This window comes from Amblyomma mixtum, chromosome 10 (genome assembly GCF_055824585.1).
Source record: "Amblyomma mixtum isolate Tamu chromosome 10, ASM5582458v1, whole genome shotgun sequence".
Classification (NCBI taxonomy): Eukaryota; Metazoa; Arthropoda; class Arachnida; order Ixodida; family Ixodidae; genus Amblyomma; species Amblyomma mixtum.
In genome coordinates, this window is record NC_143021.1 from 67,906,106 (window position 1) to 67,975,918 (window position 69,813).

Below are 69,813 nucleotides of genomic sequence, written 5' to 3' on the forward strand. Positions count from 1 at the left end.
GAGTGCCTCGAAATGATACGCGAAAAAGATGAAATGTACTTTCATTTCGTGAAAACTCGAAATCCTGCAGACTTTTCTGCTTTTAAAAAATACAGAAATAAAGTGACTAAGTTCTTGCGGAATCTAAGAAAGATTACTACGAACATGTTTTTAATGAGGCATCTGGCCGCAGTGACCTCATATGGCGTGAAATAAATCATTTATTGAAACCAGGTACAAAACAGAATGATAGTCTGAAAATCACAATCAACGATCAGCAATTAACTGGTACGCAATTAGCATCTCATTTTAACGAATTCTTCACAACTCTTGCAAATAGCAACTATAATGAAAATGCAAAACTCTTTTTAGGTGCACCTAATGCAAACTCTGCTTTTTTTGAACCTATTACACCACAGGAAATTCACCCAGTTTTTATGTCCTGCAAAAACAGCAAAGCACGAGATATAGACGGGCTGGAAATCAGGCCTATTAAGTTTGTTGTCGACCTCCTGGTAGACGTTATTGCCCATATTTTCAATGTGTGTCTAGCCACTGGTGTCTTTCCAGTGAACATGCAGAGGGCTAAAGTGACTGTCCTGTACAAATCTGGAAACAAAAATGAGCTTTCGAACTACCGCCCAGTTTCGGTGCTGCCAGTTATCTCAAAGGGATTTGAAAAAGTAATCTGTAAAAGGATTATGTCATTTTGTAATAAGCATAATGTTTTGTCGGAGCGCCAGTTTGGTTTCCGCCAAAATATGTCTACGGAACTGGCTCTTCTAACCCAAAAAGATTTCATTATCAAAGGATTCGAAGAAAGAAAAATAACATTAGGTGTTTACGTTGACTTTTCAAAGGCTTTCGACAGAATTAATCATCAAACTCTTTTCGCTAAATTAGAGCACTACGGTTTTCGTGGCATTGTCCTTGCTCTCCTAAGATCTTATTTAGAAAACAGAAAACAATGCGTTTCTATCGGAGAAGAGCAGTCCACATTACGAAGCATCACATGCGGAGTACCACAGGGCAGTGTCCTCGGACCGGTACTCTTCAATATATACATTAATGATATAACACAGGTATCCCCAGAAGCCTCTTTGGTAATTTATGCAGATGACACGAGTTTTTTCATTCAATGTGACGATACGACGGAACTCGAGAAATTAGGAAATATTACCCTGAATAAATTGTCAGAATGGAGCAAAATTAATTCTTTAGCATAAACAATAAAAAAACAAAGGCTGTCATTTTCTCGCCATCACAAAAATTTGTTGACCGTAATCTTAATCTCTATTTAGGATCTGAGAAGATAGAAATAACAAAGGAAGTGAAAACACTCGGTGTCACCTTTCACGAGAACTTGATCTGGGATATCCATGTAGGCTGTGTGATTAAATGTCTGGCCAGGGCTTGCGGCATACTTTGCCGATTTAGACAAGTTCTTCCACTCAAAATAAAGCTGCTACTTTATAATGCTATTTTCAATCCTCACCTAAACTATTGTAATCTTGTATGGGGAACTACATCACTAACGAACATCAACAAACTCCTTCTTTTACAAAAAAGAACTCTCCGTCACATAGCAGATGTTCCATACGACGCTCACACAAGTGACCTGTTCCCCTTACTTGGTGTTGTTCCTGTGACACATATGTACGAGCTGAATGCCCTATTAAAATACAAATATTCCCTGAAATTTAATCGGATGCCTTTTCTACGATTATGCAATTTAACAAAACCACCCGAAGTGCCGTACAATATAAGAACAAGAGAAGTATGGTTGGTGCCGTTTTCCCGCACGAATCATGGTCACAACAGACTACAATACATTATGCCTACTTTACTTAACAACTATCATAATTCAAACACGGACATCCACAAACTATCGAAACAACACCTTAAGTGTTTGTTCACTCACAATTTAGGGAGGTAACGTCAATGTTTTGAAATCTTGTTTTATTATTGCAGCCTTTTGTGCACGTATTTTTAATGGTGGCTGCATTACACTGTGGTAAAACTGTGGTCTGTGCTTCTATGCCTGCAAATGTAGCAGGAAATGTTTTTAGTCCTGTATAGCCATATATCAATTTCGCCGTTAGATGTTCTTCAGTGTGCAAAATATTGGTGATTAAGTATTAGTATTCGTCTTATTGAATCCATGTCTATCAGTTACATTGAACCGGTATTATTACTTTTTACTAATATGCAGCATTTTTGTTTGGAATTACTATGTATATTATGTATTTTGTGTTCACTATATATTTTGTGTTTACAGTTTCTATGTATACTGCATGCTCTTATCTTCGTACAATTTTAATCGCAGCTTTGTATTATTTCTGCTGTTATCCGTTGCCAAGAGAAAACAAGGGGTAAGAATCGTTGTCAAGCTGCTCGAGAAGCAGCTTTTTGTTCTTATCCTTGCATTTATTTCTGTATTGAAAGAAATGCTAAATAAATTGATTTGATTTACGAAAGACTGCTGGCTATATTTCAAAGCTTTAAGCAGGAGTGGGATTTAAAATACACTTTGTCAAAAAGAAAACCTCCTTGTAGTAGACGCTAATCAGTACACAATACAGAAGAAATTAACGAGAAAAACAAAGAACATTATAAAATATTACACGACACCTCGCGTCAAAATGAGCACTGGGGGAAAGAAAAAATATGTTGAATACCACAAAATTGTTACGAATTCTTAAGCAAAGCCGTAAACGTCTCCACAGTAGAAGCCTCTACAATATTTGCCTTTAGGACATTCAATTCCCGCATAGTATGGGGAAAAAAGAATTCTTATATGTTTCAGTGCGACACGAGTACTCCTTCACTTTTAAAGAATGGCAGGATCATTTCATTTATGTCATTTATAAAACTTAAATAGAACAATGGCCTGAGTACTGAGCCTTGTGGGATACCGAAGCTTACCAAAGCTGGGCTCGAACATGCATTACCGATTGATATGGACGGAGATCGAGACGATAGGTACGCCTGTACCCACGCCAACAGTAAATCGTTTTTCAACATATTCTTTAGTTTTATCAAGAACTTTTTGTGTGAGACGCGGTCAAATGCTTTTTCAAAATCTAAAAAAAATGACATTAATTTGACATCAATGGCTGCGGCAGAGTCCTGAATCGTCTCCAGAAGTTGGGTCACTGTAGAATAGCCCTTATGAAAACCGTGTTGCTGGTCGTCAGTTACGTGATTGGTTTCCAGGAAGGCTTATATATGCCCAAAAAGTATATGTTGAAGTATTTTTGAAGAAGTGCACAATAAAGATATTGGCCTATATGAGCTAAGTAGAGATGAGTTTTCAGTTTTGGGAATGGGAATAACTTTTCCGTGCTTCCAGTCCTCTGGGAGCTCGGCGCTTAATAGAGACCTCATAAATATGAGCGTTAAGTACTTGGAACACCATTCGGCATATCTCACAAGAAACGTATTTGGTATGTCATCAATTCCCGGCGTCTTTTTTCGTCAAAACTGAGAAGCAGAGAGAAAACACCTTCTTCAATTATAGAAACATCAGTAATAGGCGGACAAGTTGAATTAAAGTGAGGCTTTCTACCATCATCGTGCGTAAACACATTACAAAAGAAACGGTTGAAAGAACGAAGCAATTTGTGTCGCATCAGTAATCAGTTCACCGTCAACGACGACGCTGTACACAGGTTTTCTTCTTTTTGATAATGGACGACAGAACTTTGCAGCGGACGAAAGAAGAAAGTTTTTCAGGAATACGCTAAAGTGATACCTTTTTGCTTTTTTTAATGCTTTGGTTTAAGTTCAAGCCCATATTAGACAGTTTAGCTGCATCAATTGCTGACTGGCTTCACCGACGTTTTTTGCGAACTCTCTTAATGTTTCGTACCATGCGTACAACTTCCGTCGTCATCCAAGGGCTGCTGGCGCGTACAGTAGTTACCCGGGTAGGCACGAAACGCGAAATGCAATTAAGAACAAGGTTCTTAAAGAAAACCCACAGATGTCCCACTCTGCAGTCGTAGGATTCGTAAAAAACCACAAAATCTGAGAATGAAATACCAATTACGTCAACGACTGCAACATCATCAGCACGCGAGAAGTTGGGCACAACAAGTACCTCTTTCTTTTTATTTTTCGAAACAGGTAATAGAATGCTTAAAGATAGCATAATATGGTCTGATATGCCTTCGAAATATTGAAGCAGAGGACCGCGACCAAAGATACCGCTACTAACGAAGAAAAGATTAAGAATGGACTTCTTGTTGTTTTGTATACGCGTTGCTTGCTTTACTAATTGAGTTGAATCGTGATCAAGTACAATGTCTGTCAGAAGTTCGGCTGATGTGCAAAGCGGCTCTGGAAATTGTTTGTCCCATCAACGAGCGGCATGTGAAATCATGCAGCCAACAGTACAATACACGATTGTGCTTTCGTAGTACATAAGAATTCATTAAATTTTTCAAAGAAAACATCGTCGCTGCGTGATGGGCGGCAAAACGCGCCAATAACAAGACTCAGTTCATTTAGGATTAGTTTACAAACGACACATTCAATTCCTTGTATGTCAGGCAGCCTGATTACTTGGAAAGATTCTCTAAAATGGATTTCAACGCCACCACAGCGAGAAGCCCTGGCTTTGCGCATAATTCTGTATCCTGGCGGTGTAATTTCTTCGTCAGAGATATCGAAGAGCAGCCAGGTTTCGGTGATTATAATGATGTGCGGTTTATGCGCCACTGCTATACTTTCGAAATCCTCAGACTTGTTCACAATTCTTCGGACGTTAATCTGAATGCATCTTAGCGGTTTATTTTGACTGCTTTCGATTCACTGGTCACTTTGTTTTCTTTTCCGGCTGCTACGCTCTGGGATTCTTTCATTGTTAGCGTCATCTCAAACGAACAGATGGCCACTTATTATTATATTGTTGTAGATTAGCTTAACCTCCTGACCCGCTTTTTGAATCTCTACGGCGCTTTCCCAGAGTTTCTTCCGCATCTGCCATGTGATATGCGAAAAGTCTTCTGAAATACAGGGTCTGTTCTGAAAGTAGTAGGACTGGTTTTTTCCTGAGCGCACGGGCGGACGAGAGGCTGTCTGCGCGTGCAGGATCGTTGAAGGGGGATATTGGGAATGCTGGGGAAAATCGGCAGTCGGCTCTCGACTGTTGAAGAGAGCAGGTCGCTTGTACTGTGAACCCCTATCGAAGCGCCTCGTCACGGAGAATCATGGAGCGTTTACTAGATCAATGATACGCGATAAAATTTTGTGTAAAGCTTGGTAAAACGGGCAAAGAGACCCACGACATGATTAAGCAGGCCTACGGTGATGCTGCCATGAATTTTTGAGTGGCACAAGCCGTTCCGAGAAGGCAGGGAAAGAGTGCAAGATGGCGACCGCTCCAGACGCCCTTCGACCAACGAAAATGTGTCGCGAGTGAAACATTTACTAAATGGTGAACGTAGGATGAGTATCAGAATGATTGCTGATGACTTGAGCATTCCTCAAACCCAAGTTTTTGAGATCGTGAGAGAAAACTTAACCATGATAAATGTGTGCGCGAAGTTGGCGCCGCGAGTGTTGTCAGAGGAGCAAAAGACCAGCCAGAAAGCGATCTGCCAGGATCTTCTTCATCATGTGAATGAGGATCCCGATTTTTTGGACAATGTAGTGACCTGTGACGAGACGTGGGTGTTTGAATACGACCCTGACAGCAAGCGGCAGAGCTCAGAATGGCACACCGCTTCTTCCCCACGCCCCAGTAAAGCCCGAATGAGCAAATCCAAGCAAAAGTCCATGCTCATTTGCTTTTTTTGATCAACATGGAGTCATCCACAAAGAGTTCGTACCATCTAGACAAACAGTTAATGCAGTTTTTACGTGAAAGTCTTCAAAAGACTGCGAAAACGCATTGTTCGTGTCCTCCTAGCCATCGCAAACAATTGGCGGCTGCACCATGACAACGCGCCGAGCCATACAGCGTTCCGCGTAGTGGAGTATCTTGCCCAGTACAAGGTGGCAATGCTTCCTCAGCCCCCCTACAGCCTCGACTTGGCCCCGTCAGACTTTTTTCTATCCCCAAGAATAAAATCGACCCTCAAGGGGAAGCATCACGGATCGGTAGATGAGGTCCAACAGGCCGTGACGAGGGAGCTAAACAGCATTCCGGTCCAGGCGTTCCTGGAGGCGTACGAAAACTGGAAAACTCATTCGCATCAGTGTGTAGATGCGGAAGGGTGCTACTTTGAAGAATTTTAATCATTTGTACTATTCACATGAATAAATGTTTTAAAAAAATTGAGTCCTACTACTTTCAGACCAGAGCCTGTAAAGTAGTCGGTGTCTTTTAGTTTCGAGCAGTTTTTCAGTATGTTAACTTTCTCACTATGATCATTAGCTTGATTCGATGCTTGTTAGGTTCCTTCCGACAGATTTTATGAATTTTCTCTGCTCAAGCAACTTCCGCATCCATTTTGTCACAGAACAGGCCTTTCAACACACCCTTCGTAAGTTTCATTCAGTTTTTCAGGAATTCCATTATTTCGTCTGCTCCGGTCTTCTAGGTCGACAAGCTTCCTTTCTAAGCTTGCAAATCGTGATTCTAGTTCACGGCTTAAATCTTTGATTTCATTTCTAGTTGATGTGGATTCTTCCACTTTGTGCATTTTGGCCTCAATTTCACCGTCTCCGCTCAATACCTTTCTGGCCTTCAAGGAGCTGGGTCAGTAGCTGTTCAGTGAGTGTCCCAAGGTTGGACTCAATGACTCCACACAGCATAAGTAGAGCAAACACGAAGTCACGACCAATAAAATAAACTTCAAGCCCACTACGTTGGCATGTCAGCTGGATAAGGCAGAAATTATTGGATTTGATTGTGGAAACATTGTTACTAAGCTGTATCAAAAACAGGAATAGATTTGACATGCCCACTGAAGAAGGACGATGGCAGCTGTGCTTTTATATCGTGGGTTGTCGATGACGTCGATGAGGTTTGCTCGTGGTGATCCCCAGCAGTCGCTCAGATTCGGAAATTCTTTTGCCCAGTCTCCGTGCTGGCGTAGGCATTCAGCGAGGATGAATTCCGTGTTCAATGCGCCGGCTTCCGTAGTCGTGGCGATTCGGGCAAAATGCGTGAAAAACAGGAATGTATTCGACATGATGCCGACTGGACGCCAGCTGACATGCCCACTCAGGATCTTGGTGAGTGTGTCGGATGTCATTGACCTGCTGTTGCTACGGTCTATCAGGGCTTTATGGAGGTTCCAGCTTTTGGTCACTCCTTGTTTCCCTTGTAACCCATCGCATAGCGAGTGCCAGCTTTGTCTCGCTAGGTTGATGGCGCACGTTTCGGGTTTTCTGTTGAGTTCTTCGATTTCTGTTCGGAGCTTTCTGTTATGCCGTTGCCTCTTCCACCACTTGGTTAGCGCGTGTCTTGCTTCCCATACGTGTAGGAAGTGAGGGTCTACCGCTGGGCACTCCTCCGTGGTTTGTATTTCTACTGTGTGGGCTTTGACACTTTCCATGTTGTCTATGACCCATTCTTCAATGTGCTCAATAGGATTGATGATGGTACCTCTCGCCTTTCTTCACTTATCCCAGTCCGTGAGTCTTACAGAGCCAATTTCGCGTTTGCACTTTGCAGTTCCTAGCTCTATCTCTAAGATGTAGCTAGTGGTCGCTTCCTGAGTGTTCGTACATGTTTATCCAACTCGGGCCTTTCGTGCTTTTCACGAAGGTCAGGTCGGGGCATGTGCCCCTGCAGACACTTTCCTAGCCTGTGTCCGTTTTAAGAACTCCCATGGAGGCTAGTTTTTCGCCCTTAGGGGATACCTCGGGGCACCCCCACTGCGGGGTGGGATGCGTTAAAGTCTCCTCCTATCAGGATGGGGTCTTCCCCTGCCTCTGTTAGTAATTTCTTAATCAGTTCCGTAAGCTTGGAGTATCTTGCTGAGTATATGCGTGCCTGGATCTCCTTTCTTGAGGGGTAGGGTCTTCACATAGCAATGTGCTATCTCCTCTTCCAAGGGCTCATGCAGGACTGCTTCGTATTGTTTTTGGACAAGAATAGCTGTTTGTGGATCGTGTTGGTGCGCGTTGTATCCCTTCATCTTAACTCGTTTTTGTTTCAGTTCTTGTGCGATAATGGCCGCCAGTAGGTGAGATTTTTCCCAGAGAATGAGGCTTAAGGCCGACCGTTTCCATTTTAACCCCCGGCAGTACCACCGCCACACAGCTATTCTATTCCGGAATGATCAGAATGATCGTCCGCTTGCCTCCCAGAGGGGCGGGCGAATTCGGTTTTAAGGCGGAAGCCTTTAATGCCTCATCGTTGTAAGCAGGAGCTGTCGACAGAAATGTCACGCTTTTCAGTTGGTGGAAACGGTCGTGACGTCACAGTGCGCGAATTTCAAACGGGGCCAATTGTACTTTGGCTACTAACCATGCAACCAATTAAAGGGATCGTATAGTGATGCTCCAAGTAAGTTTGACGGAGTTTAGTTAATTGCTTACTTAACCAATTAGTCCAATTAACCTTTCTAGTCAGACCACATAAATAAATAAAACCGAGTAAGAAATGGGCCGAGCTTGGGAATCGAACCCCGGTCTCCGGAGTGCGAGTCGAGCACGCTACCACTCCGCCATGCCAGCTCGATGGTTTGGAATGAACAAAGGTGCGTCTAGTGAATACGGTGTCTTCGTTCACTCCCATCTTCCTCCCTTCCCGTTACGGCGAGGTTTAGGTGTCCACCGAGATATGAGAGAGATACATTTCCTTTCCTCAAAAACCAATTTACCGACGAGCAAGGCGTATTTGTCCGCGTTTCAGATTGGTTCAAATTGTCGTGACGTCACCACGCGCGAATTTTGACGGGTGTCCACCGAGATATGTGAGACAGTTACTGCGCAACTTCCTTTCCTCAGATACAATTTTCGACTAGTGTCTACTGAGATATGTGAGACAGTTAATGCGTAATTTCCTTTCCTCAAATACAATTTTCATTTTCTTCACTACTGCCCCTCTTTCTCCTTTCAATCGCACTTCCTCCCTTCCTGCACCATGCGGCTCAGGTGTCCACCGAGATGACAGAGAATTACAGCCCCATTTCTTTTCCTTAAAAAGTGTTGCGTTCAAAGGGCAACGCATCGCGCCCAACGGGTGGTGGCATTCCGTGGACTCCCTGGCAGCGCTACAACAAGCTGTCGCGTTCCACTCCTAAAAGCGAAGCTTAAGCGTCATTAATTGGCAGTTAATTAATGCACCAACAAAATGTGAAGTGAACAATCGCGTAGCAGAATGCAGCACTCAGGCTTTCGCCTTTCACCACTTTAGCCGCTAAAGTTCCTCGTAATTTTTTGTGTTTCTCGTCAGCTGTTTCTTTACGGAGGGCCGAGATGGCCGCTTCCGTGCATCGCCTGTTATTGTTCATTTGCTCCTGCATCGCCTGAAGCTCGTTGGAGACTTGGTGTAATTGACATGCTGTTTCCTCTCTAAAGTTTCTAATTTCCTGAATTATTTGTGTGTGTACCTCCCCCGGGGCGGGTTGAGTTGAGGTCTGTGCCTGTTGTGTGTGGTAGCTTTGTGGGGCATGTTGCCCGATGCCATTAGGGGTCACTTCGTGCTGTTCCTGATATTGGTTGAGTTGCCTGGTGAGTTTAGATATGTGCTGTCTTAAACTCTCTGTTTCCGATTTTATTGCTTCTACCTCTAAGTTATTCTGAGGGCTTGTGGAGGGGAGGTGACGCCATTCTGCCCAGCTCGCCTTGGAGTTCGATTGCTGCTGCGCCTGGCCCGAGGACGTCTGCTTCCCCTTCTCCTCAGTGAGGGTGGGCGCGGTTGGGGGGGGGGGGCTTTGCCCTCTGTTTTGAGGAGTCCATCTTTCCTTTGGTGTTGTTGGCCGAGATCATTGTTGCGACGTCGAGTCTCCCTGAAGAGTGCAGTCTTGTTCTCACTCTGCTCTTCCTGTCGGTCGGGTTTGATTTCTTAGGTGGTGTTACTTCGGCTGTAGAACTTTGCAATCTTCAACGTAGGTTTTGTGCGACCCCTTGCATATGGCACAAGCCGGTGTTCAATCGTGCGCCTCTGTTGGCTCTGGTTGTCCGCAGGTTCCGCATGCGGCCCCTCTGCGCTTCGTACATACGTCCACTCGATGCCCGAGGGCTCTGCAGTTGAAGCATGCTGCCTTCGTTTTTCGATAGATCTAAGAACGATACTCGACCCATCCGTATTGCATTGTGTAAGGTATTTTGCATCCCGAGAAGACAATTAGGGTCGAGTTAGACTTACTCATTCTTCTAATTTCGCTAGTATCTGACAATACTTTTTGGATGATGCAGTCATCACTCACCTCCTGTCCGACGTTGTGCATCACACCCCTGCACACGTCTTCTGGCATTACGATGTGGGTTTTGGCTGGTTCGGTTTTGCTTCCCAGGGTTAGTTGGCACAACCTTCCTAGTCGAAGTGCATGCCCTTCGTTTTTAGCACACACCAAAAGGATGTTCGGATGTTTGACGATCCCCAGCAGCGACTTTTGAGCAAGGGCTGCTAGGAGAGAGGCCTCTATACCCTTTTCCACGTCAAATTCCCTTGGCTGTGTTGTGCTGGGTTTACTGGAGCATAAGCATCATAAGCTATCATTCGCCAAGCTCAAGGTATAGAAAAATTGTTTTGTGCAGAATTTAAAAAAAATGAAAAAAAAACGGTGGTGTAAAATGCTTAAAAGTTACTTTTCCTACCTAGTTACAGAAGGACAAACTTTTTGGAAATGTCAGTTAGCAGAAGTTTTAAACGTTGGGTAAGCTCTGCGGCCATCCTTGGTTCGGCAAAGATCTCGAGGCTGCCAACAACTCAGATAAAGACCTCAGCCTCCTTCTGAGTATTGAGAAAGTGGCCGAGGTTTATCATTCTAGTAGAGAAGCACAGGGTCAGAACATTAGAGTTTTTAAACAATACCGGCTTCCCTTAAAAAGCTAAAAACATAAAGCATACCCACAAGTGCATCGTCATTTAAAATCAATGCTAGATGAGAAGAAATGTATTCTTTGTAAAATATGGTAAAATATTTTTTCCTTCGTGATTGAAATTTTGTGCGTGAGAATAATATGTGGTTTAATGTAAGTTCATCTCCGTATCTTTCACAAACAGGTTAGTCTTCTTTTGTAAGTAGGAAGTAGTGCGTGTGATGTAGTGTCTCATGCGGAGACGGCATAAAATAACTTCCATGAAACGCTCTTGATGTGAGCATGACTTTATTCTACTATGGAGCTTTACTAAGTGCAGCTTATTATTTACTTCAATATTCCATTGAGACTCCCATTTATCTCTGCCCCGCCGCGGTGGCTCAGTGGTTACGGCGCTCGGCTACTGACCCGAAAGACGCGGGTTCGATCCCGGCCGCGGCGGCTGAATTTCTTGAAGGCGAAATTCTAGTGGCCCGTGTGCTGTGCGATGTCAGTGCACGTTAAAGAACCCCAGGTGGTCGAAATTTCCGGAGCCCTTAACTACGGCGTCTCTCATAGCCTCAGTCGCTTTGGGACGTTAAACCCCAATAAACCAAACCAAACCAAACCAAACCCATTTATCTCTGAGCTTACACTGTACTAACTTCATGCCATTTTTGTAGGGAATGTTCACTTTCTTTATTTCTTTGTTCCGAGCTTTCGCAGCGCGTGCATCTGCTTTCTCATTGCCAGTGATTCCGATGTGGCTTGGAACCTAGCAAAATTTTATGTCCTGTGTCTGTATTGTGGCTCTTTTTATGTTGTGTGTTGTGTCACCAATTAGTGGTGTGACTGCATTTCTATGGTGAAGTTAGCTGAGCATGCCCAGAGAGTCAGTGTAAATCATGCTATTCTGAACGTCCTCATTTATTATTTTTTCTACAGGCACAGAGACTGCGTAACACTCGGCAGTGAGAATGAATGACGACTTGGTAGCCTTACTGTTTTTCCCAATTATTTTGAACCACAGCAGTTCCGACGTAGTGTGCCGATTTTGATTCATCGATATAAAATTCTGCGCATTTTTGGTTCAGTGCCAAATGTTCTTGTAATATATGCTCATGCGATACCTATTTTTTCTTAAATTGTGTTAATATGAAGTCGCACAGAGAGGACGGCAGTATCAAGGCAGGAGTGGATCAGGTTTTCGGCGAGTTTTCGGCAATGTGTCCATTGCATCTAGTTTTTGTCATTTCTCTTCAAATAGGAGAAGTGGTCTGATTGCAAGAGGTTAGTTGGTAAACAGTTTTCGAGATGAGCACTTCGTTACGATTGGGTAACAGATCTGTTCAGGCAGGGAACGAATCTTTAGGATGTATGAGCATGTGAGCATAGTTCTTCTGTCAACAAGTGGTGGCTAATTGGTTTCTATATACAGACTTTTTATGGGCGACGTCCTGTAAGCTCCAGTTGAAAGACGCAAGCCTAAATTGTGTGCTGGGTACACATTTCAAGTACGGGAGGCCTTGCTGATCCATACACTATGCAATCATAGTCTAAAACGGAACATACTACAGCGCGATAAATCGGTAGAAGGCATACCCGATGAGAACCCCAGTGTTTGCATGAAAGGACTTTGAGTATAATAATAATAATGATTTATTTCCATCAGAATACAGTGTTGGAGGGGATGGGAATAAAAGCGGTTATCGCTTGAGAAGGTTCCCACCCCCCTGTACAGCAAGTAGGCAGTGGCATGCGACGGCACTTCTGAGAAAAGGAAAGAGAGGGAGAGGGAGAAAAAAAAGACAACAGACAAATACACAATCACCAGCGTGTGCAGAAAATCAATGCGGCTTTAAGAAATAGCCACAAAAAGCAACAACAACAACAAAAAACTGTTATAAAGATTATGACAGCAACGAATACATGAAATACAAGTTCAAAGAATGAATGCTAGAAAAATGTGGCTTCAGAAATAAAGTAGTTGAGGAGGTCAGAGCAGCTAATGTTTCCTATGTCAATGTTTGCAGCAATTAATCTATTCAGGAGTGAGGGAAGTTGGAATGTTACCATTTGGCGTCCATAGTTTGTTCTCACTAAAGGAATTACACAATGTGGTTTGCGACGGCGTGGGTATGCGCACTGAAATAACTGAATTGGGGCTAAGTCAGATATGTTTGTAATGCATCTTATTTGTTCTATTTTATAGGTGCGCAATAGTTTATATGCATAAAGGTTGAAAACGTTAAAAATCTTGTGCTTGGAAAATAAGTTTTTAGTTGAGTATCTATATGGCAGGTTATGAACAATTCTGAAGGCCCTATTTTCAAGAACGGTAAGTTTTTTCAGACTGGTTTGTGTAGCAGTACCCCATACTAATGAACAGTAGTTTAGATGTGAGCGAAATAATGCACGATATAACAGAAGTTTTACCTTTTGTGGGAGACAACATTTGAAACGTGTCATAAATCCTATGGCTCGAGATGTCTTTAATGCTAAATGACTTATGTGGTCGTCCCATCGCATGTCTTCAGTGAAAATTACGCCAAGCGATTTGAATGATTTTACTAACTCAATCTGGTCTCGGTTGTAATGTAGCTAACCAAATTCACTGCAATTTTTGTTTTTTGGATTAAAGAGTATTGCCTTAGATTTTGTTGCATTAACTGAAAGAAGATTGTTATCGGACCATGTCTTTATTTTTTCCAGGAGTATGTTTGCATTTTGCAGTAACTTACTACCAGTAGCGTCGGATAAAAACAAACTGGTGTCACCAGCATAAATTATAAAACGAGCGTTATTATCCACACTAGTTATGTCGTTAATGTAAAGGTTGAATAGCAGTGGTCCAAGGATACTTCCTTGGGGCACTCCGCGGGTAACTGTTCGAAGAGTTGACTTGTATTAATTTATTTGGACATACTGTTTTTGTTGGACAAGTAAGATTTAAGTAAGAGTAAAGCTGCGCCTCTAATTCTATAAAATTCAAGTTTTTCCAACAAGATGCTATGGTTTATGCAGTCAAATGCTTTAGTGTAATGTAAGAAAATTCCCAAGACCAGGTTCCTATCTTCAAAATTCCTCAGTATATATTCATTCTGGTGTAAAAGAGCAAGTTCTGTTGACCGGTTTTTTCTGAAGCCATACTGAAAGTCGGTAATTATGGCGTGTTTACTTAAAAAGCTTTCAAGTCGTTTAAGAATCAGTTTCTTGAAAGCTTTGGAGAAGACGGGCAAAATACTAATTGGTCGATAGTTTCCAAAGCTGTTTTTGTTTCCCTTTTTGTATATAACTGCTACTCTAGCAATCTGCATTCTTGCGGGGAAAGTGGAAGTTTCTATGCATAGGTTGTATATGTGCTCCAATGGCGCAGCGATGGTGTCGATGACATACTTAACTGGACGCATCTGGACATTATCCGCATCACAGGAGGTGCTGTTCTTAAGGTCACTAAAAGTTGCCAAGATTTCTCTGCTAGAGACAGGTTCAAGGAACAAAAAAGGGGGGCGCCTGTCAATGGATATGTGAGATGTATCAGCTGAGGGGTTCCACGCAGGAGTACAATGCTTGTTAAACTCTTCTGCGAGACGGTTACCTGTGTATTCTATGCCACTGTCAGTGATTTTATCGGGATTACCAGCCTGTGAAACGCCAGAGTCAAGTGACCAGATTTTACGCCAGAGTTTTTCAGGGCGATTAGATGTATCTGCAAAGTAGATTTCGTAGTACCTCAGTTTTGCTACTCGTATATCAGAGTTTAATTTATTTCTGTACTTCTTAAAGCGGTCAAAAATAAGAATATCTTTGGTGTGAACAAATAGCTGATATAGTTTGTGCTTTTCTTTAATATGCGTATGCAGCTCGCGTGATATCCACGGCTTTCTTATTGTTTTTGGTAGCCTCTTTAATTTTGAAAGATTGGTTGGTTGGTTTATTGGGGTTTAACGTCCCAAAGCGACTGAGGCTATGAGAGACGCCGTAGTGAAGGGCTCCGGAAATTTCGACCACCTGGGGTTCTTTAACGTGCACTGACATCGCACAGCACACGGGCCTCTAGAATTTCGCCTTCAAGAAATTCAGCCGCCGCGGCCGGGATCGAACCCGCGTCTTTCGGGTCAGCAGCCGAGGGCCGTAACCACTCAGCCACCACGGCGGGTTTTAATTTTGAAAGAAAGTGTACGCTGTAAGCATGAGTAAAGTTTTCGAGGAATAAGTCATAAGCGCTCTCCGCGCTTACCTCTTGGTATATTTCGGACCAGTCCACACCTAGAATATGCGCTCGAAATCTTTCTAAAGCTCATTCTGTAATACATTGACACATAACTTTCTCACGAGGGTCACGCTTCGGAACCTCCTTCTGGCAAAACAAATAGATGCCCATATGATCACTTATGTCACAGCATGTAACTCCTGAGTGAATAAGCGCAGAATAAATATTTGTTAAGAATAGATCTATGCATGTTTGGGAATTGGGAGTTATACGGGTTGCTTTGGTTATCATATTTGTAACGCTATAACATCTAAGTAAGACCTCAAAATCCACACTGCTGCTCGATGAACATGACATATCTTCGTTCAAATCTCACCCAATGATTACATCCTATTTATTCCTAATTACAGAACCCAAATAAGATTCCATTGTTTCAAGAAACATACCCATATCACCAGACGGTGGCCTGTACACCACAGAGATTACAATGTTTCCTGATTTAACTGAAAGGATTTCGACGTCATCCAATAGGTAACACAAATCATTTAAAATTTCGCACTGTAAGTGGGATTTAACAAGTATGCACACACCACCTCCACGAGAGGTTTTTCGATTTAAAGAAAATGTTGAAAATGAAAGCAATTCAAAGGCATCGCTGTCGGTCAGCCAGGTCTCCGATATCATAATTACATCGAAAGGAAAGCCAAAGCTACTCAACAAAACAGAGAAGTCATCTCGCTTGTTCCTAACTGACCTGGCGTTTAGATGAAAACATTTACGTATTGACAGGCTTTTCAATTCAAAAGAAACACTGCTACTGATTTCGCACGGGAGAGCGTACGTGTCCGATGCCATCATGGTACTCTGTCATTGCATGCAACATTCACAAACGGTACCATTTCAAAGCACCGGATCAACAAGATCACTCTCCTCTCGAATGATCTGCACAGAATCACCTTCCCTTTGGCGAACAAGCACCTTCCCGCTTGAACACCAAACATAGCGGAAAATGTTTTTCTTAGCCCAATCTTTAGTGTGCAGAAGCAGCCATTTCGTTCTTCGGGTCAGGGTTTCACACAAGAACACATTTTTGCCCTTCTCTACCAAAGATTTTCTGCTTTGAAGGCATTCGTCTCTTTGTGCTTGTCGTTGAAACCGCACAATAATGGCTGGTATCTTATCCACTTTTGCAGGAAGCCGATGACATGCCTCAATGTCCCTCCGACTAAGCTCTTCAACATTGATGTCTTTAGCCACTTCGTTCACTTTGGCTAGAAGGTCCTCATGCTCGGTTTTAGAAATGCCATGAATTTCTATGTTCTTTTTCCTGCTTCGGAATTCCAGCTCGTCCAAGTCGTTATTAAGCTGAGAAAGCTGTTCTTCACATCGCGTATTTTCAACCCGTGCCATTCTTTTTCGCTGGTGGGCGATTTCTTTGTCTTGGTTATCAAGACGCTTCATGATTTCATCAAAATGGTCGGACATTGTCTGGACGGATTGCTCAATGTTATCTACCTAATCTTTCAGTGGCATTAGACTATCCAGTTTTTGGTTGAGCTGAAGAAAAGCAGCGACCATGTCGAAAGGAGGAGCGTCGGCAGTTGGGAGCATTTTTCCGCCACGAGCAGCTCCCGCTTTGCATGTTTGGCAGAGGAATGCTCTACGCGAACGAGCACTCAATGCTTTCAACGATGTTCAACGATTGCGACGCTTTCTTTTTCAGCGCGTTTATGCGAGGCAGGAAAGTAAGTTTTTTGTCGAAAGTTATGTCCAGAAATATGAGTTCATTTTTTAACGGTAGCTGAGTTTCGTTTAGGCGTAATGTGGGATCTGTCTTAACGGAACGTTTGAGTGAAAAAAGTGAGGCCACTGTTTTGTGCGGAGAGAACTGGAAACCATTCTTGTCTGCCCAAGGTACCAGTTTGTTTATCGTTAGCTGTACTTGTCTTTCGCATGTAGATCTGTTGGAAGATGTGCACGCTATCTGAAGATCTTCAGCATAGACTGAATACATAATGTAACTTGGGATTGTTTTCCTTGCGCTTAAAATAGATCCTTGAGGTCGTCCGTCCTCGCGAATAAAATTCTTGGAAAGGTTTGAGCCTAGGCGTACATGGAACGAACAGTTAGACATGAAGCCTTTTAGGCAGTTTAGCATCCTGCCGCGGATGCCAAGCCGGCAAGGTCTTGAAAAATCCCGAACCTCCTAGTTGGGTCATAAGCCTTTTCTAAATCGAAAAAGACTGCAAGACAGTGGTGTTGTTTGCTTGCGTGCGAAAGCTTCTCTGAAAGTATTTTTAAGACGAACTAGGTGATCTGTAGTGGAGCATCCTTTTAAAACCGCATTCATGAATGTCCAGAAGTTCACACGATTGACGGAAAAAAGTTAATCTTATACTCCGGACACTTTCGAAGGATCTGGCGAGGCAACTGGTAAGGGCTATGGGTCTATAACTGCTAGGAGAGGTTGGCGGCTTCGTGGGTTTAAGAAACGGTACAATAATAGCGCTTTTCCAGGATTAGGATATTTTTGTCGATACTAAAATTTGTTAAAAAAATCCTAAAAGTGCGTCTACGGCAGATTCAGAGAAATGGGCTATAGAACTTGCTAATGAATTCGATCTGCGCCGGGTGCAGTTTGCTGACCAGCGGAAATTACTGTATGGATTTCTTGAACTGGAATTAAATTACTGTAGGGTTCATTTGTACCGCAACATGTCAGCAGTCTTTGTTTCTCTGCTGTGTTTTTGTGTTTTAGAAAAGCTTCTGTGTAGTGGGATGAACTTGAAATTACCGAAAAGTATTCACCTAAAATATCTGCCTGTTCTTCTAAACTCGCCTGTACACCGGGAGCTGTCAGAAGAGGAACTGTGAACGGTGAGTAGCTGCCATTTAGCTTTCGGACCTTCTCTCATATTTGTTCTGATGTGGTTCAGCTGTTTATCGACGACATGCAATTTTTCCACGAAGTTTTTCGGCACTACGACGGATATATCGATTTTTCGCTCTCACCTTTTCAGAATTCATGAAATTATCTTGTGTTGGATATCTACGAAAAATGCCCCAGGCTTTGTTTTGTTTCTTTTTTGGTTTTTACATTCTTTTGTGTACCAATATTCGTTATATTGTTTTACTACACCTGAGGAATCACGTGGCGCGCAGCGGTAATAATACAGTTTGTGAAAAGTTCATCGACCGAGGTTTTCCAAAACTATTTCATACAGGCTGGCCTTTCCTCGCAACAGTGTCTATTTGGCTAAGTGAAACTTCCAACGACGTGATTTTGTTGAAATTACTTCGGGTAAAGATGTTAGGCTGATTAATACGGGCAGACGATAGCTTCCATATGGGTTATCTAAGACATTCAAATTAAAATCTCTAAAGATATATGACAAACTAATAGATAAATCTATACAACTCATTCTTACTAACCTAGGAGAACATAATGTGGTTTTTCCGGTGTTTAGTAAGCAAAGGTTACTGCAGAGTATAAAATCTTCAATCAGTTGACCTCTAATGTGCGTTCTCTCACTACCCCAAAAGCAGGAGTGGGCTTTAAAATTAGCGACCAAGAAAAACGGTTCTGGTAGTTGCTCTAAAAGGTCTTTAAGTCATGAATGGTTATTCCAAGATGTGGGTTATTATATACGCAGCACACTGCAATTGACTTAAACGTGTGTAGGATGGCTGCCACAGCTTCCAATCTAGTTTTAAGCTTGCGTTCGCGAGCTGAAACTCTATTTTTAACGATGAATGCAACGCCACCCGAAAGCCGGCTCGCCTGCTCTCGGTCACAGCGGAAAAAATTATACTTTTTAAGAATTGTTTCGTGCTTAGAGCCTAAGTTTGTCTCTTTTAAGCACGGGGCCACAGGTGAGTGCGTGGCTAGTATGTCTATTATGACATATAGGATATGTAGGACTCCCCTGCAGTTCCAGTGTATGCAAGCCATCTTATGGGTAGGGAAAGAGCTAGGCTGTGTTTTCGGACGCCCTAATTCGGGACTTTTCTCTTTTTTGTCGGTCTAACGAGCCCTTCCGACGAGGACGGGACAGGATTGCCTTGACTGGTGTCCATCACATCCTCGGATGCGCTGGACGAACGTGCAAGATGCACGGTTGTCTTTGTGCTGCGCCTCTCCGTGTGGGCCTTGGGGCCCGCAGACCTGGAGGTCCGCGCAGCCTGTTTTGTGGGTGGTGGCGCGGTGCTAGCTGCTGCCCCCTGTGGCACGGGTGGCCCTGCTCCAAGCTCACTGTGTGTGACCTGGCCGTGCCCTGTTGCAGCACATCGGAGAAAGTAGGTTTGTGCATTAAAGATACTCTCTTCAGTGCTTCCCTGAATGTTATGTTTTCTTTTACTTTGACTGTAACAATCTCCTTCTCGTTTCCGAACTTGGCATGCGCGTGAGTACGTCAGATGGCTGTCCTCACAATTTACACACAGGTGTTGTTCAACTGCATAGTTTTCAGTCTTACTGCGACGCCATCTAATTAGAAATGCGCAAAACAAGCAAACATGCTAATAAGAAGACGTTTTTTACATCTAGAGACGCACTGCAGAGGGCTTAATCATAGTGGAGTGCGCCGAACAGTTCTGACTGGCCATCGTTGCTGAAGAGCCGAACACTGTGGCGCCATCTCAAATCAATTAGGCAAAGCAATTCAACCTGGCGATGGGAAGGGTTTTTTTTTTTTGCACCGAAGATAATTACGGACGCGTAAGCAAGGCTAAAATATGAGAAGCGCTTTCAAATGGAGCGCAGAACGCCCGCTGAACCCCAAAGAGTTTCGGCAAGAAGAAAAACCAACTGGAGACACGGCCATCTGAGGCGAGCCGCTTTGCATCAAGCGGCCGTGGAAGCACTGACTGCCACCGATGTGGCCTGGGTTCGAATATTCAAGGCTTCCGCGTGCGTTTTCGGCTTTTCGCGTGGCGGGAACGAACGAACGAAGATATGCGGACAAGGATAGGCGATAATGTAGGCATTTAAATCGTTCCTGCGATAATAACTACAAGAGATGAAACTGTTACACACCTCATCTTGCGGCACTTAAAACACCTACCAATGTGTGCGACGGCACGCACGCAGATACACAGCGGGGCACCGCAGATGTGCGGTCTCGGATTTTTGCACGATTCCTTTTATCGTGGCTGAGTTACGGACGTGAGCGATGGTTGCAAAGAGAGGACGGTATGCAGTGGAGGGTGGTGAGGAAATTGCCATGCGGGGCTTTAAAGTGAGCAAAATTTAAGGTTGTTCTCAAGGAACTGCTTCTGAAGACTTCGAAGAGGTATATCGCTCGGAGGGCGAAACGACTAAAACGACTCCCAGTCGGCCGGCAAGCGAACTCCTTCTCTTGAAAGACCGCGTGATCGCAGCACACGCGGTCCCTCGCAGCAGCAGGGTGCTGCGTTTCTTAAGCGTCCACTCAATACACAGACAATACATAAAGCATATAAAGGGAACCAGCGAAAATAGACGCAAGACAAGAACAAAGAAGGCACACACCACAACGCTGGTGTTCAGCGTTGTGGTGTGTGCCTTCTTTGTTCTAGTCTTGCGTCTATTTTCGCTGGTTCCCTTTATATACAATATGAACCAACTAGCCTAGCAGTTTGCACTCCTGACAATACATAAAATACTGCAACTCACTGACCCACTTGCCCATAGTATCTTCATAAGTCCTAAAAGGGAGTCTAGAGCTGCTAGTGCTAAATATTTGAATTTCCCCGTGTGTCAACCACTTACGGGAAATATAGTTTAGTGGAGATTTAATCTGGAATGGCATTCCTAATGATGTTAAAACACAAAAAGACCTGAATCCCCCAGAATGTTCTTGATGAATATGCGAGGTTATGGCGCGAATTTTTTTTGCGACGATGGAAATGTTGTGTGAGTGTTTTGTTTGTATTCCTGTATGCTGCCTGAAAAAAGTTGTAAAGTTCTAATTTTTATTTTGTGAATAGAAGTGTTCGTCTTATTTTATTGTTATGGGCGCGAAACTAGCCCCCCCCCCCCCCCCTCCTCCCCTTCTTCCCTATCATTGCTCATATTCTATTGTACTAAAGTTGGTCTTGGAATACAAGTGCTTCCCTTTGCGTGCTCTGCCAAAAGCGGAACGCGCCACTCGTCGCCTACCGTGCAGCTGTCCCTTCGGCGCGGTGGACCGTGCACGTAATGGCATCGGTAATTGCGTCGGCCGGACCGGGTCCTCTGCACGGAAACGACGCCGGGCACTGCGGGGACGCCTCCCCAGAGAGCCGCCGAACGGTTTATGGTCTCGTCATTCTTCTCGGCAGCAGCGTCGTCGCCAGGAGACAAGAAAGGTGTACCACCTAGTGCCGCCTAGGGAGCAGCGCAATCATTTACGGCGCGTACTCGCTTTTAAATGTCTTATCTCTCAAGCAGCGCGTGATGTACAGATCCAAGGCCGCTCGCAGACGCGTTCAGTGCCGTATGCCGTTGCAGTGCAAAAGCGGGCGGTCCATGCACACTGGACTATCAGTGCAACTGTGCGCGTGGGATCATTGGATCGGGAAATGGATCGCTTCCGGAAGCGGCCACATTCACTGCTTTCTCCAGGAACGTTGTTTCTGCGCACCACAACGGTTTGGCTTGCTTTATTTTCTCATAAGTAGTTCACCAGCACGCCCCGCAGCGCGCTCCCAGCGCGGTGGCTCGATAAACGTGGCGAGGGTATAACGCCCAACTAGTTCTCTGGGTCAGCCGAGAAAAGCGCCTGCGCAGCCGATCAGTGCACGCTTTTCGCTACTCAGCCGGTGAGGGCCTGTCATGCACCGCTTCAGCGTAGTCGTTTCGGACCTGTTACATTTCACGGCAGAGCACTCACTTGCCACGTACAGCTAATCATGCCGAATTGATAACCTGGTAAACGTTTCTAACTTTATTACAGGGCCGCGGGAGACAGCGGGGCACGGAAACATAGTCGCAACTGGCAACTTTTCGTTTCTTTTTTATAGGTACGCTTTATCTTTAGAGAAAGGGGGCTCCCTTCCGGTGCCTTGATGTCCGGCTGCACTCTAGCCGTTCCGTGCCCATTTCTGCGTTCAGGGAAGGAATGCTCTCCCCTGTTTCGAGCAAAACGCAGAATGCTTTTCAGCAGTAACCCGGCACGTAACCCGCTTATGAAGGTTTTCATAGGGGAAAATGATACTGAGCCGCAACTGAGAATTTGAGTTCCGGGGGTGTAGTACATTTGCCCCACTACACGACTAAAAAATATTGGAGGAGACACTTGAGCGTTAATGGATTAGTATTCATATATGCGAAATTGGTTAATTTTATGCCTAACATACACAGATTCCCGGGAGTCCTCATGCCACTCGTGGCGCAGCCGTTGAGCGATGGCAGGTGCTGCCGCTCTTTCCGAGCTACCTAGTGTACTGCCACCAGCCAGGGTGGGTTGCTTCTCTGGGGATTTTTCGTGGATTTTTAGCTCGCGGTCAACGACGCATCTTTTCTGCGACACGAGCTCGTTAGCACCAGACGAACTTTCGGCGACCCCCTTGCGGCGCTGAGTCGGTGCATGCCGCCATGGATGGATCCACTCGCCGTCCCCGCAGCACAGGCTCGTAGAAAAGACACAAGAGTTAGTCAGTGCAACACTTGGTGCGTCGTCCGCTGCTGCACAGCGATTACGGCAAACAGGCCCGGAGTCAAGATTCATTGGCAGACGCAGCAGCCGAAACCCGCACGGCTTGCATGTTATGCCGAACGCGACAAAAGACGTCACCGATATGAGCGTCACTGGCACGTTTGGGGCACCATGATTGCGGCCGCAGGGTGTAATCACGAGCTGCGGCAACCGTTTGAGGTTGTCCGACGAGAGAGGGCGAAAGAGGCAACTCGAGGAATAAAACTGGGCGCGCGGCCTTCTTCTGTGGACCAGGAACAGATTTGGGGCGGGCCCGTCTTCGGTCGTAATTGGTGTTCCAGGGCTGTTTGTGCTTTATAAAGCGGCAGAAGGGCAGCTCGGGTCCGGAGCCGGCGCGGTGACAAATGGAGCGAGTTCTGTCAATTAGTTTGGCGTGTCAAGTAGAAACACTCGCTGCCGACTCGGCTGTCCCACTGGCTGGGGACGACGCGTCTGGAGGTGTGCACGCAAAAAACAACAAAATGCGTACAATCATACCCCGCATCAGCGAGCTTCCAAGAAAGGCAGCTTAGTGACACGCGAGTAAATGGGTGGTCACTAGAAAAAAAAGAACACGCAAATGTGTCTGTCGTCGTTGAGAGCTGCTCCGTTGCAGTGAACGCAGTGCATTCTTGCCTTGATTGCACTGTTTCAGGAACTTTACGCGCACCAAAGGTACTCACCCACTGCCGTGGCTAATTACACAATAGAGAAAAGATGTTGACGAAGGCTGTCAGCTGCTTGAAATAGGGGCAGCAATTGTCATGCCCGGAAAAACATGGAGTGCAACGGTTTGAAGAGCGGAATATTCGGCAAAAGAAGCGCAATGATCGCACAATCTTCTAGCACAGATATTAACAAATAAAACTGGTCTCCACGTTAAACTTCCTTATGTCGGCTACCTTGCGCTTATTTATTAACTTTGGTAGATCTGTCAGTGCTATTCTGTCCGCAGGGTTAGACGCTTTAATGCTGCGGCGTTTCTTAACTAGATTTTTCGTCCCGCGAGATAGCTTGTTCGGTATCATGTCGGAACATCCTACCAACTACTTCTACTGCGCATTCCGTAATGATTGCTGTGAGATTATCGTTCATTCTTTTCACAATAAGACTGTTTCCCTCAGTTAGAGCCGAATATTTGTTCTGCAGCAATATCCCGAATTCCTCTACGTCCCCTCTTACAGCTAATTCGTTTACGGGCTTCCGCTGCACTACTTTCTTCCGTTACCTTTTCAGGTGTAAGCTCATTAGGGACCTTACCATTCTGTGGTCGCTACAACGCACCTTTCCAAGGACCTTCACATCCTGCACGATACCAGGGTGAGCGCATAGTATGAAGTCTATTCCAATTTTAGTCTCACCATTGGGGCTCTTCCACGTCCACTTTCTGTTCTTTTGTTTCCAGAAGAAGGTATTCATGATCCGTAAGTTATTTCTCTCTGCGAATTCTACTAATAACTCTCCCCTGCTATTCCTGGAGCCTATGCCACAGTCGCTTACCACCTCGTCTCCGGCCTGCTTCTTGCCTACCTTCGCATTGAAGTCACCCATTAGAACAGTGTACTGTGATTTTACTTTGTTGATTGCCGATTTCACGTCTACATACAAAATTTAAACGGCCTGGTTATCATGGCTTGATGTAGGCGCGTAGGCCTGCACCACCTTCAGCTTGTACCTCCTGTTCAGCCTAATTGGTTTGGTTTATTGGGGTTTAACGTCCCAAAGCGACTGAGGCTACGAGAGACGCCGCAGTGAAGGGCTCCGGAAGTTTCGACCACCTGGGGTTCTTTAACGTGCACTGACATCGCACAGCACACGGGCCTCTAGAATTTAGCCTTCATCGAAATTCAGCCGCCGCGGCCGGGTTCGAACCCGCGTCTTTCGGGTCAGCAGCCGAGCGCCGTAACCACTGAGTTACCGCGGCGCGGCGTTTAGCCTAATTACGATAGCTGCCCCCCTTTCGTTAGTACTATAGAAGTCCTCTAAGTTGCCAGATGCATCCTCTTTTATGAGGAATCCCACACCTAGTTCTCGTCTGTCCGCTAATCCACGATAGCACGTACGTGCCCGCCCTTTAATACTTTATACGCCTCATCTGTCCTTTTAACCTCACTAAGCCCTATGACATCGCATTTAATACCAGCTAGTTCCTCGGACAGCATTGCTAAGCTAGTCTCACTGGAGAAGGCTGTAGAGATAAACGGTGCAAGGTTCAGTTTCTAATGGTGGGCTGTCCGGATCCAGAGATTCTTAGCACCCTCCGCTTCGTCGCAGGTCTGACCGATGCCTTGGTCAGTTGCTCCGCAGCCGCTAGGGACTGAGGGCCGAGGGTTAATTGGTCTGTTCATAGAAGGTTGTGGCCAAGTACTACACCAGGGTGGCCAATTCGGTTCAGGTCATCAATATCAGGCCGCACCCCAGGCATTTTTGTGCAGTTCCATCGAAACGCGGAATTTTTTTTATTTAGTTAAACCCGGAGGAGAATTGCGCGGCACCGGGGTTCGAACCCTGGCCCTCTTGCACGCGAGGCGGATGCTGTATTTCTACGCCATCGCTGCATCGCCCTAGGGAATAGAGCGAACTTAACGACCGTGTTCCACAGAACTGTGGGTCGTCCCCGTGCCAACGCAAGTGGCAGGGTAACAGGGCTGATGCACATCTGTTTCGGGCAGCGTCTTTATCGGAGTCCGTAAGGAAACTGTGGTCACCAGCTGGCACAAAACAAGAATAGTAACAGGGAATTCGCGATGCGTGAAAGAAACGGGGCACAACTACTAAGTCAATGTGCACTGTGCATCTTACTACGGACACAACCGTTGCAGCAGTGGATTCGCGATCTCCCAACGGCACAACTAATCGCGACGCGACACGGCCGCCTGCAGTCAGCTTCCTCGTACTGAAGTGTCCCTGCAGGAAGCTCACGGACAACTTTCGAAGACCGCAGAACGAGCTTCCCGCTGTTATACAGGAACGCTCCCATTCCCTGCGGTGTGTGAGAGAAGTGCGCAGGGAAACGTGGCACCACGCGTGGTCGTTCCGGCAGAGTCCACGCAGGCGCGGTGCTTGTCGTCGACCACGAAGCGGATATTTGGGGACTGTGGGGAAGGCAGTCTTTTCTGTGGACAATGAACAAGGGCTGAGAGGGACCCTAAGTGCGTCTATAGAGGACTGAGTGGCCAAGCTGGTTCTTAAGGACAGAAAGATGGGCTTCGCATATGGGACGTTTCACAAGAGTGGACGGGACGGGACAAGCGCAACTGAGGTTTATTCGAAGAACAGGCAAATATAAATATTGTCGTCAGCCCAGCTGCACAAGCGTATCAAAAGCAGTTAGGAAAAGAAGCTGTGGGAGTGGGGATCACGTCATCATTTGTTGGCTGAAAGGTACTTGAGTTCTATCAACACTGTTTATAAAGTGATAAAACACGCCTCGTGAAGTTCTCGTTTTTTTTTGTTATTGCTCTTGTGCAAAATCTGAACTTGTTTTAGCGCATGATAGCCTTCGCTGCTAGGAATCCCTTCGCCCAATAACGCAACCTGTTGCACTTCATTTCTGCTACACCGGACCCCTCGTTTTGTGTCCTCCTATCATCCTGTCAAGCATCAGCGCTCATTACTGGCATTGTAACAACTTCCTGCCATGCAAGACTTGTGGGCTTCTGTTTAAAGAAAGGCTTCATCCCAGACGAAGTCGATACCTCGTTTAGCCATATCCGGCGGGCATGCCAAGCGCATGTCCAAGACGTTTTCGATGGTGTCAGGTACGGGTACTACAGGACTCACTTCCAAGTCCTGTACCCGGAATGCTTGGCTACCCTCACAGGGGAAGACAGACAGCACAGACAACGGAATGCTTGTGGAGTCTGAACCAGAGACTGCAAGAAGGAGAGCACGGCACAGCGAAGTAACCTGGGGAAAGCTGTCCATTCTGTCAGCAGTCACTCAGATATACCCGTGGCTTTCAAGCGTCGGTGGCACGGCCATTGGTTGCAATACGTAAGTTCAACGTTCCAAAGCGACTTAGGGAGGCCATAGTGGACGGCTGCGGTAATTTTGACCGCCTGGGGTTCTTTAACTTGCACTGACACTGCACAGAACACGGGTCCCTAGCATTTCGCCGCCATCGAAATGCAACTGACGCGGCCGAGATCGAACCTGCGTCATCGGGGTCAGCAGCCGAGCAGGATAACCACTGAGCCACCGCAGCGGCTACCTGAATCAAGGAAACCAGGACAGGAAGGTGAGGAAAGATGCTTTTTGGACGGTGTCGAGTCTGACAAGGTGAGTCAACAGGATTGCGAGCAAAGAAGACTCACCAAACATTGTTTACAGCTGCTCTGTATGGAACGATCTTCAACTGTGATCGACAGATTGCCTCTGTTCATGTGCAAGTTTGCTTTACTTGCAGTCTATCCTATGTGTGTGCTGTTCGTGCTGCAAGTTTTGTAGGGACATTGGCCAGTCAAGCGTTCATTGCTATCGCCTTTTGCCTCTGCCTCTTGGCACTACTCCTGTACTGTCTTAATCACAATAAACAAACAAACAAACAAACAAACAAACTCGCCGAATCTCACAACAAGGTCAGTTTCTCTCTCTGCCCTCAGGACGTTTCAACGGAAAAGAGACAGCACCTATTGGTACGAACATTAAACGGGTGCCTGTGAAACGTACGCGTGTGAAGAACGCTGTGACCTCATGCCACAGCCTTGAATTAATGAAACTGTCTCGTGCAATCAACAACAGTAAGAAAGACAGCCTCTCTGTGTTCTTAGAGGCTCAAACGCACAAGAATGAAGTGTCATTCTGTGCCATACTTCGCGAAAAGGGCACTTGGCAACACAAAGTCAGTCTGCTTTTACAGGAGCACTTGAGCATGTTGCCAACTCAGCCTTCTTTTACCCATGAACCTTTTGCCAATAACAATCTGCAGTTTCTAACATTAAGCTAAGCTTGCGTCCGGGACATGTTTATTCTTGGTGCCCTGGTCAAGAAAGCACCTCTTACACTATGATTTCCCTCCCTCTTAAGCCATTAAAAGGGCATTGGTCAAATGTTAAGGGGAATCCCCCAAGGTGGAGTTAATTTGTAAGAAGGGAGCAAATTACTCATTGGCATCCACCCAAGCGCAGCCATACGGCTACAGAGGAAAGCTATACAGCTCCCAGAGAAACTTGGCAGTTCAAGAAAAATTCGTCCTCGACCGGGGTTCGAACCAGAGACCACCGCTGCACCGGAAAAGTCGCTCTACCAATTGCGCTAAACGGGACGGACAGCATAAGGCAGGGCGAAAACGAATTGATCCATATGATTGGATTGATGCCAATGAATAATTTGCTCCCTTATCACAAATTTATTCCACTTTGAGGGATTCCCCTAAACATTTGACCAACACCGTTGCCACTCGAGTTTGTGGGGACGCCTTCGTCCCCTGGCCCGCCGTGGTCGGCGTGCGCTCGGTAGCGTACGCGACCACGGGGTGGGGTCCCGGCTGTTTTGAATTGCGCCAGCCGCGGTTAAGCGGGAAAACGTACAGGGTCTGTTCTGGAAATAGTAGGACTCAATTTTTTAAAATAAAATTTATTCAACAGAATAGTACAAACGATTAGAATTTTTCAAAGTAGCACCCTTCCGCAACTACACGCTTCTGCCAATGAGTTTTCCAGTTTTCGTACGCCTCCAGGAACGCCTTGACCGGAATGCTGTTTAACTCCCTCGTCATGGCCTTTTGAACCGCCTCTACCGATCCGTGATGTTTCCCCTTGAGCGTCGATTTTATTCTCGGGAATAGAAAAAAGTCTGGCGAGGCCAAGTCCGTAATGTAGGGGGCCTGAGGCAGCGCTGCCGCCTTGTGCTGGGCAAAAAACCGCGGTCCTCATTCACATGATGAAGATCACTTTCCGGTTGGCCATTTGCTCCTCTGGCAACACTCCCGGCACCAACTTCGCGCACGCTTTCCTCATGGCTAAGTTTTCTGTCACAATCTCAAAAACTTGTGTTTGAGGAAAGCTCAAGTCATCAGCAATCATTATGGTACTCATCCTACGATTACTGTTCAGTAAATGCTTCACTCGCTACACATTTTCGTTGGTCTTGCTGCTCGAAGGGCGTCCGGAGCGGTCGTCGTCTTCCACTCTTTCCTTACCTTCTCGGAACAGCTTGTGCCACTCAAAAAATCAGGGGCACTTTGACTGTCTAAAGTGCGTAGAGGCGAAAGCGTTTTCCGCACCACTTTGACTGCTTCTGTGGCAATGGTGGCGTCACATATAATTGAGTACTAATTGCTAAGTGATGACAAATGACTAATTAATGGTTAATTACATATTAATGCCTTAATACTAATTAACTGCTAATTAATGACGCTTAAGCTGCGCCTTTAGAAGTGGAACGCGACAGCATGTTGTAGCGCTGCCAGGAAGTCCACGGAACGCCACCACCCGTTCGGCGCGATGCCTTGCCCTTTCAACGCAACGCAACGCAACGCGCAGTAATTCTCTGTCATCTCGGTGGGCACCTGAACCGCACCGTAGAGGAAGGGAGGAAGTGGGAGTGAAAGAAGAAAGACAAAGAGGGACCGTAATGAAGAAAATGAAAATTGTATTTGAAGAAAGGAAATTACGCAGTAACTGTCTGAAATATTTCGGTGGACACCGGTCAAAATTCGGGGGGGGGGGCACTTTTTTGACCTAAAGTGCGGTCACTGATGTGTGGTTAAGATGTTAAGCTTCGCCTCTAAGAGTGGAACGCGACAGCGTCTTGCAACGCTGCCAGGGAGTCCATAGAACGCCATCGCCCATTCGGTTCTACGCCTCGCTCGTCGGTAAATTGGTTTTTGGGGAAAGGAAATGTATGTCTCTCATATCTCGGTGGACACCTAAACCTCGCCGGAAGGGAAGGGAGGAGGATGGGAGTGAGCGAAGACACCGTATTCACTAGACGCGCCTTTGTTCATTCCAAACCATCGTGCTCACATGGCGGAGTGGATAGCATGCTCGTCTCGCACTCCGAAGACCGGGGTTCGATTCCCGAGCTCGACCGATTTCTTACTCGGTTTTATTTATTTATATGGACGGACTACCAATTAATCAAGACAATTAATCGACTAATTAAGGTTACTAATTAATTAAGGCTACTACTACTAATTAAGGCTAATTGTGTAATTATGCAATTAACTAAGCTCAGTCCCACTTGGAGCATCACTATACGATCCCTTCAATTGGTTGCATGCTTACTAGCCAAAGTACAATTGGCCCCGTTTGAAATTCGCGCACTGTGACGTCACGACCGTTTCGACCAATTGAAAAGCGTGACATTTCTGTCGACAACTGCTGATTACAACGATGAGACATTAAAGGCTTCCGCCTTAAAAATACCTGATCTGCCCATTGCAGCTTCACCGTAGGCCTCCTTAATCATATCGTGAGTCTCCTTGCCCGTTTTACCAAGATTTCCACAAAATCTGATCGCGTATCGCTGATCCATTAAACGCTCTATGATTCTGCGTGACGAGACGTTTCGACAGGGGTTCACAGTACAAGCGACCTGCTCTCTTCAACAGTCGAGAGCCGACTGCCGATTTTCCCCACCATTCCTATTATCCCCCTTCAACAACCCGGCACGCGCAGACAGCCTCACGTCTGCCCGTTCGCCAAGGAAAAAACCAGTCCTACTACTTTCAGAACAGACCCTGTACTTATCCCGCCTTTTTAACACCACGAGTGCAATGACAAAGAAGCACGAGCACTTCTCGAAGCGTATTCTATAACAAGAAATGATTAGAATGTAACATCGAGACGTCAATATGACCTTATTTATATGTTTGAGATACCCTCAGAGTAAAATATATTACAGTGGGGCGCAGCGCTCATAAGTCATGGGAAGAAGAAAGCATATCATAATTGCACATAGTAATAGCATCAGAAATACAACATGGTACGAGGGGCGTTCAATAAAGATTTCCCCTGACTCACTTCTATTTATTGCAAAATGCTGAAACAGTGCATGTGTAATGACTTACTTCACTAAAGGTCACGTGCCAATGTGCAACTCTGAACTAATAACGGTCTTTCTTTTACAGGCGCTTAAGTGATATTGGGTGTGATAATGGATGCAGCGGAATATAGAGAAGTCATCAAGTTCCTGTAAATGAAACGCCGCACTCCAACCGAGACGTTCAGTGAGATCAAAGAGGTCTATGGGGAGGACTCCCCATCATATGATGTAGAGAAGAACTGGCACCGTCAATTCAATTGTGGTCGGACTTCGGTAGAAACGGCTCCGATTGCTGGGCGACCGCACTCCGATACCGATGAACACATCATCCAGCAAGTGGAGGCCGCCATTTTTGAAAATAACCGCGTAACCGTTCGAGGCCTTGTCCAAAATGTCAAGATTAGTGTGGGGTCCTGAGAAAAATCATTCAGAGCCATCTTCATATCCGTAAGGTATCCGCTTGCTGGGTTCCCCGCCGGTTCACATCTTTCCAAAAGCACGAACGACACGAATGCTCCCATGCTCTTTTGACCAGGCGCCATGGAAACCAGGAGGACTTTTTCAGCAGACTGATTACAGAGGATGAAAACTGAGTCCATCACTATGATCCGGAGACTAAAGTCCAATCGATGCAATGGAAGCACTTGACTCACCGCCTCCAAAGAATGCATGCGCCAAGCCCTCGGCGGCGAAGGTCAGAAGGGTTGAAATGCGGGCCAGTTGGTACATTGTAAACAGAAAAAAAAACCAGTCACACAAGACGACGGACCAGAAGAGTGTACACACCACATGCTCAAATGAAGGTCACCACATGAAGGTCATGCTCAAAGTCTTTTGGGACCAGCATGGAGTAGTCTTGATAGATTTCCTAGCAAAGGGTGCCACGATACTGGGGCACACTATGCTTTACTGCTGCTAAAATTGCGGGAGGCCATCAAACTCGAGAGACGTGGCATGCTCACCAACGGTGTCCGCCTTCTGCATGACAATGCCTCAGTTCCCAACTCACATGTTGCCCAGATGGAAGCATGCTGCTGTGGCTTTGAAATTCTACCGCATCCCCCCTATTCACTCGACCCCACACTATCGGACTTCCACCTCTTTCCAACAATGAAGTCATATTTGAAAGGCAAGCATTTTCCAGATGATGAGGCTCTGATTTCTGAAGTCACAGCATGGCTTTTGGAGCAACCTATCGACTTCTACAAGCGAGGTGTTTACAGTTGCATAAAAATATGGGAGAGGTGTGTGTCCCTGGGTGGCACCTATATAGAGAAGGACTAATAAATCTGCAAAGTTTCGTTGCTCTCCATCCACAGGAAGTGGGTCAGGGGAAATCTTTATTGAACGCTCCTCGTAAGTGCGTTTGGAAATGCATAAAAAAACAAGCACAAGAAGGCACGCTGGGACAGAACATAAAAACATACACTACATGTATCTATATAAATTGCCAGCAAATGCGAGACAAGGAAGACACGTCTGTCTGTTTTTTTTTTTGTTTTACAGCAGCGTATCGTTTCAGTTTGACTTTACCGTGCTGCCCGAAGAATGGTATGCCTAGCACTCAGTCGTTTGGCAACAGCCTAAATATTTCTGTTTTGTTAAATATAGAGAAAACTCGCATGGAGGTGGTGTCAGTTTTCTTGCCCGTGAGAACATACATGTAAAGTTCATTAACGAATTTTGCGGCAATAGGGCTGATTATGACGTTATAACAGTCGTGTGTGCTAGAACTGTTTACTCTGTTTTCACTCGTATGCCACGCGGTTAACTTGGACCATTTTGATTTTGAGTTTATTGAACAGTTCTTCCCTCATATGTCTGAATTTCTTTTTCAAGTTGCGTGGGGTGGCGACTTTTATAGCATTATGATGGTCCACAATCACCTTAAACACAATTGTGAGGCAGTTATACACACACGTGGCTCCTTGGACGTTATATTAGCACCTACCGGAAGTAATAACAATACGTCTACTTGTATCAGCCTACTTATTACAAACGTTGCCTTAGGTCAGACTGAACTGAGACTTTTCGTGCGCCCTTAGCGATCACATGCCCTTGTTTATAACTCTAAACCACAAAGGTCACCGATTAATTAGTACTGACACTTTCATAGAAAAATCACACAGGACGGGCTAGATAGCTGACATGAAGAACTAAAAAGCATAGATTGCCCACGCGATTTCTCGATTCTGCGCATGAACTTTCACTAATTTTTTTTGCTCGTCTTATCAAAGACATTTCCCCTTTAGCACAAAGAGAAAACAATCTTCCATATTTCGCAAGCCATTGGACCCGAAGACGCTACTCGACAGAGTAAGAAATATAAAGAGGCTATACGGTAAGTTTGTCCAACTCACGAGATCCAAATGACTGCATGGAGTTAACGTATTTTCGCAATCATCTCACGAACGAACCACGCAGCGCTAAAAGCCATTATTACGCCGACGCGCTCGAATCGTGTGAAAACGGTAGCCAGAGGGTTTGGAAACAGCTGATCATTCTACGGAATCATATGCCTAGTTCCCAACCACTTGTACAGATTGTCAACAATGGTGCTCACATAACTGGTCAGTTGCTGCTTGCCTCATTTAAGTAATTTTCTGGCCAGTAGTAATAACATTCCTGTATGCATGAGTGCCTGCGATCTTATAAGAGCAAGCATTCCGAACGCCATTATTCTGCATCCAACAAATTAATCTGTATTAACAGGACTTTTCTTCACTCAGCAATAGTCTTAGCCTCGACATAGACAGGAGCGCATGCTGCCAGGATTGTTGAGAAGAAGTTAGCACGAATACAAGATGAGGGACCGAAAAAAAAAACAGACATCGAAGACGTTCACCAGCGATGGTGAACGTCTTCGATGTCTGTTTCTTTTTCTGTCCCTCGTCTTGTATTTGTGCTAACTTCTTCACAACATGGACGCAGACCACCTACATATATAGCCAATTCGGTATACGCGAGATATTATTGCTCCGGTGCTTGCATAAGTTGTCCTGGCTAAATGTAACCAATCTTTTAAAAACATGGAGTGTAGTGAAACAAACTAAAAACCTGTTCAGTCTCCTGGCCTAGTCTGCAGCATTTGGTTCCCCAAACTTTATTAAGTAGTAAAGAATAATTGGCTAAATTTTTAATTATTGGCTTCAGTAAGAAAGCGTGAATACACAAGTTGTAAATCGTCTTGAAAAACAGCTCATTTAATGTTTGCACCAAGCTACAGTTATTTCTGCCGGCCTTAAGCTACAACTCGCAAAACAGGAAAGAAGCTTCCACATTGTAACTGCACCGATTCAACGACCTGAGACGCGTCTCAGGGAACAAAATCCACTTTTTTTTGGAGTGCTCTCCCCGTTGAGGCTTTGCGTGCGCACTGGGACAGAGATGTGAGCCAGCAGCTGATCACGTGACAGCTTTCTTTGAAGGCCAATACATAAAGCTACGCAAATCACACCTGCATTAAAATAACGCTCCTAGGTGTTCTTGGAAACGGTCTATAACTTTTGTATGGACACTTTTCTCCTCAAGCCAATAATTAATCAGTTAGCTAATTAGTTTTTGCTAAAAAAAATTGAAGAACGAAAAAAGTACTGCTGACTAGGCCACGCGACTCTGAACAACCCTCAGTTCAATCCACTGGCCTAGGGCAGTCCGCCTTTTTTAAAAGCGTGGTTACATTTAGCTGCGACACATTATAGAGGGTGCTTCACCTAAAACTTTCAAAAATTTTCAAAAATAGGCTTTTTGAGTTAAAAGAGATTTTTTGGGCACAGCTTTGTCAGCGGTGTAGTACATCAGAATGCTGCTAAGACGTGCTAACGAGCAGGCTTGTTAACTAATACTCAATACTTAACATTTTACTAATACTGCAAGCATCTTTAATCATTCTGAGGCGTGTAGGCGTCCGTAAGTAATGTCCATATAGTTTTTAGACATTTGAAAACGCGGTTACCCTCGGCGCTGTGGCCCAACAATTCTGTGTACATTGCGTCAAAATACATGAGCTTTCGAGAAGCTTGCATGCGAAGCAACCTCTCCAGTGCACGTAACTCGTCTAAATGGCCAAAATTTGTTCGGCTAGGGCGCCGACGGTAACCGCGTTTTCGAAATTTTAAAAACTTATATGGATATTACTTTGACTTACACGGCTTTCGATAATTAAGCAGCCTAACAGTAATAGTTAAAAAGTGAACTATTCTGTAATAATTAACCAGCCTGCAAGTTAGCACCTCTTAGCAGTATTACGAAGTACTACACCGCTTACAGTGCTATGCTGAAAAAAGCACTCTTCTAACTGAAAAGAGGCTATTTTATAAATTTTGGAAAGTCTTAGGTGAACAACCTGCACACACACATTATATATATATATATCATTTGTAACTTCTTGCTTCTTCATTCTCGCTGTTCAAGATGGTTATCTGTCATCTTAGAACTGATTATAAGCAAAGTACAGAGGGCAAAACACATGCCTAGAACAACCAAACTGTGTGTTCCGGAGCTCCCAAAGCCGCTGCGACCAAGAAGGCAAAAAATGACGATGGAATTCTATGAGTTTAAATGCACATGTTTACATCCAGACCATTTTTAACCAAACCTTATCGCTAGCTATCGCGTGTTACGCCCAAAACACGCTCAGAACGTGTTCTAGACATGCGTTTTGCCCTCTGTACATAATCATGTTCATTATATGTAGCTAACACAGAAGATAGACTAAATTTCGCTAAGTAGCTGTTGTGCATTGGGGTTCATTTATCGTCCTGTGATCGACACTGTGATTCATTTATCGTTGTGTAGCCATGTGCCTGATACTTTTTTATCCAATTTTTTCGGGTCGATTAACCTGTGCGTTGTTCTTACCTAGCTATATTGTGCCATCCCTTTCATGAAGAGGACACACAGGTTACGGCTGCGCTAAATGTCTCCACACGGTGGCATGTCAGCCCCCAAAACGAGATGAGGCTCGCATATGGGGACCACATGGAAAGGTTCACCCTTTGCAGGGGGAACCTTATATATATATACCGGGTGTCCCAGCTAAATGTAACCAAACTTTTGAAAAAGGCGAAGTGTCCTAGTCCAGTGAAACCAACTCAGGGTTGTTCATAGTCGCGTAGCCTAGTCTTGAGTATTTTTTTCGCTCTTCAAAGTAAATCAATTAGTTAAGTTTAATTAGCTAACTTTTTAATTATTAACATCAGGAAGAAAGTGTCAATGCAAAAGTTTTAGATCACCTCGAAAAACCGCTAGTAGTGCTGTTTCCGTGAAGTTACGATTCATTTATCGGTCTTAGAACTGATTAAAGCAAAGTAAATAATCATGTTCATTATATGTAGCTAAAACAGAAGATAGACTAAGTTTCGTAAAGTAGGTGTTGTGCATTGAGGTTCATTATCGTCTTATGATTGACACTGTGATTCATTTATCGTTTTGTAGGCATGTGCCTGATGCTTTTTTTCTCGAATTTTTTCGGGTCCATTAACCTCTGCGTTGTTCTTACCTACATATATTGTGCCATCCCTTTCGATTCAGACATTCTGACGAAGGCCGTTCCACGGTCGAAACGTCCATGAATTGTTTCAAGCGTTTCAAACGTTGGTCTACGTTCTTACTATATATATATATATATAGAGAGAGAAGGGAATGAGGGGCTCGTTATAAATATGACAGAAGCCAACAGCCACAGAGACCAAGGGGCACAGGGGATTTTTTTTAAATTCATTTATTTAATTTGTGGTGTTGATCAATTTAGAATATTACTGAATATGTTGTCGCTTAATGCTAATTGATTAGAAAAGCAGAAGAAAAAACAACCACATGCCGCCGGTGGGATCCGAACCCACGACCTCCGAATTATGCGTCCGGTGCTCTACCTCTGAGCTACGGCGACGGCTGTCAAATCTTCTCCTTTCGGGGGTATTTGTATTTACAAGTAACCTAACCTTGAGGGTGTTCATCAGCGCCACCCACGTTCATAAGCGGCGGACGTGGAACGTCCTGAGTTACCGCAGGTGTGACGTAGAACGTCATCGAACGAAGAGGGTGGAAGCTGCGTGAGAACCCTCGTATGCTTCCTATGGCGTCAAGGCTGCCAGAACGGAGGTCGTGGGCCGGAGGTCGTGGGTTCGGATCCGACCGGCGGCATGTGGTTGTTTTTTCTTCTGCTTTTCTAATCAATTAGCATTAAGCGACAACATATTCAGTAATATTCTAAATTGATCAACACCACAAATTAAATAAATGAATTTAAAAAAAAATCCCCTGTGCCCCTTGGTCTCTGTGGCTGTTGGCTTCTGTCATATTTATAACGAGCCCCTCATTCCCCTTCTCTTGTTTGCTTAATTGCTTAGCGTGGGCCTCGGTTCTGGCAGCCTTGACGCCATAGGAAGCATACGAGGGTTCTCACGCAGCTTCCACCCTCTTCGTTCGATGACGTTCTACGTCACACCTGCGGTAACTCAGGACGTTCCACGTTCGCCGCTTATGAACGTGGGTGGCGCTGATGAACACCCTCAAGGTTAGGTTACTTGTAAATACAAATACCCCCGAAAGCAGGAGGTTTGACAGCCGTCGCCGTAGCTCAGAGGTAGAGCACCGGACGCATAATTCGGAGGTCGTGGGTTCGGATCCCACCGGCGGCATGTGGTTGTTTTTTCTTCTGCTTTTCTAATCAATTAGCATTAAGCGACAACATATTCAGTAATATTCTAAATTGATCAACACCACAAATTAAATAAATGAATTTAAAAAAAAAATCACCTGTGCCCCTTGGTCACTGTGGCTGTTGGCTTCTGTCATATATATATATATATATATATATATATATATATATATATATATATATATGAACACTCTCAAGGTTAGGATACTTGTAAACATAAATACCCCCGAAAGCAGAAGAATTGACAGCCGTCGCCGTAGCTCAGAGGTAGAGCACCGGACGCGTAATTCGGAGGTCGTGGGTTCGGATCCCACCGGCGGCAGGTGGTTGTTTTTTCTTCTGCTTTTCTAATCAGTTATCTTTAAAAACGATAACATATTCAGTAATATTCTAAATTGATCAACACCACAAAGTAAATAATTAAAAAAAAATCCCCTGTGCCCCTTGGTTTCTGTGGCTGTTGGCTTCTGTCATATATATATATATATATATATATATATATATATATATATATATATATATATATATATATATATATATATATATATATATATATATATATATATATATATATATATATATATGACAGAAGCCAACAGCCACAGAAGCCAAGGGGCACTGGGGATTTTTATTATTTATTTATTTTGTGGTGTTGATCAATTTAGAATATTACTGAATATGTTATCGCTTAAAGCTAATTGATTAGAAAAGCAGAAGAAAAAGCAACCACATTCCGCCGGTGGGATCCGAACCCACGACCTCCAAATTACGCGTCCGGTGCTCTACCTCTGAGCTACGGCGACGGCTGTCAAATCTTCTGCTTTCGGGGGTATTTATGTTTACAAGTAACCTAACCTTGAGAGCGTTCATCAGCGCCACCCACGTTCATAAGCGGCGGACGTAGAACGTCCTCAGTTTCCGTAGGTGTGACGTAGAACGTCATTGAACGGAGCGGGTGGAAGCTGCGTGAGAACCCTCTTGTGCTTCCTATGGCATCAAGGCTGCCAGAACCGAGGCCCTCGCTAAGCAATTAAGCAAACAAGGGAAGGGGATGAGGGGCTCGTTATAAACATGACAGAAGCCAACAGCCACAGAAGCCAAGGGGCACAGGGGAATTTTTTTTATTTATTTATTTTGTGGTGTTGATCAATTTAGAATATTACTGAATATGTTATCGCTTAAAGCTAATTGATTGGAAAAGCAGAAGAAAAAGCAACCACATGCCGCCGGTGGGATCCGAACCCACGACCTCCGAATTACGCGTCCGGTGCTCTACCTCTGAGCTACGGCGACGGCTGTGAAATCTTCTGCTTTAGGGGGTATTTATGTTTACAAGTAACCTAACCTTGACAGTTTTCATCAGCGCCACCCACGTTCATAAGCGGCGGACGTAGAACGTCCTGAGTTTCCGCAGGTGTGACGTAGAACGTCATCGAACGGAGAGGGTGGAAGCTGCGTGAGAGCCCTCTTATGCTTCCTACGGCATCAAGGCTGCCAGAACCGAGGCCCTCGCTAAGCAATTAAGCAAACAAGGGAAGGGGAATGAGGGGCTCGTTATAAATATGACAGAAGCAAACAGCCACAGAAGCCAAGGGGCACAGGGGATTTTTTTATTTATTTATTTTGTGGTGTTGATCAATTTAGAATATTACTGAATATGTAATATTTAAGCGATAACATATTCAGTAATATTCTAAATTGATCAACACCACAAAATAAATAAATAAAACAAAATGCCCTGTGCCCCTTGGCTTCTGTCGCTGTTGGCTTCTGTCATATTTATAACGAGCCCCTCATCCCCCTTCCCTTGTTTGCTTAATTGCTTAGCGAGGTCCTCGGTTCTGGCAGCCTTGATGCCATAGGAAGCATAAGAGGGTTCTCACGCAGCTTCCACCCTCTCCGTTCGATGACGTTCTACGTCACACCTGCGGAAACTCAGGACGTTCTACGTCCGCCGCTTATGAACGTGGGTGGCGCTGATGAACACTCTCAAGGTTAGGTTACTTGTAAACATAAATACCCCCTAAAGCAGAAGATTTCACAGCCGTCGCCGTAGCTCAGAGGTGGAGCACCGGACGCGTAATTCGGAGGTCGTGGGTTCGGATCCCACCGGTGGCATGTGGTTGCTTTTTCTTCTGCTTTTCTAATCAATAAGCTTTAAGCGATAACATATTCAGTAATATTGTAAATTGATCAACACCACAAAATAAATAAATAAAAAAAATCCCCTGTGCCCCTTGGCTTCTGTGGCTGCTGGCTTCTGTCATATTTATAACGAGCCCCTCATGCCCCTTCCCTTGTTTGCTTAATTGCTTAGCCAGGGCCTCGGTTCTGGCAGCCTTGATGCCATAGGAAGTATAAGAGGGTTCTCACGCAGCGTCCACCCTCTCCGTTCGATGACGTTCTACGTCACACCTGCGGAAACTCAGGACGTTCTACGTCCGCCGCTTATGAGCGTGGGTGGCGCTGATGAACACTCTCAAGGTTAGGTTACTTGTAAACATAAATATCCCCGAAAGCAGAAGATTTGACAGCCGTCGCCGTAGCTCAGAGGTAGAGCACCGGACGCGTAATTCGGAGGTCGTGGGTTCGGATCCCACCGGCGGCATGTGGTTGCTTTTTCTTCTGCTTTTCTAATCAATTAGCTTTAAGCGATAACATATTCAGTAATATTCTAAATTGATCAACACCACAAAATAAATAAATAAAAAAAAATCCCCTCTGCCCCTTGGCTTCTGTGGCTGTTTGCTTCTGTCATATTGATAACGAGCCCCTCATTCCCCTTCCCTATATATATATATATATATATATATATTATTTAGCAATATTGTCAGCTTTGGAAGACCCATATTGGGAGGGGTTCATAGGGCTATTCACAATGTGTATCACTTTATGCAGCATATAAGCACATAAGTGTAATACTCAAACAAACGCATCATTCCCCCCCCCCCCCCCTCCCGGTTTGAAAAGAAGAGGCACAAACTTCCGCGTTACAGAGCAGAATGGAGGAAAGAGTCTAATTTAGTCTGAAGCTAGGCGTAGAATCACAGTCAGCAAGATACCGCGTAAAGAATTCCAAATCTCGAAGGACGATAGGAAACAAGATAAATGTATTGCAACGTGTGAAGTACGGCTTCACACGCTTTTCATGATTTCTTCGCTTAGTGTGACGGTGTGATGGCTGCAGGTACTGATGTTTGTTGATATTAACAGACCCATGATGAAGCATGAGAAGGTACTTCAGGGCAGCAACGCGACGTCGATTTGCACAATGATTGCAACATATGTATCAATGCCGGAGTATTTCCGCATAAGATGTAAGTCGCTAAAGTAATCCAGTTGTTTCAGCGCGGTAGCAGGGCTCTCATTACCAATTACAAGTCAATATAAATTTTTCCAGTTTGATCGAAAGGTTATATTTAGATGATTGTCTGCATCTGCGAAAATTAATAACCTCTTAGTGGACTGTCAGTACGGCTTCCGTAAACACCTGTCTACTCAGCTTGCGCTGTCGGAAGAAAACAATTATGAACAGTTGCGTACATTTTAAGTACTATAAATTTTGCGAAAACTTCAGACTGCATTAATCATGTAATTCTGCTCAATATTGCAACCAAATAATTGGCGCTGTTTCCTCTGAATTAACTACGTCATATCTAATCTCAAGCGCTCATTTTATCACTTTACACATGTCAGTATCCTCTCCTCTCAGATGAAGAATAAATCAATAAGAGTTTGACAGGGAAGTAGATTTGGATCTCTCCTTTTAATGTTTACGTTCTAATGTTGTTAATATTGACAAGGACATAAAACACATCAAATATTTACTTCTCATCGCGCCACGGATTAATAAGAACTGCTAATACTGTAGTGAATAAACTTGGTGTGAGGGTCATCAAGAACGCTGCCATAATAAATACTACTAAAACAGAAGCTATACGCCACACTGACTGCTGACATCGCATTTAATACGGCTAAGGTTGAACTATGAGTTGTGGAAAAACTTGGGGTTCATTTTTGACCATGATGTGTATTTGAATAATCATTCACTACCACTTGTCAGCAAACTAGCAGGGGGACTTCTTTTTGACTTCCTATGGTAAACTGCTTAAATGAAAAACAAAAAAAGAACGCTCAGTGGGCAGACCCCAAGCAAGCAATGGCAGGAGTTTTCGTCCGGTGCGCGCGTACTCCCAACCTCCAACGAGCGCTCGGCCTGCGCCCGGCCCTCCGTTACCGACAAGCAGACTGCCCTGTCTGCCTCACAGCAATTGTGATCTACGCCGGCGTTGCAGCGGCAACGGCGATGACCCACGAGCTTGTCAGCAAACCGCAAACGGCGAGGAGACTCGCTGTCAACGAGCGAACTTTTTTGTGGACACAGAACCACGCGACGAGGCCAGCGACGCGGGCAAAAAGCTTCCGCTCGTCGCTTGCCGCCGTCTCATTCGTGTGAGTTTTCGCTTTCATGGAGCTCAGCCTTTACAGTTGAGGAAAAGTTTCTCTGCGCGTTGTATAATGTGCCATGGGATCCTCCAAGTGAACCTCGGTTCCACAAGTTCGAAATACACAAAGTGCACAATTCATACACTTAAATGATACTCCATGCATTCATTAGGGAATATAAATCTAATATTTCTTATATCCGTTCATAAGCTAAATCTCAAAACTGAATATAGCACTTCAGTAGTAAACAACATCACCCGTAATAGTGCTAATTAATGCGTGCGCTCGCACGAATGAAAATATTGCCGTTTCCCATTTTCATTTATTAACTGTGCACAATTATTATTTCTCCTAATGTTAGCTTTGTGCTTTTTAGTTTGTGCTGAATGGTTATTATTGGTTAGTAAGACACGTTGCGGGGCTAGTTGGTGACGCATTTTCTTTTCTTCAAAATTAAACTGCGCTAACTTTTCAGACGAATACCAGCGCCCGTCCTGTCATGTCTATCTGTGTATTCGTCTGAAAAGTTAGCGCTGTTTTATTTTAAAGAAAGTTATTATTGGTGTTGCTGCATAACCAGTATGCATAATCCTTGTTATTAGTGCGCCTCCGCGGTGCCTCAGTGGCTATGGCGCTCGGTTGCTGACCCGAAAGAAGCGGGTTCGATCCCGGCCGCAGCGGTCGAATTTCGATGGAGGCGAAATGCAAGAGGCCCGCGTACTGTGCGATGTGAGTGCACTTTAAAGAACCCGAGGTGGTCGAAACTTCCGAAGCCCTCAACTACGGCGATCCACATAGCCTGAGTCACTTTGGCACGTTGAATCCCCACCAACCAAACATTGTTATTAGCGTACACCTCACAATTAATCTCGCTGCCAGATTTTCTCTATACGGGTTAGTGATATTTCGTGTTTTTTTTTGCCGGCTTCGTCATCTTCCGCTTCTGCTTTATGGGCAGTGTTCCATATGCATTGTTATTCCGCTCTGGCGCTGCCATGAAACGGGTCTTAGGACTGTCAACCTGCTGTCTGCAGCTTTTTCCCTCAATCTCTGGATACTGAAATGCACAGTCGTTTTCAAATATAATTGCGGAGGTCACAAAAGATTGCGTGCATGCTTTGAATGCGCAAGCATGGTCTCATCATGCAGTCGTAAGGAAACACGTACACTACAGGTTCACCATCACTTCTGGAGAAGTATTGTGGACCCTGGGTTTCAATTCCCCGCACTATTCTTACTGCGAAACAACTACTTCACGAGGTCCCACCGAGTTTGTGTGAAGGTCATCACCTTGAGGGTGACCTTGGCCAAATGAAACAAACAAACCCGCGGGGCGGCGCGAACGGATCGCTGGCCACTGCACGAGAGCCGCAGCCGGTCACGCCTCGCGCTAAACTGCAACACGTCGTCTTCACGAACTAATTCTACTAACTAACATACACACTCTCGTGCTGTGCATTGCACATCGTAGTCTTCATCAGATGTGCCCACGACCGAGGAAAGCGAAGCAAAATCATGAGCGAACGGGCTAAACACATGCTTTCGCACGTTTACTCGGTTTGACTACGTTAAACCGCGCTTATTTTTTCTTCTTCTTATGGTCCCCTGCTGACGTCATGCGAGAGCATAACCCAGGGTGCGTCTGACATCGAAGAGCCCAAAAGATGGTACTGCCGCTCTGTCGCGCCTAGGGTCGGGCCACCAAGTGGATTTCTGGCGGCCGCTTCGCATCTCTGGTTGCGCCAAAAGCGCGCTTCATATTTCTTACGTCAACTCTTCAACAAGCGCCCGCTGCACACCACTGTCGCATATTTGAACCTATAATTGAGGGAACATTAAGACCAGGATTTCAGTCCGAGTCGCTGACGCCAATAAAAGCTTTCAGGTACGTCTACAAAGATAAATAAAGTGTCTATTCAGATGCATGAAAATTCCGGCAGCAAGAAAACTACCTTGAAACAACGCCCAAATATTCATAACTTTTTTTTTTTACAGTTTGGCAGTGTTTTTCTACAACTCCTTATGGCATCTTCGATAAACTCGCACCAGAACAGCCCCAAAACCACTGCGGTGCTCAAGGACCCGCGGTAGTGGAGCTCCAAGCCGGGGCAACATCGAATACAAACTGCGTCGCGCCGGTGCCCGTTCCGAACGCCGCCTTGCGTGCGTAGGTGGCGTTGGCCCGGAACTGCGAATGCCGTCGTCTGCTTTCTTGGAGCTTTTGCATGCAGCGACAGCCCGAGGTAACTTTTTCTTCTGAAATGTCAGCGGTAATCGTGGTAAGACGGCAAGGCGCGCCGTCTTACCACGTCAAATGAGCTTTTAAAAGAGCTGACGGCTGGTGAGTCGCTTTTGGTCCAAGAAAATCGCAGTACGCCCTTGGTCGGCACGCTCGTATTCCGGTTCTATCTGCGCAATGTGTGGTCGCATGACAACTGAAATCTGCTATCCAGCGTATGAATGCAGATGTACCCATATTTCATGATGTTAGGTTTGGTTTATTGGGGTTTAATGCCCCAAAGCGACTCAGATTATGAGGGACGCCGTAGTGAAGGTCTCCGGAAATTTCGACCACCTGGAGTTCTTTAACGTGCACTGACATTGCACAGTACGCGGGCCTCTAGAATTTCGCCTCCATCGAAATTTAGCTGCCGCGGCCGAGATCGAACCCGCGTCTTTCAGGCCAGCAGCCGAGCGCCGTAACCAGAGAAATGATATAGATTGCTTACGGCAACACCATATAATGCTTTAACGCCCTGCAGCAACTGCAAGCCGCGCGTCTCGAGCGTATACGTGTTTTACTTGCTGCGGGCCGATATTTCAATAGACCGCGGTCGCAGCTGCCTAGTCATACAAGTTTGAAATGAGGTTTTGCATCCTAGTTTTATTTGTCCATAATGTTCAGAGTTTGGCCGTTCATTGCCTTCATTTTCTTTTATCAATGCCAGTATTTCTTCATCTTCGCTGTCAGAAGTGCTTGAAAGGAAATCAACAATCGTGGCGAGCAGATCAGGCCTTTCCCGTGCGGACGCCATTTGTCGTCTGCTTGTCTGCTGCAATGCCTGTTGGGATTGCTCCCATGAGCACCTCCGATTTTGTCGGTGCGCCTTGGGGCAACAAAGAAGTGCCCCCAGATGGTGCGCCCCATTTATCGAAGATGTCCGGTGCGCACCGGTGCAATTTATCGAACATAAAATTTCGCACCGGTGCGCACCAGTGCTGTTTATCGAATATGCTATTAGATGATGACGACCGGCGTGAAGAACTTCCTGTGCACATCCCTCCAGGGTCGCGCCTGCATCACGCCGGACCCATCAGAGGGAGAGACCCTCACGGAACCATCGATTAATAGAGCAGTTTTGCAGCCCTTCTTGCTGACACCAGCGCATTGTTGCTCGTGCGATCCAGCCCTATGCAGGAGCTCTGTCCATCCCCTTTAGTTAATCAATTATTCTTAAAAAATTACCCCTTCTAAAATAGAAATGTTTGTGGTCACCATGTTTCTTAAATTATGCATTAGAATATGCGCGCAGTGTTATGCAGCGGTCACTTTTTAAACAGTCAGAGTAGAAAGTATAAACCACGCTTTTTCCCTAGCAAGACTTACGCGCAGCAATAAAAAAAAAATGGCAGTGGCTTAGCTCTGGTTAAGCCTGGATATAGAAGCGAAAAGCTGCAGTTATGCTTTGTTTGACGTCATGGCTGTCGCAGTTCGCGCACGATGCACTGGGAGCACGGTGTACGCAAGCGCGTTGTATAGCCGCATGCGCAGTAGTGACTGTGGTAAACACGCGGCTGCAAGTAGCGTCATACGAGGAGGCCGAGAGCGCGCACACTCGGTAAACACGCGCAGAGCGCGCGAACGACGGAGCCGCCGACCACCTGCGCCTCTCCAGTGACGTCACGCGGCGAACTCGCGCATGCGCCGGTGTGGCTAAAATTGATCACGGCGCACGCCAGACCCGGTGTTCAATAGCCCAGTGAAGTTTTTCGCTTCAAAATAAAGCTAGCTCTGCACCAGGCCACAGATAGCGCTGGCGCAGTTTAGACCGGCAGCCGGGACGCACGTGAAATTACTGCGTGAGTGCGCAGCATGTCGTCACACGGTGCACCTCCTTACGTTGTTCACGGGAAATAGGCAATTCTTTTGCTGCGCGCCAGCTCATGGGCACACGCCGCTGGTGAACAGAAGATTCGGCTGCGACGCGTATAGACCTAATCGGCGAAACCGGTTCAGAGCAGAGGTGGCGATTTTGCTCACCGAGCCACGCCCCTTGGAAGGGGAGGTCTATGAAGCGTGTAAAAAGATCTTAGTGATTATGCCACAGTTTCATTGCCGTTCGGCCTTGTGGATGAGAAACGGCCGCAGTATACGTGGCACAGGTTTACGGCACCTGGCATGCGAAGACGCAAACAGAACGCCCGAGAAGAGCAACTCCAACAACTTCATGCAAGAGGAATTGCTACGCGTTGTTTGTTCATTGTCGGGCTTCCAGCAAAGGCATAATTACCTGAATTCGTAATTAAACAGGCGATGGTCGACAGGTTTCAGCCGCTTTGAGTAATTCCTTCCTTCAAAATGCAAAAGGAGAAATGATGAATAGACCTTACGCATTACGACGACTCTTCAAAAGTTGTGCCTTATTTGCATAAGGTCACCCGCAGCGTCAAGAAAGCGTTAGGCAGCCGCTGCCAAGCTTCTGATATTGTGCCTTCGTATCTGCAATGAAAGTGGAGGCGCTGCGACAGAATGCGTTCCACAAGAGCGCCTAATGAGGTTACTTCACTGCGCGACTCGTGCAACGCAGGACAACAGCAAAGTGGGACAGCGATGCTGCAGTCAAGGAAATCGGCTCTCGGCTGCTCATTTCAGGCCAACCGGATGTGACGCAGAACTGAACGAAGCCGAAGTTACTGGGAGCAACAAGAGAAGCAGTAATAGTGGTTTATTTAAAAATAATAATGAAAGGAAGGAAAAGATGTTTGCTGACCCAGGTATCTGCCATTGCTACGGGAAGCACCTACGCTGGGGCAGCGGAAATAAAGGGACAGCAGGCAAACTGGAGAAAAGAAATGAAAGAGGTGAGGGGACAGGCAGAGAGGACAGGGGGAGAGAGGTAAAATGTACAAGTAATCTATTTACACTACAAGATATATACAGGTCGGGCGCGTGTGAGAAGCCTTGGAATCATTTGATGCGTTAAAGAACAAGAAGAAAAGTGCTTTGTCAACGCCTCTGGTATCCACGTACAGGGCAGAGAGCTTGTGGAAAATGCACAAGTACCCAAGCAAGATAAGTTCTTCCATTAGTGTTTGCCGAAGTATGCTGCGCACTGAATGGCGATGATTTCTGTTGGTGAAATAATGGCGGTAATCGGCCGATTTCACCAGCACTTTCGCTACGCCACCGCGATGCACTCGGGAAGTTGTGGTACTCCGGCCGCCTAGGCGTAGTGCGTGGCGCGAGAAGCAGTCCTGTTTGCGTCGCCACACGATGTTTCTGTGCATGAATGCTGCATTTGTGGGACAAGTGGGTTCACCTAAGGGGTGCCATGAGCTCCGACCACTGTACGAAGCAGAGGGTCCTGGATTTTTCCTTTTCTAGAAGAGAAAAAGTCCCCGAGATAAAGCGCAGAAGTCAGTCATGAGAAGCAGCTGTTCAGCATATTTAGCCGTCTTGTCTCTGTTGATGAGTGCACATTGGCAAATGGTAAATTTTTGAGGTCTGAAGCATTGAAATTCCTTTGACGCACTGCTCAGCTTTGAGGCAGTCCATTAGAACTGACAACGGTCGGATTCACCTTCGCTCTGCTGCGAAACTTTATGGTAACATTAAGGAACCCACGATACTTATGTGCAGTCCTCTCATATCGGACTAATTGTCATATTGTCACCGAGAGCCGGTAGAAGCACGGCAGAGAGGGCAGAAGGGCGCACCGGGGCTTGCACACTCAGCCAACCGATGCTCGAGCAGGGGAAGGACCCTGTCGCCCTTTCTGCTGTCATTTTGGTGGAGGTGTAAGAAGAGCCTCCGACGCCCACGACACCTGTCCACAAGGCAAGCCGCCGCTCGCGAGGCTTGGATCCTGAGCTGCGACCTCTGACGAAACCACTCCGCATAATGACGTCGACTGCGGCAAGCCAGACAATGCAGAATTACGTTAGCTCATCACCGCTGCTTCTGCACGCGCCTCGCACTCCCTCGTCGTTTTATGGCTACAAGTTTGAAGACGTGGAGGACTGGTTGGCCAGCTACGACCGGATAGCTACGTTTAACCTGTGGGACGAGGACCGCAAGCTACGGAATGTCTGTAGTGCCCTTGAAGACGCCGCCAAGACGTTGTTCGAAAACCACGAGTCCGCCATCACCACCTGGCGAGATTTCCGGCGACAGTTGCTGGGCACCTTCGGCAGCAACGAGCGGAAGGAGCGAGCTGAACTTGCCCTGCAGACGCAGCGCACAAATGAAAGCGTCGCCATGTTCGTCGACGACATGACGCGGCTCTCCAATCGCGCAGAAGGGCACACTCAGCCAAACCACGATCGAGCAGGAGAAGACCAGCACGGCGCCGCCAGTGAAGGGCCAACAGTGTGCCATTATTAAAGAATCCACTAATCCGCGTATTCACTCCTGATACCTCAAGCTACCACAGTAGCGATAGTGCTTTTCAAATTTCATGGCCTTGGCTATAAAACCGTGGAACTATGGGATAATTCCCGACGTTTCGTTGCCCGTAGGCCTTTGACCATGCGTAATATTTAGAGTTTAGCAACATGCCATTTATGCCGGAATATCATGCCCCCTTTCACTCAGTATTTCCGGGGGGAAAAAAAACACGGTCATCTAGTGTTTACCTACCAGTCAAGCTGTTCAGACTGCAACTCAGAAAACAGCGAAACGGGATGCGCTTTGGCAACAAAGATTACGTACGGGGCGTTCATAATGTTGGTATTATCAGTACCGCTAATTTAGAACAGACGTACACGATAGGCATCAAAATTAATGCACCTATCTCTAGTTTCAGCGGAATATAAAAATTGTCTTCTATATAGTACCACGCAGCACCGCTAGGGGAACAAAACAAAGATGTCAGCATCCATCGAAAAACTCGAAGCACGTGCAGTGACTGCATTTGAAGGGGCACGATGCCAAGAAGATTCATGCTTAGCTGGCGGAGGTGTACGTTGAAAATACCCCAGCCTATGACACTGTTGCCAAATGGCGCAGACTATTTAAGTGTGGCCAAACCATCCTGGACGAAGAAGAGCGCAGTGGCGGAGCGTCGCGCGATGATGAGCCACAGATTGCGGCGCAAGTGGAGGCTCTAGGGCTCGCTGACCGGCGGATGACTGTTGAAGAATTAGTGAAACAGGTTAATGTAACTGTAGGTTCAGTGTACAACATCCTTCACAACAACCTGCACATGACAAAGGTCACCGCACGCTAGGTTCCGCAGTTGATAACTCAACACCGGCTCACTTAGCACAGGCGACAGCGACGAAAGCAGACGACGCGGTTTTCTCGCTTCAGAAGGCGCACCGGTGTGGCTGCTTGCACATGCATGCATGTCATGGCATCCACTCCTCCCAGTAGTTCCGTCATTTTTGTGCGCGCTTGTATCCGTTCTGCGTGTTCTCCCCGTGTAGTCAAATCATGGACTGAGCTCTCACGACCAACAACCTGGTCTTGTGCGTGCGTGATTAATTTGCTTGTGCGCGTATTTTTTGTTGACCGAGGTGCAGTGTTTGTCGTCCGGTGTGGCTGCTTGCACATGCATGCATGTCATGGCATCCACTCCTCCCAGTAGTTCCGTCATTTTTGTGCGCGCTTGTATTCGTTCTCTGTGTTCTCCCCGTGTAGTCAAATCATGGATTGAGCTCCCCGTTGTCCCTTGCCCATGCCCGTCACTAAACGAGCTACATGTGACTGCACAAAAAGATGCCAAAGCCGAAGCGACCGTGCAGAGACTTGCTTTTGTGCCGCTGTGTGAAAGCAGTATACTGCACCATCTGATGCTACGCGGCCTGCAGAATGGGAACGAAACTTCAAAAGAGAAGACAGAAGGGTGACACCAGCTGCTGTAGTTTAGGATAAACATTTTGAGAGCAGTGTTATCGAGCGCAAGTTCAGTATCATCATCAACTGCGTAACCAGCGAGCTTCCCCGCGACAAACCGCGCCTGAAACCCGACACTATGTCTACTATATTCACGCAATATCTAAAACACATTGCGCTTAAAATGTCAGCAATCAGGAAAACTAGACATCTGTACGAGCGAGCAAAGCTTCACAGGCGGGCTGCGTCGGAAGCCTCCGAGTTGTCCTCAGCCATTGAGAGTGCCGAATCGGTGAGTCCGCAAATATCTGGGGCCGACAACGGAGCTCTAGTAATTGAGAAGTGCATCACACGCTGTGGCTCTAAAGAAGCAAGCGCTGGTGAACTGGTGAATCGTAAAATGATTGCAACCAGCGAGAGTGCACCCATTCCAGTGGCATGGATGCCATCTGTGCCAGTGGATTAACTAGCTAACTAGATTAACTAGTTAGCTTTGCTAACTTCAAAACATGGTGGTGTTTGGAAAGCGTTTGCTTAATGGGCTATCAGCGGTAGCCGCAGTGTGCCTGAGGGGACGTTCTAAACTCGAGGATGTGCTGAACTTCATGGAAGCTTTCGAGCAAGCGAAAAGGACTACAATATGCAGCTTCTAGTCAGAGACTCAAAACAAGCACTGAAACCTGCTGTCAGCTGCCTCCATGACAGCTGTGGTTCGTTACGGCTTAACGAAAGCAAAGATCCATCACTCTTGTGAGACCGAGGCGGGGCGGCCCGACTTGCAGGGCTCCGCGCGGTGGCCGTCGGCATTCATCGCCAACCAGGGAGGCCACGGTCAGCACACTAGCCAGTGTATTCTAGGCACTATGCCTTTATTCACCCGACCTCGCACCTAGTGACTTCCTCTTCTTCCCTCGTATAGGAGCACACTGCGCGGAAGACATTCTCAGGACCAAAAGGAAGTTGTTGCTGAAGTGGAGCTCTTCTGAACTCAAAAAAGGAGGAGTTCCGCAGAGATGGTCTGCGGCAGCTCGGCCATCGTTGCCGAAGTGCGTGGCTATGGGAGGAGAATATGTAGAGAAAGATTAAACTGCCGCCCAAGTTTCATTCTTCTATCTGTATTTCTTCTTGGCAATAACACGAACTGTAAATGAACGGCCCTCTATATTACCCAAACTCAAAAAGAAATGCTGCAGCAATGAGCTCAAAAATAGAGTTATGAGTAATAGAATTAAGAACCATTCAACCGCAACTTGGCGCACTCAAGACTTCCCCGATTGGCTTCTCCTTCCCTCATATTGCACGGAACACACGCATTTACCACAGCTATATTTAGGAAAACGGCACGGGTCGCTGCTACTGCTGAGCCTTCCTACTGATAACTCGCCGAGCATATCGTGATCACTTCAAAATAGACTTGAAAACTTGGAACGCCAATGAAAGTCGGGCTATTCTTGTATCAGGGCGCGAGGATGGGGAATGACGTCCTCCCTCCGTTTCCGTAAACCTAAGTTCATCGACCACCTCACCCGCCAAATTACATTGTGGTAATGATAACGACTGCCTGTTTCTGCACACCAACATTAGAAGTGCTGTAGCCAATGGTATTGCACTATCATCTTTCATCGATTCATGTCAAGCTTCTTTAGTGGTACTAACTGATACGTGGCTGAACGACACTATTCATAATGTCAACATCTTTACCAGTGCATGCAATTTCAAGTTTCTTCGCTGAAATAGACTATTGCGAAGGGGGAGGAGCGGTGTTCTCATCGCGATAAAGTACGAATTCATTGCCACACCTATCGTTATCGATTCTTTCCATGAATGTGCTCGGGTTTCTTTGAATGATCCTGCATTTCGTGTCATCACCGGCGTTTTCGACCGTCCGCCCGACATGTCTGGTGCATCTTCAGATGAATACCATTGGGTGCTGAGTGAAATGTATGCGCGTTTTTCCAATTCGGCTGTTATTATATTTCAAGATTTTAATTTTCCAAGAATTAATTTGTCAACACTTTCTGTAGCGGACACAGATGCAGCAGCATATTCTTTTCTCAGCACTTGCCTTGATTTTTCATTACCACAACTCATTAACCAACCAACACGATCAACTAAGGCCTCTTCCGATGTACTTGACCTAGTTCTCACAAACAAACCTGGTATATTTTCAGGTATAACAAACAAGGAACGCATCTCTGGCCACGTAAAATTTCGCGCTAGTAAAAATATAACTACTAAAAAGAAAATAAGATGTTACGGCAAAGCCAATTTTGATGCAATTAATGCAGAATTATAAAAGTTTTCGGACAAATTTTTGCATGATTTCTGCTCTCGCTCTACAGAGCAGAACTGGATCCTTTTTAAAACTTCCCTCAATGATCTCATCGACCAGTACATTCCCGTGTTAACCATTACCTGTGATAGCAGTTCTGCTTGGTTTACCAACCGTCTTCGGCGGCTGAACAACACAAAGAAAAAACTACACAGACAGGCAAAACTGAATGGTCTTGTGAGTTCACAAGATAAATACAGAGCGTGTGAAAAAGATTATAAGGCACTGTTAAAATCTACCCGGCGCCACTTTTTTCTCACGACTTGTCTTCCATGTTGAAAAATAAAATTCACCGTTTTTGGCGTGCGCTAAACCCAGTAACTCGACCTGACATCACTCTTACAGATTCTATTGGTGTTCCCATCCCTGATTCACAGTGCGCCCAACTTCTTAACGATGCGTCTGCAACTGTGTTTACTCATGAAGGCATTACTTCCTTGCCCACATTAAGCGCATTAGTGGGACTAACCATGGACGAGATAGTGATCACTGAGCACGGTGTTTTACTTCCACTCAACAATCTTAAAACACCTTCCAGCGCTGAACATATGGGCTTCAATAATAAAATTTTAAGTAATACAACACAAAGCATTTATTCCATGTTAACCGCATTATTTTCCCAGTCGCTATCAACTGGCACCATTCCTAACGACTGGCGCATAGCTAAGATATTACACATTTTCAAATCAGGTGATCGTGCTTCTCCGCTTAACTATCGTCCGATCTCCATAACAAGTACAGTTTGTAAATTACTCGAGCGTATTATACATACTCAGGTAATCAACTACCTTGAAGATCATGACATTATCTTCGATCATCAGCACGGTTCTCGCAAGGGCTATTCATGCGACACCCAACTTACCGGTTTTATAAACGACATTCATGCACTGATTGACGCTGGTTTTCAAGTTGACGCAATATTTTTAGATTTTTCTAAAGCATTTGATCGCGTTCCTCACCAAAGGTTGTTGCTTAAACTTTCACAACTGAACATTCATCCTAATATAATTGCATGGATAGCAGATTTCCTCTCATCTAGAATCCAGTTCACATCAGTTAACAACTCTAACTCATGTTACGTCTGGCGTTCCACAAGGCAGTGTACTGGGACCATTACTTTTCCCCATCTATATTAATGACTTACTCAGTTGCGTGTGAAACTCAGTTGCGTGTGAAAAGAAGAACCTGTGTGAAACTTTACTATGCCAATTCTTTTTTACCGCGCACAGTAACCGAATGGAACGCTTTACCATCAGAAATTGCCACAGAATATGGTCCAAATAAGTTCTAACACCTTATTCACTCATGTTTCAACAACTAAAAAGGTTTTTTTTTTCAGCGTTCTTTCTTGCGCCTTGTCTTCTTTTTATTTTATATTTTTTATTTGTACTTCAGCGCATTTTTTCCGGTGTCGTCTTTTTCTTGCAGTGCTGTTATTTATTGCTCAAATTTTGCTGCTATATGCATTGTTGCGACTCTTTCTGTAGATGCCTATTTTTGATTATTATTTTGTGATTTCTATTTTATTTTAGTGCAATATTTTAACCTTGTACCAATGCTCTGTATTTACTTCCCCCCCCCCCATGTAATACCCTAAAAAGAGGCCTTTGGGGGTATTTTGAATAAATAAATAAATACGAGAAATTGGGCGTAATTCGAAGCGTTTTATTTGGACCAGTCAAATCGACACAATTTTTGGCCGGCGCTTGAAGGGAAATTGGCTTCAATTCATCGCCACTAATTAAAGCGTGTCCCCACAGCCCAAAACGTTAATAGCTAGCAATTAATTTATAAGACCGAAGCATGAATACGCGAATGTACGTTTGGATACGGTTTTGAAAAAAGAAGGCGCACATTCTCTTCACGTGATTGAGAGAAAAGTGATCCATTTCATTTCCAGCAGTTTTCTAAGACATGTTTTACTGCCCGAAACTCCCGGCATCAAACTATGTCCCACTTTTGAAAGACTAATGCCATACTTCGCCCGCAGGAACATCTCTAAAACTTATTCCTATGTGCGCACTATCGCACAGTGGAACAGCTTACCAGCATGACATGTTTACGCCAAATGCATACTGGCGCTAAAAGACGGACACAACACACACAAGACAGGACTGGCGCCAACTTCGAACTAAGTTTATTCACGAAAAAAAACACTTATCCACACGAGCAGCAAAAAGATAAAAACAAAACAAAAAACAACAGCTACAAGAGGTGATTTAACAAAGACACACGTGTCAAAAAGACCAAAGTAATGATTATAGCTCTGACAAAGACCCACTAAGAAAACTAATCTCTTCATCTGACAGCGACACAGATGGCTTTCTTCTTCAGATATGGCCCCTCTGCTTGATGTAATATGCTTCCATTATTTCACGCTCTAATCTGTCTTTGGAACTTGGAATGAATGTAGCGTTTTCAAAACCGGGACCTCATTTGCAGCTTTTGCAGTGAGTGGCCATGTGGCAACCATAGCCATTTTTTACAGCAATCTTGAGCTGCCTCACTCTTTCATTAAAGCACCGGCCTGTCTGGCCGATATATTCTTTACTGCAGCTTAGAGGCACAATGTACACAACGTCAGCCATGCATTCAGTGGCGCGGATTTGGTGTTTCTTTTTGCACTGCCCAACCATTCTTACTTTGTTCAAGGTGCAAACGCGCGACAGCTTGCAGGGAGCAGAAAGCACCACGTTGATCTTACACCTGCTGGCCACTTTCGTTGGGTTGTGCGAAAGCCAATGAATACAGGGAATCATCACCGTCGGTTATTTTTCTTTGTCCTTATTTTTTTGACCTTGTTCACCATTCAACGTCCGCTTGCGCTTCTTGACCAGGTTCTCACTAATACTAGTGATGAGGTGTTTTGGGTACCCGGCTTAGTAAATGCGTTCAGCTTGCGCATCAAAGCTCTGTGCCATCTCAAGCTCACAAGATTTTTCCAATGCTGCATTCAGGCATGTCGCAACTATTCCCCGCTTGATTAGCTCGGAATGTGCACTACTAAAAGGCAGTAGCTCTTTGCACGATCTGGGGTTGTAGGACCAACAAACATGGCTGTCCTGCTTAAATACAAGTCTGAAATCAAGAAACTGGAGGTTATTGTTGTGGGGAACTTCATGCGTGAAAAGAAACCCCTTTGATTCACTGATGAAAATAGTGACAATGTCTTCAAGGACGGCGCTTGGTTTTGAACCTACGTGATTGGTTAGCAGAATTAGGTAGTCATCCACATATCTGAATATCCTAACAACGATAGAGGTCAATAAAAGCCGGTCACTAACACGTTTGTCAACACACGATAAATAAATGTCACTTAAAATAGGGGCAAGGGACGACCCAATACAAACACCATCACGCTGAATGTAAAACTGATCACTGAAAAAAACTGCGGTCGATGAAAGGTAAAATTCTAAAGTGCTAAGAAATCATCACAGCTAATACCTGTCTCGTCCTGAAATGACAGTTCGCCTATGCATGCGATCTTCTCTTTGATAGAAATTAACATTTCGGTATGCGGTAAGGAATAATACAGGGCAGTAACATCAATCTAAAAAGCCGACTGTGCTCCAGACAACCTATTTCTAAGTTGTTGAACTACCTCATTAGAGCTGCGGATAAGAAATGGGTCGTCTAGCGGTAGAGACTCTAAATGTCGCTGAAAAAAAAACAACCTGTGCACAGCTGCCAGGACACTTTCTCTAAAACAATCGTGCATAGGGGGCACTCAGGCTTGTGAGACTTGCCCGTAAAGAAAACATCCAGGAACTCTCTATCAGCGCCCTTCAGCAGTTTCTTGAGCGGATGCAAATTCATGTCAGTTAACAGCTTTACTGCGGTGTTCTTAACCGTGGCGGGATTGAACTTCACTGCGACGAAGTGCTTCCGCAGAGCTTCAGCTGCTTTATCTTTAAATAGCTTCTCGGGAAGGACAGTAAAGCCACCTTCCCTGTCGCTTTGAAGTATCTCAAGGATGTTTTCCCTCCGCTAGTTCTCGATCTTCTTAAAGGGAGGATAAGAAGGGCGACTCACATGGTGCACCAAGAAATCCAAGGCATCCGAAGCCGCTGGGTCCTCATCCTTGTCACTTGCTCTTTTTGCGACCTTTCTAGTCAGGACAAGGAGCGCAGGTTTCTTCATCCGAGCCTCAAAGCTGAACTTGGGGCCTTTCTCCAGCGTTGACTTCCCACGGGGATCGAGAACCACATCACCAAGTACCCTGACATCTGCCGAAGACTGTCGCACCTCCTTCACCTTGTGGAAGATTGCTTTAATCCTGTGCCATAGAAATTCCGTTGTCTGCGCCGCCAGCCTCTTGTAGCCTTGGGCACTCCGCTGCGCCTGCGTCCCATGGCCCAACAGGATGCGCAACCAGACTTTGAACAACCTGTTTTGACGCCACGCTTCAAACTTCAGGATCTTGCAAATATTTCTCCCATGGCCCCACCATGGTTGTACGGCGCCAAAGACGGCTTGAACCTCCGGAGGCACCAGTCTACGTTTTATGAAGCATGTCATCATGCGGGAACGGCAGGTCCCGGCAGCAATGAGGTTCACGCACGTAAAAATTGCAGTGTGGTTATTAGAGGAAGACAGGACAGTTCTCAATGGAGAAGAAATACGTTCCAGCAATACTTTGATTTGAGCTAGTTGATTGTAGCATGACATGTTTACGCAAAAGGCGTAGAAAGAGAAGTTTATTTTTTTCTAATGTTAACAAAAATACAAAACAAAACGGCTGAACTCAAAGGTCGGATGTTACATGCACATGCGCAGTGCCGCTGCACTGAGCACGTCAGCAGGGCAATAAGAAAGCCGATACTCGACCGCCGCGCAGGACGATGAAGTATGTCGACCACTTGCGCAAAAATTCAGCCTAGCTCATTGACAGTGCGTCCACGCATGCTTGCTCAAAGAGGCGCGTGCGGAGGCGCTGCAACATTGGCGTACTGGCGCTAAAAGACGGAGACAACACACACAAGACAGGACTGGCGCCAACTTCCAACTACATTTATTCACAGAAAAAAAACCACTTAATAACCACACCCGCAGGCAAAAAGATAAAAGCAAAAAAGAAAAAGCAATAGATACAAGGGATTATTTAACAAAGGCACACGTGTCAAAAGGACTAAAGCAATAATTATAACTCCGACAAAGATCCACTAAGAAAACTAATCTCTTCATCTAACAGCGACACAGATGGCTAGCTTATGAAGATATGCCCCCTTTGCTTGATGTAATATGCTTCCATTATTTCACGCTCTAATGTGTCCTTAGACCTTGCAATGAATTTTGTGTTTTCAAACCGGGACGGCATTTTCAGCTTTTGCAGTGAGTGGCCATGTGGCTTCCATGGCCATTTTTTGCAGCAATCTTGTGCTGCCTCACTCTTTCATTGAAGCACTGAGCTGTCTGCCCGATATATTCCTGACCGCAGCTTAGAGGCACAGCGTACACAACATCAGCCATGCATTCAGTGGCGCAGATTTGGTGTTTCTTTTTGCACTGCCTAACTATTCTTACTTTGTTCAAGGTGCAAACGCGCGACAGCTTGCACGGAGGAGAAAGCACTATGTTGATGTTATACCTGCTCGCCACATTCTTTAGGTTGTGCGACAGCCGATGAATTTAGGGAATCACCACCGCCGGTTGTTTTTCTTTTTCCTTGCGCTTCTTGACCAGGTCCTCACTAATACTAGTGATGAGGTGTTCTGGATACCCGGCTTCATTTTGCGCATCAAAGCTCTCATGCTCACAAGGTTTTTCCAATGCTGCAGCATACGTCCCAACGATTCCCCGCTAGACCAGCACACGTCTTTGCCGCGCATGATGTTGCTGATTTTCAAGCGCTCGTGTCTTAATGTCCCTTTCTTCCTTTGCTCTTTTTCCCTGCGCTATGCGGCAGTTGAAAGCCTTCAAATTTTTATTTCCTCCCGATCCCTTTTTCACGTTTTTCTTTCACAAGAAAACATTTTTTGCTTTCACAAGAAAACATTTTTATTTGGACTTGGCTACCTGATCCTTTAGCTGTTTCTGTTTTTTGAAAACTGATGTTATTTCAGTGATCATTCCCTTCATGCTCTTAGTGAATATACCGTTTAAATTCGTTTTAACTTGAGTTTCACCTGTCTTTGCTTCCGGACACTTTCACTGCCAACCTCGCCCCCATGCTTGGCACTTGGGCTGCAGTATATCGCAAATAAATAAATATTAAATAAGCCGCGGCCCCGTGAACACCTGCTGCAGGGCGCGGCAGGGCGTCTTTGCCTCATTACGCATTGGGTAATGCGCTCGCTTGTTCCCGTACGTCCCACTGCTTGTGTAACAAACGCCTCGGCGTCTAATGAAATGAGACGACCCGAAACGGACATCGCGTTGCTTACGACAGAGCCCTCGCTGACACACGGCGCCTGCGCTGGGATTCCCTGAAGCGTGGCTGACGCCGTGAATCAGCATCTCTCCCCCTCGGCGCAGGGGGCCGCTACGCTTGTCCGCCTACACCGGGGAATCGCGGCAGGCATTGCCACTCCCTCCTCACTGAATTCGCCAAGGCTACACCGGCTGGCCCCCAGAGGCATGCTCCCGCGGGATCAGGCGAGCACGTGGATGCATGGAAAGAGCTAAACTTGTACAGGACTTGCAATCCACAGTAGCCTCAGTGATTTCATGTAGTAGACATATTCTGTGGCTATACTGCGCTCAGTCAGAAATAAACAGCCCAAGTTCCTGACAAATCCTCCCGCTCGCATGCAAAGTTACTAACGCTTTTGGTCACGCTCTGTTTTCCGGTAAGTGGCCGCAGTGACATAGCCAGCCTCTTGAGCTAAGCTGAAATTTCATGCTAAGTTACGCAATTTCGGCAAGATGAAAGTTAGTTAAAAGAGAAACGCCCCCTAAGCAATGATTGAATAGAATGGGGAGCCCTTTCGGGTAGAGGTGGGTGATAAGAACTGATGTATCATTAGGCGAGCAGCAGGGGGCAGTCATGTCATGGTACTACTGACTCCACTCACTAACTCAATAAATAATAATAAACTTTTATTCATATCATATATACAGACTCGTGCGAGCACACAAAGGCCACTAGTGGGCTTATAGGGTGTCGCCCGGCAGCAGCGACAATCCACGTACACAACTTACCCAATAGAGAACGAGCACAGGTGAGCTTAAACACTAACATAACCAATCAATCACATGTACACAGTGTATAAAACAAAAACATCGCGAGGGGAAGAAAACAAATACGCAGAAGGCTAGAAGCTCCCCAGGTTACAATTTTTCTAGCGACGACAGTGCAGTTCCGAGCTCAGTGCGAGAGGTGGAAGAGAATTCTGGCAACTCATTGAAGATAGAAGGGACGTAATAGGGCCTCGATGCTTGCTACAAATGTGTGCGCACTCTTGGCACAACGGTGCATGCCTCATTGGTTTAGCTTCAAGTGGTACAACAGTAAGAGTGTTTTAAATCTGCCTAAACAGATCGTCGAATGAGTAGAGTCTCAGGCACCTGCCAGCGTTTGCTTATCGGGTTTATAAAAGACACTCTTGGAGAATGCTCTATTTTTTCATGTGGCGGAGCAATTATGGAAACAGCAGATGCCATGATACACTATAACCCAGGGCGTGCGAGATATTAGCTTTAACTGTTTTATGCTGCAGAGCAGGCATGCCACGCTGCGAAGTCTCCTAGGCACATGCATCATGTGTGTATTACATGACAGGTCACTATTAACATAAATGCCGACATATTTTACAAAACGAACGCAGGCAACAGCAACAAGGTGAACGAAGAAAAATTAAGCAATCCGACGGGACTATTCTGTGAGGGTTGTGAAAACAAACGAACCGAGTTTTAGCTGGGTTAATTTGTATTAAATTGGATTCACACCAATCGGATAGCATCATCTTGAAGCTTCGAAACTGCAGTGAAACAATCTACATAATTTGAAACAAGCAACGTATCGTCAGCATATTGATACAGTTGAGAAGAGGCGATAACACATCATTAACATTAAGGTTGGAAACAAGAGGAGCTAAAATTGAGCCTTGCGGGACTCAGCATTCAAGGCTGACAGAAATGCTCTGAACACATCCCAATGAAACTATTTCCGACCGGTGAGACAGATAGCTTTGGAAGAGCGAAAGAAAGGGATATCTCAATAAGTAGGAATATAACTTGCTGGTCATTATTTCACAGTTTACTGTATTGAAAGCTTTCTTAACATCAAGGAACAAACCAAATAACACTTCCTTTTGTCTAAACTGCTATGAAGTGAGTCCGACAGTTTTCCTAGCAGAACTTGTTTTCCAGCGCCCGATACGAATCCATTTTGATGTTTGCTTATTATATTGTGCTTCTTTACAAATGCATTCATAACACCTAACACATGTTTCTCTAACACTTGCGATATACAAGAAACGATGGAAATGGAGCGGTAGTATGAAATTTGGTTTCAAGATCCTGCTTTATAAAGAGGAATGACACGTGCTTCCTTTAGAGAGCGCGACCATGTGCCGCTCTCAATTGTCGCGTTTACTATATAGAGCATAACATGTTTCAACGGTTGGAAGTTTCTGTAAAGATCGATTATGCATAAGCCATCCCTCCCTGCGCTTTTACTGCTCTTAAGGCTAAAGATAATGCTGAAAAGATCTGGTTCAGTTAACTCAGGAAGAAAGGCACATGGCGATACTTGACAAGGTGGCAGAGTGGTACGTACATTCACAGCTCTGATGCGCTGTTATGTTGAGAAATTTCGTTAAAGGCATGATGCGAAGGACGGAGTTATTAATCCAAAGTTACGCTGAATTGAATCCTTCATAGGCAAGCGTTGGTTTGCGGGCAGCTCGTCCACTATAGACCATGTTTTGCCTATACTGTTCAGGGAATCGCGAAATCGGTTTGCCTAGAATATTATTTATTTATTTATTCAAAACACCCCCAAAGGCCCTCATTTGAGGGTATTGCACGTGGGGGGGGGGGGGGGGTATTACATTCGGGTATTACATTCGGGGGGTATTACATGGGGGGGGGGGGGGTATTACATGGGGGGGTATTACAAGCGAATTAATGCACTAACTCCGTTCCTTACAGTACACAATTCTGCTGTAATCTTTTCGTTTTTCGCTGCTTGACGACATTTTTGCCATAGGACTTCCTTTTCTTCAATCGTCGACAACACGTCCGCCGTCAGCCAGTGATAAACGGCATTGCGTTTTTTGATGATTACTTTCGTTTGATAATCTTCCTTGAAATCCTTGAGCGTTCAGACCAAGTTGCCGTACGCTGCGTGTATGCTGTTATGATGTATAAAAGAACCCCAGTCGAAAGAAGCTATCTTGCTGTCGAATCGATCCTTATCAAGAATTATGATAACATGCCTAGTAGACCCGACTTGGTAATCACTGTCCTTTCTACCGATACATACAATGAAATAGTGGTCAGCAAGCTTTTGTGTGTTGAATGCGCCTGTGGAAGAAGAAAGATGGGATGCACGAAGGGTTGGTTTTGCTTATTTAACGTCCCAAAGCGACCCAGGCTATGAGGGACACCGTAGTCAAGGGCTCCGGAAATTTCGACCACCTGGGGTTTTTAAACGTGCACTGACATCGCACAGTACACGGGCCTCTAGAATTTCGCTTCCATCGAACTTCGACCGGCGCGGACGGGATCGAACCCGCGTCTTTCGGGCGAGCAGCCGAGCGCCGTAACCACTGAGCCACCGCGGCGGGGCACGATGCACGAATATTGACGTGATCAATACAAGTGCTATTGATCACGTCAGTATTCAAGTACTACAAAGTATTTTGAATATTGAGTACATGAATAAGGGCTTCAATGCCGCAACCTGCCAGCATGTTCAAGTAGTTTTCAGCAGCAGATCGCTCTGGTTTCTGTAGATCAATGTTTAGATCTCCTATTATACACAAAGAGAACTGGCCTGTAACAGCATCGCGCCGAACAAAAGTGAGGACACTCCCTTGCATTACATTTATTTGCATTTATTATATACACTCAGGGTCATTACGGCATCACAGAGGGGAGTGGTTACAAAAAAATGTACTCAACAAACAGGAGTTAAAGAAACAGACAAGGTACAAACATGACTTCTACACATACATTATTAGCTAAGGCGTTCAGGAAATAGAAAAAAGGGGAAAAAGAACAATAACACAGTATAAAATGAATCCTAGTTAGACAATGTTAGCTATAACTTTCTTGAATAAATGATGATCGGTGATGGTGGCCGTCGAAGAAGGAAGGTGATTCCACTCATTCGATGTGCGTGGTACAAATGACTGGAAAAAAGTTTTGATCTGCAGAAAAGGATGCCAACCTTGTGAATATGATCTAGTCTTGGGGATACGTACTGAGGGGAAGAGATAAGTTCGGCATGAAACTGCGGGTGATATAATAATTTGTGAAAAAGGCGGAGGCGAAAAATTTTGCGACATGATGACAACGATGGTAAGTTGAGGCTAGATTTCATGGCACTGATGCTTGCTGTTCTGGTAATGTTTGAAAGGATGATGGTGGTGGACGTATGGTGGACGATAAGCAAATGGGCCGATATGCCAGAGACTTGAAATGCTAAAACGTCTGCAGCAGTTGCGTTGACCACCGAAGTAAACAAAGATCTGTTAAAAGAAACATCGGTGCCACCGCTTTTGCTACTTTTACTCATGAAGAAATATTGAGAAAATCCAGGAAGGCGGTAATTATTTGTACAGTCATCAAAAACATGTATTTCGGTAAATGCAAATACATCAATAGCATCAACAGTACCAACCAATGAACCTTTATTTCAGCCGAACAAAAGGCAGAGGACACAGCAGAAAAAGCTCTGATTAGTTTGCTTGGCTTCAGGACCCATTGTAAAAAAGGCGGAATTGCAGCTGCTCAAATAGCACAAAGAGCAAAACCAGGGAACTTACTGGCGGAGAAGAGAAATGACGGAGATGAGCACAAACAATCGAATGTAATTACGAATGGTAGACAATAACTGGTCACATGAATGGCGCACGCAGCGAACAAAATTCAGCAGGCAGGTATCACACTGTAATTTTGAAGCTGTATTATCGGCGGCCAAAATTTTGCGAGACACGAGTTCTAGGAAAAACGTTCATTACCGCCCCACCTCGCTACCCAGCCGCCTGATATTTCTACCAGAAGAAGAAGCTTTTAGGCCTTTGATACCTTTATACAATACCGAGGTGGAGCTTCAATAAACGTTTTTCCTAGAACTCCCGTCTCGCAAAATTCTGCCCCCCCCCCCCCCCTCGATCGTAGTAAAACAAATGCGTGCGCACAGTTTCCGCAAGACTTATGTTGGCGAACAAAGCCATGGCGCCGAAGGGGGGGAGAAAAGTGGTAGAGGAAAGGCAGGGAAGTAGGTTAGCCAGAAGAATGTTCCGGTTGGCTACACCGCCCTAGGGGAGAGGGCTGAGGCACTAAGAACGTATAGCGCCCGGCGACGCTTAAAGCGCATGCGCTGAGATCGGCGTTCCCGCGATAGAAGAAAATAAAGATGGACAGCGCGTGCTCGGAGCGCACGCCCGGCACGGGCTGTTCGGAACTAGAAGCCTGCCACGCTGGTCATCTTGCTCTGGTGCTCCGCTGCGACCCCGCAAAATCCTAAACAGTGGTCCCGGCGAACCGTGCCTTCTATCCCAGCGGCGTCCTAGCGTGGCGTACTGGCAGGACCCAAGTTTCGACCCGCCGCTCCCAGCGTTCCGGCCTGCAGGCGTCGGCGGGTGGTTCACCCAACTGGAGGCTGCGATGTACCTGAACGGCATTACCATCCAGCCGTTTAAACACGCAGTACTTAGCGACATCCTCCCGCCCGACCTCCTGCGTCGGGTCACCAACTCTGCCTTCGGCTGCCGGCCATACGATGAGCTGCGTGTGGCCGTCTTGGCTGACTTCGGCGCCTACTATGTTCCGCCGCCGCTCTACGACGCAGCGGACCCGTTTTCGCCGCCGCCAGCCTCTGGCCCTGCACCAGCCTCGCTCGCGCCCACGCAGCCTTCATCAGAACCCGGTCCGCCTCAGCAGCCCCTCGCCGCCTCGCCGCCACTACAGTCCAGCGTCTCCGGCCCAGCTTCTTTAGCACCGGCCGCACCAGACGCTGCCGCATCGCTTCCGACAGCACATCCTGCTACTCCGGACACGCTAGCAGCACTGTGCGATGACTCCACGGCCCCAAGTCCGCAGTCATTCCCTCTGCAGCTCGGTGAGGTGCCTGGCCCACCGCAGTTTGCCACGTCAGCGAACTCAGCGACAGATGCGCCTCGCGCCACCCTGTTCAGCGCCTCCGGCCACAGCGCCTCCCATAACGACGATACAGCGTCTACGGCACAGCCTAGTGAGCACCTTCTCTTATCTGCAATAGTGCCGCCGTCAGTCGAGCTCTTCCTCGACGAGTGCCCCATTCCGCCAACTTCTGTACCCTACTGCGTAGCATCGCTGCCAGCCGAACGCTCACCTGCCGCCTCATCGCTCATTCCGCCAAAGCCGTCAGTCACTGACCTGAGCGATCGTGCTAAAGGCGAAGTGAGATTGCCGCCACCGCAGCATATGCCACATACCAGCCCCACTACCCTGGCGGCCACACCACCTGCCCAAGAGGCCCCGCCCCAAGCCCCCAGTACTGTCAACCACTTCTCGGAGTCTGACCCTGGCAGCTCGACACTGTCGCAGCAAGCGTCTGCTTTGGTGCCTGACTTGAGCCACCTTCAGCAACGAATGGTCGAGCTACCCACACCGAGTAGTGCGGCAGTTGTCCATCCATCAGCTGTGTCTCTTAGCCCGTCAAAGCTAAGTCAGCCGTCTGATGTAGCAGTCTCAGCTGTACGGCCTGCCACTGCCACAACCTTCTTGCAGCCACCCACAGCCGACCATGCCCACCCGCGAATCAGCACTGGCCAGTTGCTCCGGACTGCCACTCTCGCTTCACCCAAGCACCTGGCATTGAGCCCAGCAACTTCTTCCGGCATCGTCACAGCTATCGCCGTTATGTCGACGGTCACACCACAGCTGCAGTCAGTCCATAGAGCCGTTTCATCCGCTCCTGAGCTTGTGATCACGTACACGGCGCGTCAGATCCCCATCGACATCAGCTGCAACGTTCCACCACCGATGACACTTGTGTCAGCGGGCAGCACTACAGTCGGTGACGGCCCGACCATGGCCTCCCCTGCTCCCATGTCCGTTGTCAGCTCGGCACCCTGCATCATTCGCCCGTTGCGCAGCAGCCAAGCTCGTCCACCTGAGCCGGCGCACTCCACCCGACGGCTCTTCCCGGCCCCTGACATGAACTTACCGGAGCTTGTAGCGACCCCGTGGGGACACTGTTCCTCTAGCTGCCTGCTTGCCTGCCGTGGCTACTCTATCCCTGCCCCGTCGGCGCGTACATTTCGACGTTCCGTCTCGGCGGGGGGCCCTATAGCGCCCGGCGACGCTATAAAGCGCAGGCGCTGAGATCGGCGTTCCCGCGATAGAAGAAAATAAAGATGGACAGCGCGTGCTCGGAGCGTACGCCCGGCACGGGCTGTTCGGAACTAGAAGCCTGCCACGCTGCCGCAAGTTGGGCTGCCACTGTGGCTCACTGGTTATGGCGCTAAGCTGCTAACCCGAAAGACGCGGGTTCGATCCTGGCCGCGGCGGTCGAATCTCGATGGAGGCGAAATTCTAGAGGCCCGCGTACTGTGCGATGTCAGTGCACGTTAAAGAACCCTAGGTGGTCGAAATTCCCGGAGCCCTTCTCTACGGCATCCCTCATAGTCTGAGTCACTCTGGCACGTTAAACCCCCTAAACCTAATGTACAAGTTGAATAAGACGGGTCCTAAGACACTACACTGCGGTACCCCTCAGGTTGCAGACAGCATGGTTGAAGAAAATGCATCAAGTTCTGCATACTGGCGACGCTGACAGATAAGAACGAGAAGCGTAGGAAAAGGTGCCAATTAAGAACTTCCGTCTGCTCCAGGTTTATCGTTGTTCAGCCATTTATAAGCAAACGCAATAGCCATGTAGCACGAAGAAAACTGATTTGCTTTGGGGCCTGACGAGGCTACGCGAGGGATGCAGCAAGCACCGCGCTCCTGGGGTGGTATTCTCCCGGTGTCGCCTTTTGCGACATGTCGCATTCGCTCTTCGGTGATTGGCTCGAGCCGCGGTGACGGCGGCGTGACGACACGGACCCGCCTTCCTGCTACGTCATCGTGACGTCGCCCCAATTTACTACGCTTAGTCGAACAACGGAATGCGCTGAAGCGATTCGCGCGGGCGACGGGCTACCGTTAGCGTACGAACGCAATCGGCAGTTGCGGCTTTTGCGCCCTTGGCGTGAAAACATGGCGACGTCCTTTCTCCTTTCAAGCGAGAGCCGCCTGCTTCAGCCAATTCAGCAGTCCTTGTGATTCCGGTCGGCATGTTTACCGGCAACTACTGGTGTTGTTACTTTTCGCTATGACTTACCTTGCTTCGACGATAAAGTTTAAGCTGCAATTCAGCCTAGTTTTTTAGATACGCTCTCGATTCTGGAGCGCGCAAGCCTAATGGGACCTCCAGCGCTTTGTGTCTCGTCCTTGTCTTTTCGTGGTTTGCGTGCTCTGGCGCTATTTTCTTCAAATCAAGACCTCCAGCTACACTGCTACCGTCTGCAACTGCCCGAAACGCAGCCGAAACCTAGCACAACCGTCCGCAACGAAAGAAAAATAGGTTTGGAGCTTTTTCGCGGTGTTTTATAGACTTAAATGAAGTAAAGCGAGTTTATAACAAATTTGCAAATGTTTTTTTGAACATTAGACGCCATGTGATGGCAAATATTCTTGCTATAAAAGATACGAAACTACTGCTGCTAGTGAATGAGCAGTGGTAAATTGTCGCTTCTGCCAGCGGCTTTTTCCGTTTCTTCGAGCATCTGTAAGCACTTTTTTAGGCCCCGCCCATATGCGACATGTCGCAAAAGGCGACACCGGCAGAATACCACCCCTGATCGCAGGACGGCAGCTGTGAGTTCCGGGACAGAGTGCGGCCCCTGGCACGCCTCGGTGTCTCACGACCGTGCAACCACAGTCGCCACTGCAAACCGCTTCAGCGACCGCCGAAGGAGTGTGCCGGTGGTTGCGAAACCAAGTGCCTCGACAGACTCGCGCTTGGTGTTTCGTGCTGTGCCAATAGCTTCAGCTACAGGCTCGTTTTAAAACGGAGAACAATGCCCCCTTGAGCATCGTGGACCCGAGAATGAAAATAAGCACAAATATTTTCTTGTATTTGTTGTTTCATGCGTTCCTTTTGGATCACACATTTTGAATACGCTAATAATATTCCGCGGCGTCGTGTGAAATTCACAAAATGAAAATTTCGCTCTGGTCTTGATTTTCACTATATACTTTGCCTCTCTTCTCAATCCAGGTAGGTTCTTTAGAAACTGAGAAAGAAACACCAAACTAGAAAATGGTGCCCGCGGAGGCAGCTCGACACTGAGGTTTCACTTAAGAACATTAGAAAATTTCGCCGCAGCCCCAGGCGCCGCTACCTCAGCTCGATGCGAAACCGGCGCAAGCACGACTTACTGTATAGGTACCGTTACATCGTTAAGTCCCACTGATATACTAAAATTTCAGCTTGGGCTAGCTGATCCATATTTGAGACATTGGAGGGCAGCGCAAAAAATACGGCACAGCACACCGTCCTGTGTTCTGCGTTTCTGCTGCGTTTTGTGCAGTCTTTTTAGCGCTGCCCTCCAATGCTCCACTGATATACGCGCGGGCGATTGCTGCAGCGTCCCGAGCGCGGTTGATTTACGGCAAAGCGGAAAAACGATCAAGCGCGGACCCAACAGTCAGCATCAAGTGCTTCGGCTTGAGCTTTTGCAGGGCTGTGTAAATGTCCTGTTCTATCCTGTTCCGCCTTTCGTTACGCCCTACATCAAGTCGAGTATCTGCACTGTGACAATGCGAGGGAAAATCGCTCCTGCATCTCGCCGCACCAGGGGCTGCGGCCTGCATCATAGCGGCTGCGTGCTGTGGCCACGCCGCGTGCACAGCGATGTTGCCTGACACAAACTTTAGGCCGAACGTCTGCGGTAATGCCGGTGTGGAGGCAGCGTTGCGAAGCGGCCCTCGACAGTTGCAACGGCTATTGGGAGGGCTCTGTCCCAATCGCCAATGTTTTCGTCGGAACGCAAACTGGACTGCTGAAACGAACTCCAAGCGAACAAATCACGGCGACGAAAAAAAAAATAGTGGAGCTAAGCTTCAGGGCATTAATGGGCGAAAGCTGACTGGCGTTCGCGACCTAGAGATCTGGAGTTGTAGGCCAGTATCGACGTCTCACATGCCTGCGTCTCTACGTTCGCGTCGGCCTTCGTCCGCTTGCAGTGTTCGGTTCGATCGCGTTCCCGGCACACTTCACGGACTCCAGGGCCAGCTTGCACGAAGCAAACTAGCCTAGCTCCCAGTGTTGTCTTATTCGCAGTCTAAACCCTCCGTTGGTTTTCAGGACTGACTCACTGGGTCAGTGGACTCTGTGAGGTGGCGGTGGTTACCACCTAAATAACGCGTCACACGGCTGCTCTTCTAACCCCTAAATGGCTTGGACAAAGTTTGCACTGTAACACCAGCCCCACCTTTGTTTCTCTGCCGATCGCAGAGAAAATCACCCGTGTAAATGCCCACCACTGTCGGCGCCTTTTCTATATTGAGCGCCAAGAAATTGCGTGATCGCTCAGCGTGCTGAGTGGTACACACGAATACGGGAGTGAAAACGGGCTGTCACCTAGCACACCCTTCTTACTCCTTTCTGTGCATGATTCCGTCTTGGTAAGCCCCGGAGGCGGCGAGTAGATTTGTTCGGCCAAGAACGCGTCCGAGCTCAAACGCTGCTCGCAGGGGCGGGGATAAACACCCTACGAATGTATGAATACTCGTACCGCACAGACCAGCTGACTGCTCTTTGCACAGCCATGATGTGCACGCTGTAATCCGAGACTAACGTCAGCCGAGCTTGCCACATACCCCTCTGAGAGCTGGGAAATGACGCCACTTGCGTGTGATACGCTGGCAGAAATATTAAACGTGGTTGAATCATGTGCGTACGCGCAGCGTATTTTAAGGTAGAAGCCTTTAATGCCTCATCGTTGTAAGCAGGAGTTGTCGACAGGAATTTGACGCTTTTCAATTGGTCGAAATGGTCATGACGTCAAAGTGCGCGAATTTCAAACGGGGCCAATCGTACTTTGGCTTGTAACCATGCAACTAATTAAAGGGATCGTATAGTGATGCTCCAAGTGGGAATGAGCTCAGTTAATTGCTTAATTAACCAATTAGCCTAATTAACCTTTCTAGTCAGACCGGAAAGATAAATAAAACCGAGTAGGAAATTGGTCGAGCTGGGGAATCGAACTAGGGTCTCCGGAGTGGGAGTCGAGCACGCTAACCACTCCGCCATGCCAGCAGGATGGTTTGGAATGAATAAAGGTGCGTCTAGTGAATACGGTGTCTTCGTTCACTCCCATCTTCCTCCCTTCCCTTTCGGCCAGGTTCAGGTGT

At 46.3% G+C, this 69,813-nt stretch overlaps 2 non-coding genes across 2 annotated transcripts; one reads left to right on the forward strand and one right to left on the reverse strand.

The window, feature by feature from the left end:
* Positions 1-36,580: 36,580 nt before the first annotated feature.
* TRNAM-CAU (transfer RNA methionine (anticodon CAU)) lies at positions 36,581-36,652 on the reverse strand. Its single transcript has one exon. It is a non-coding gene; the product is annotated as a tRNA-Met (tRNA).
* A 679-nt stretch (positions 36,653-37,331) lies between these two features.
* On the forward strand, positions 37,332-37,403 carry TRNAM-CAU (transfer RNA methionine (anticodon CAU)). Its single transcript has one exon. It is a non-coding gene; the product is annotated as a tRNA-Met (tRNA).
* Positions 37,404-69,813: the final 32,410 nt, after the last annotated feature.